The sequence below is a fragment of the Vipera ursinii genome (assembly GCF_947247035.1).
Source record: "Vipera ursinii genome assembly, chromosome: 7".
Classification (NCBI taxonomy): Eukaryota; Metazoa; Chordata; class Lepidosauria; order Squamata; family Viperidae; genus Vipera; species Vipera ursinii.
The window spans coordinates 9,636,353-9,708,441 of record NC_139521.1 but is presented as its reverse complement, the minus strand read 5'-3'; the positions used below and the strand labels follow the sequence as shown (position 1 = coordinate 9,708,441).

General features: G+C 42.3%; 1 protein-coding gene across 1 annotated transcript; it reads left to right on the top strand.

Annotated features, from left to right (window-relative positions):
• The first annotated feature begins 24,600 nt into the window (after positions 1-24,600).
• On the top strand, positions 24,601-65,378 carry CHIC2 (cysteine rich hydrophobic domain 2). The gene is made up of 6 exons (XM_083367947.1): positions 24,601-26,719; positions 49,488-49,542; positions 49,688-49,843; positions 56,522-56,578; positions 56,750-56,809; positions 63,391-65,378. The coding sequence occupies exons 1-6, from the start codon at positions 26,601-26,603 to the stop codon at positions 63,439-63,441; spliced, it is 498 nt and encodes a 165-aa protein (XP_083224073.1). The 5' UTR covers positions 24,601-26,600; the 3' UTR covers positions 63,442-65,378.
• The last annotated feature ends 6,711 nt before the right edge of the window (positions 65,379-72,089 follow it).

Sequence of the window (72,089 nt, the reverse complement as noted above, 5' to 3'; positions counted from 1 at the left end):
CCCAAGGATGCCTTGCAAGGCAGAAGCTGGCCTGCGCGGATCCTGGAGCCTCCCGGCCAAGGGCGATCCGGGCGAAGGAAAGGACCCAAGGGCGAGAAGGTGCCAAGATCTCCCCTGACCTCGTGTTGTGGGTATTGCAACAGGTGCTTCTGGCCAACGCACATCCGAGCTGCCAGCCCCGCTTTCCCTCGCCTTGAGCTCGATCTTGACCACTTGGAATAGAATAGAATAGAATAGAAAGGAGTGGAGTGGAGTGGAGTGGAGTGGAGTGGAGTGGAGTGGAGTGGAGTAGAGTAGAGTAGAGTAGAGTAGAGTAGAGTAGAGTAGAGTAGAGTAGAGTAGAGTAGAGTAGAGTAGAGTAGAGTAGAGTATAGAGTGGAAGTAGAAGTAGAAGTAGAAGTAGAAGTAGAAGTAGAAGTAGAATAGAATTATAGCAGAGTAGAATAGAATAGTAGAGTAAAGTAGAGTAGAATAGAATAGAATAGAATAGAATAGAATAGAATAGAATAGAATAGAATAGAATAGAATAGAATAGAATAGAATAGAATAGAATAGAATAGAATAGAATAGAATAGAATAGACTTTATGGGCCAAGTGTGGTTGGACACACACAAATAATTTATCTCCAGTGCATGGGCTCTCAGTGTACATAAAAGTAACAAGTGATAATCATAATCATAAAATACAACCATCATAAATCATAGACACAACACTCAGTGATAGCCATTGGAAATGAAAGCAGTCAACATCAATCACAATACGATACTAAATAAAAGCAAATCAATGTGAATCATGAGATGCAACAAGAAGTGAGAAGAATCTAAGGACATAGCTAAGAGGAGAAGGACCATAAGTGTTAATACAGCCCTACTAGGTGTATTTGACATCCCAGGGCACAGACAACGTTGTGGGAATTAGTTGGGGTTGGGGTCTTGGTGCTTGTGCTGGATAGGAAGCCCTTTGCATGGAATGGGGTGACGTGTAAGAAGATTGGGGTGAAGAGAAGAGTTTTGCAGGGTGGAGTTGGGCTGAGGAGAAGGAAGACACAGGGGCCTCTGGCCCTTCTGGGGCAACCAACGATTTTTCCAAAAAAACCCACCCCACTTGGACCTCTGAGCTTAAGTCAAGGACCCCACTGGCCTCTGCAATTTAGTGAAGGGCAAATGACTTCAGGATAAGAGTTACTGGGGCTACATCAAACATTCCGGCATCACACCTGTCTGATCAGCCAAATGTAAAAGTTTCATTATCTTATTCTTTGTTCCGACAAAACCTCCTACAGGCAGTCCTTGACTTTCCACCCCAAACTGAGCTCAAATTTTACCATTGCTAAGTGAGAAATTCCTTGTGAGTTTTGCCCCAGTTTGGGACTTTTCTCGCCACGTTTGTTAAGTGAATCACGACAGTGTTTAAGTTAGCCATACGGTTAAGGGAATCTGGCATTCCCCCCACCCTTGGACTTTGCTTGTCAGCAGGTGGCAAAAGGGGATCAGATGACCCCGGGACACTGCAACCGTCATAAATATGAACCAGTTGCCAAGCATTCAAATGTAAATCACATGACCATGTGCAGCGGTCACAAGTGTGAAAAATGGTCCTAAGTCACTTTTTTCCAGCATCACTGTAGCTTTGTACAGTCGCTAAATGAACTGTTGTTTTTTGAGGACTCACTGTATACTCTGGCTGTTGAAAGGTTACTTATAAAAGGCTGTCTAAAGGTTGGGTCCCCTTTAAATCCATGGTCTAAACCAGGGGTAGGCAACCTCGGCTCTTTTATGACTCATGGATTTCAACTGAAGTCCATGAGTCATAAAAGAGCCAAGGTTGCCTACCACTAAACTTACTTACTTACATCCTTAGTTTACTTAGAAGTACATTGCACAGATTGTGACTACCCAACACAGGGGCCTGGTGGTGGGTAGTGTGACCAGCAACACGTGTGCCCTGACATTCTGATGCAACTAACATGCATTATTGTGTCAGGTGGTGTGTTGCAAGTAGAAAGTTGCATCCTTTCCTCATTATGTCATATTCACATGCCATCCCTTTGATTTCATCACCATTTGTTACCCATGCTAACTAAACTGTGATTTACTGAATTCACCTAGTTGCAGGAGGCACTACTAAGTCATCAATGAATATCATTGGGTGGACAAAATACGGTTTGAATTTATACCGTACTGTAAATCCTAAACTAGTGTTAACCTATTCGCTGTATTCATATAACATGCACCAACCAACCAAATGCATTACATCTATTTTTGTTTACCTAAAAAAATGAAGAAGGAAAAGAAACACTTAGATCTGCAAATCCACCCAGAAGAGCAGGCTACTAGATCTCACCTTGATGTAATTATACAATTAAAAGAAGAGAAACATCCTAACTAAGAACTGAACTGCAGTTCTAAGTTTGATAACCCAACCTTGCCTCCATTAAAATACCCATTCACCCATTGTCATTCTATGTGCATTTACCTGGGAAAAGGCTAGGAGTCTCTGGCTAGGTTCACACACCATGAAATTCACTTAGGCTTCTATAGCAGTTGTGCCTCTAGAGGTAGCCCCAAGCTATATATCTGTTCTTCGTGAGGAAGTACAACTTAATTTGGATCAAGTAAGCTCTCCAATTCCTGAATCTGAGGATGACCCATTACAACATATCCACCTTGTTGGAATTCTCAGTTAGTACACTTATTGCAGTCCCCTAACTTCACTCAAGTCAGTCCTAGAGGACTGCTCTTTAGAAGGCCAGATCCTGAAGGTGAAACTCAAATACTTTGGCCACCTAATGAGAAGGAAGGACTCATTGGAGAAGAGCCTAATGCTGGGAAAGATTGAGGGCAAGAGAAGAAGGGGACGGCAGAGAAGGAGGTGGCTGGATGGAGTCACTGAAGCAGTAGGCGTGAGCCTAAATGGACTCCAGAAGATGGTAGAGGACAGGAAGGCCTGGAGGAACGTTGTCCATGGGGTCGCGATGGGTCGGACATGACTTTGCAACTAACAACAACAACTTCACTTAAGTGGCAAAGCCTAATGGATATAGTCACCTTGAGGGTATCCTTGGACTGTTTAAGAGAAAGGGGGAGATCTACTACAATGCCAGTAGGATACTTAAGACTGTCTCACTTCTGGCTCAGAGAAGAAGATCAATGCAACCTTCTAAAGCACATCAGAAGGAAGAGTTTCCAGGATATAGTAGTGCCATAGTTAGATACAGATGGGACATGGCCTGACGCTAAAAACATAGGGACAGAATAAGATCCCAACTGCTGATGTCTTATGTCTATGAGAATTCTGAGAGCAAGTGCTCTTTAAGTCACTGGGTCATACTGTTAATATCTAAGTAGGAAAATAGTGGCTGGATCCAGAGAAGAAGCTAAATACATTTCAGCTTACTGTATGGTACATGCCAAGCTAATGAAATTACAATAGTTTATTCTGCAAACTCAGAAAGTTAGGCTAAGGGAGCAAAAGGTCCTTCAGGTGATACATGGGTAAGAAGGTAATAGGAACAGAACTAATTGTGTGTGTGTGTGTGTGTGTGTGTGTGTGTGTGTGTGGTCAATTTGTCATTCATATTTGAAGAAGAAGCCCGCGTGTGAATGAAATGAAAAAGAGCCAAAGCCAAATGACATTTATAGAAGGAAGGAAGTAAATGTTGTTGTATTACTTTTTCCTCCACGCCTTACCAGGAGTTCACCTCAATGGGGAAGTATGAAAAGGGCTGGGAAGGGCAGAAAAAGGTTTTCTGGGGGAGGCCGGTAGACTGAGCACCCCATCTTAAAAGTTCGGGAGCTCCAGCCAACGCCAGCTTCTAAACTTTAGAATCTAAAAGGAAAGAGAAAAGATAAATGCCATCCTTATCCTTATCCTTGGAATGAGCTGTCTGTAGTGGGGCCAAATGAAAAAGCAATCCATTGCTGGCTGCCTTCTCCAAACGTTATCAGAGAGTTGTCCAGCATCACGGAAATAAGTCATCACAGCTCCTGGGCTACTAGGATCTTACTCCAATCCTCTAGGCCTAGACCAGGGGTAGGCAACCTTGGCTCTTTTATGACTGGTGGACTTCAACTCCCAGAATTCCTGAGCCAGCATGGCTCAGCTTGGAAACCTCTCCCTTTTTCCCTCAGTGTGGCTGGCTCAGGAATTCTGGGAGTTGAAGTCCACCAGTCATAAAAGAGCCAAGGTTGCTTACCCAGAATTCCTGAATTCCTGAGCCAGCCACGCTGAGGGAGAAGGGAGAGGTTTCCAAGCTGAGCCATGCTGGCTCAGGAATTCTGGGAGTTGAAGTCCACGAGTCATAAAAGAGCCAAGGTTGCCTCCCCTGGCCTAGGCCTAGGCCGCTTTATGACTGGTGGACTTCAACTCCCAGAATTCCTGAGCCAGCATGCCTCAGCTTGGAAACCTCTCCTTTTTCCCTCAGCGTGGCTGGCTCAGGAATTCTGGGAGTTGATGTCCACGAGTCAAAAAAGAGCCAAGGTTGCTTACCCCTGGCCTAGACCCTGTTACAACACACAACCCTGTTCGGAAACTGCTCTGGAAACACTCAGCCAGCCCGCGCCCGGGTGATCGCTTCGCTTGCTCGCACCCAAGAGAAGGGAGAGCTGGGTCACTGAACGATTTCTGGGTGGCAATCAAAGCTGGATGCCAGACCGCTATTTGAAGGCGATTAGGATTCAATTAGAAAAAGTTTCCTGGATGGAGGGGTCCCGGGAGGGTAAACAGGCAGCTATTTCAGAAATGTGCTAATCCCAGGTCTTGTGACAACCATCAGGCCAGGCCTGCAGCACGGATCAGCACTGGGCCAGCCCAGTTATGGCTGGCAAAGTCCACGTGAGACAAGGCCGTGGAGGGAGGTTTTCTGTCTCTATTTAGGCTCCTTCCTTCCACATGTTGCGGTCAGGTTTCTAAGAGTGGGGTCAGCCTGATTGATATTCCTTTAAGAAATTCAGAAATACGGATACAATGTTTCCATCTTGGAAAACTCATTTGATCCTTGCAGGTGCAGCCAATTTGACAGCCTCTGGATCAGGGGAAGGCAACCTTGGCTCTTTTATGACTCGTGGACTTCAACTCCCAGAATTCCTGAGCCAGCTTGGCTCACCTTGGAAACCTCTCCCTTTCCCCTCAGCATGGCTGGCTCAGGAATTCTGGGAGTTGAAGTCCACGAGTCATAAAAGAGCCAAGGTTGCCTACCCCTGCTCTGGATGAAATCCCAGGCCCCAACTGGATAGGGTTCCTTCTGAATCCTGACTCTTTTGAATGCATATCCAGACATTCAGTTGCTGCAGTCCCACTTCCTTTGGATCTTCCCAAACTAAATACCTCGAAAAACCTTTTCCTCAGATCCATTGGGTCAAGTAAATGGCTCAGGGTGGTTTGTAAACCAGGCCCCAACAGCTGCTGCCTTCCACTTTCTGTTCCCTACACTGGACTCACCTATTGAATTCTTTATACAATAATAATAATAAATAAATAAATCATCATCATCATCATCATCATCATCATCATCATCATCATCATCATCATCTTCCAAAATTACCAAATTCCACAAGAATACTTTCAGACCTTCTAAGTTTAAATAGCATCTTCCGTTTTTTTTGTAATGTGGTTTTGCACTTTATTTATTACCCCAGAAAACATATTCTGCTTGGCGTAACACTTGGGCAGAGAGGAAATATGGGCATTTAACTCACAGGAAATGTATCTGTGTAAACTGAATTCAAGGGACGCGGTGGCTCAGTGGGTTAGGACGCTGAGCTTGTCGATCAGAAGGTCAACAGTTTGGTGGGTCGAATCCCGAGTGCCGCGTAGCAGAGTTGAGCGTCTGTTACGTGTCCCAGCTTCTGCCAACCTAGCAGTTCGAAAGCATGTAAAAATGCAAGTAGAAAAATAGGGACCACTACGGTGGGAAGGTAACAGCGTTCCGTGCGCCTTTGGCGTCTAGTCATGCCGGCCACATGACCACGGAGACGTCCTCGGACAAGCGCTGGCTCTTCGGCTTTGAAACGGAGATGAGCACCGGTCCCTAGAGTCGGAAACGACTAGCATGCGTGTGCGGGGGAACCTTTACCTTTACCTTAAACTGAATTCAGGCAGATCCTTTTCCTTAGAGACTTTTCAAAAGGCAGTAAGAAATTTGGATCATCAGCATTTGATTTGTTTCGACAAGTCAGGTGCGGTGAGCAAAAGAGGAAAGAGCAACCAGCCGAAGGTATTTCCAACCGAGGCGGAATGATGCAAAGCGTGCGCCCACATCACGCTGGCCTTCCTGCTATTTTTATTTTTCAAGAATTCTGTCCAGTAAAATTTCATTGCCCATTAAGCAATCCCTGAAATGAGCCTATAATGAGCTCTAATTGCTAGGACTAGTTGAGCCACGTGGAAGGATTTAGAAAGTATTAAGGCAGTCGGGTACAGAGCTCCGGTTGTTACCTCGCCATTACTTTCATAATTCAAGGAGAAAATTAGTCCTTGTAAGGGAAAAAATCCTTTGATTCCCCTTCATCCTGCTCGGGGTGACAGACTATAGCTTTGTCTGCTTTTAAGGCGGTGTAACAAATGAGAATGTAATAAAACCTCTCCCCTTTTTTAATCACTAAAAGAAGAGAGATGACTTTGAAAAGGAACATCAGCAATTCCTCCGTTGCCTCATTCACACAAATCAATTTTTTTCCCCCTTGAAAAGAAGGCAAGCACAATCCAACAAGCATGTACGGAGGTGAACCATTCTGTTGAACTCACTAGGATTGTCTTTTGAGGTCCGTTCCTATCTCGGTGTAACCCAGCCTTTCTCAACCTCGGCCACCTTAAGATGAATGGACTTTTACTCACTCCCAGAATTCCCCAGGAAGCATGCTGCCTGGGGAATTTTGGGAGATGAGGTCCACATGTCTTAACGCTGTCAAGATTGAGAAACCAAGGTCTAACCTAACCTTGGTGCAAACATGCACAGGTGACCACCTGGTTCTGCCATTTCCCCATTGCTTTCACGGCATCAACTTCCCTCCGCCCTGTGCGCTCCCATAGAGAGGGCCTCCTCAGGGTGCCACCAATCAGAGAATGTCGATTGGTGGCCCCTAGGGGGAGGTCCTTCTCTGTGGGCGCCCCGGAGCTATGGAATCGGTTGCCGGTTGAGCTCCGGATGGCGCCTGACCTTCGCTCCTTCCGTCGCGATCTGAAGACATTTTTATTTGAACAAGCCGGCCTGGCCTGAAGGGGGATGGTTTGGGTTTTTATCTCATTTTTAATATTTGTATTTATTGTTTTTAGCTGGGTATATGTTTAATTTTCTTTTAACTTTTGTATTTTTGTATTTTTTATATATCTGCCCTGCTCACCGCCCTGAGTCCTTCGGGAGAAGGGCGGTATATAAATAAAATTATTATTATTATTATTATTATTATTATTATTATTATTATTATTATTATTATTATTATTATTATTATTATTATTTGCCTCTCATGACTACGTCATCCTTAACTGTACATTTGTGGAAGGAACCTTTTGCTCTCATCGCGATACCCCATCCAGAGATAATCCCTAGATCAGTGATGGCGAACCTTTTAGAGACCGAGTGCCCAAACTGCAACTCCAAACCCACTTATGTATCATTGGGTGCCGGGTGGGCGTAGCCCATTGGGTGGATGTGGTCCACTGAGTGGGCGTGGCTGTGGTGGTAACGGTAGACTGGGTGGGACTAAAAAGTTCAAACAATCAATTCCAACTTTGCGAGATCGTTTTTCCCCCGCGAGGTTGAAATTGATGGATTAATCGATTGAACTTTTTTTTTTTTTTGCATACGGCGGCGGAGGCCTAAAGCGAAAAGGTTTTATAAAACCCAGCTGAAGGCCTAGGACTGTGGTTCGTGCCCACAGAGAGGGCTCTGCATGCCACCTGTGCCACACATGCCATAGGTTCGCCACCACGGCCCTAGATGGATAAAGGCTGTTAGGCTTTGCTCCCTTTATCTTAGAGGGAAGTCAGAGGGCACCAGGGTCAGGGAAAGAGAGTGACAAGGAATCCTGGTATTTTTATTTTTCAGGAATTCTGCCTGATAAAGTTTCATTGTCCGTTAAGTATAAGTCCATAAGTATTGTTTTTTGGCCAACTCCGGGACAGCTGGACGCTCTTCCAAGTCTTGATTGGTGGGCTTAAATTTCATCATGATGCTATAAAGTCTGTCCTCATTTATCTAAACATCTCCCTCAAGTCAAGCCTGATTCCTGGTGATGTGCAGGGATACGTACCTCTGCACGATATAGAAGTGGTTTGATGCTGTCTTTTAGGATGCCGCGCTGTATAAGATGCTACCCATTTCTAGTGAGGAAATGATCTTTGAAGGCAGTCCCCTCATCTTTGTGGCTTGGGAGAAATGCTGCCATTCTTTCTTCCATGGGTGCTGTTATTGGAGAGGGGCACCACGGTTTTGGAAAATACTGCACAGGTATAGAAGATCAAGTGGGAACCCCACTCCTCAATTGCGCAACTTATTGTAATGTATTTGCCTAGCCCAACTGCTAACGTCAATTTACTGTATAAAGGACAACTGATTCAAACATTTAATATGTATTATGTTATAATTAGGACAGGAAGGCCTGGAGGAACATTGTCCATAGGGTCGCGATGGGTCGGACACGACTTCGCAACTAACAACAACAACAATGTTATAATTAATGAGTTATGATTGTCTATAAGGCCTGACATTTGGCATACTCTGTTTAAAAGGGGTTCTCTGTAGCAAGGAAAACTCACTGTACCCACCCACCCACCCCGTCAGCCCAACCTACCTGCTAGGATTATTGAGGAGCATAAATTTCTGTACAGAAGACAGATATAAATCAGAGAGAGAGAGAGAGAGAGAGAGAGAGAGAGAGAGAGAGAGAGAGAGAGAGAGAGAGAGATGATAGATAGATAGATAGATAGATAGATAGATAGATAGATAGATAGATAGGTAGGTAGATAGATAGATAGATAGATAGATAAATGATAGATAGATAGATATAGATAGAGATGATGAGAGATAAAGAGATAGATAGATAGATAGATAGATGATAGATAGAGATGAGAGAGAGAGAGAGATGATAGATAGAGATGAGAGAGAGAGAGAGAGATTTTATTTTAATTTATTTTAATCCTATTTATATCCCGCCCTTCTCCGAAGACTCAGGGTGGCTTACAATTTAAGCACAAACCAATGTGCTTAGCAATAGCCTTCATTCTATGTATATGCCTGCTTTATTAGGGCTTTCGCCCCCCCCCAAGCGGCATTATTACAAAGTCAGCTAATTGCCCCCAACAATCTGGGTCCTCATGATAGATAGAGAGAGAGAGAGAGAGAGAGAGAGAGAGAGAGAGAGAGAGAGAGAGAGAGAGAGAGAGAGAGAGAGAGGTGATATAGATAGATAGATAGATAGATGATAGATAGATAGATAGATAGATAGATAGATAGATAGATAGATAGATAGAGATAGAGATAGAGATGAGAGAGAGATGATAGATAGATAGATAGATAGATAGATAGATAGATAGATAGATAGATAGATAGATAGATAGATAGATAGATAGATAGATAGATATGAGCTCTAATCTTCATCTTTTTTAAAGAAGTCTCTGGAAGAAGAAACTATTAATATGATCTCCAGGGTTTTCTGACACATTGTAAGAAACTAATCTCGGGTGGTTAGAGGGATCTAAGATCTTCAAAGGCCATGGTTTCAGGAACATGTAACTCTGCTTAGAAGAAACAAACCTGGTTTCCCAGTATGTGCTCGGCAATCGCATTTTCGAGCAAGTAGCTGCCAGATATGCTGGAAGTACAACTCTTATATTTCCCCAAGAGCTGGCAATGTTCGCTAGGTTATAGCTGTATATTTGTTTGTTTCACTGGTTTGTTTTTTTAAAGAACTATCAAAATGACTAGCCTTGCTATCAGCCAGAGTACTTGGGTTGCACTGGCAGTTTCCAGGTTAGTCCTCACGAACTGCTGCATTTGGGAACAGTGGTGCAGGTTACTTCGCCCTGGTGGTGTATCCTGGATAATGCTCAATGGATTCCTTCCTCCCACTTTCTTTATTGGATGACTGGTAGAAAGAAGACAATTTACATATTGCACCGCTGTAATATTGACATATAGTCTACATCTCAAACCGAGAGTGGCACTTTGGTTTTGGGGACACCAGGTGCATGATGATGATGATGATCGTGGTTATATTACAGACGGGACAATCCTTAATTGTATGTTCTCCATGGCCATCTCTAGGTTGGGCCCGTGTTCTGCCAACCGTGAGGTCTCCTTGGTCACTTGATAACAGTAGTGAGTGACTTTTTGCTTTTACCCCTAATTTAAAATGGAGCTGACTCGTGGTGGATCGCTTTCTCCTGCTTTGCTCTGCAGCATCAGCTGGACTACTTTTGAACACCACTTTAGCATCCATAGGCATTAAGGCAGGGGTCTTCAAACTTGCCCCTTTTATGACTTGTGGACTTCGACTCCCAGAATTCCTCAGCCAGCGTGCCTGGCTGAGGAATTCTGGGAGTCGAAGTCCACAAATCATAAGATTCCTGATAGACTTTAAGAGGAGTGGACTTCAACTCCCAGAATTCCTCAGCCAGCGTGCCTGGCTGAGTAATTCTGGGAGTTGAAGTCCACAAATCATAAGATTCCTGATAGACTTTAAGAGGAGTGGACTTCAACTCCCAGAATTCCTCAGCCTGCATGCCTGGCTGAGGAATTCTGGGAGTTGAAGTCCACAAGTCATAAAAGGGCCAAGTTTGAAGACCCCTGCATTAAAGAGTTGTGCAAGAACATTAAGAAGACTCCCTCTAAATTTTATTCCACAGAATTTCTCCATATCTATGGGTTATCAAGTGGGCTATTTTTGTAACAGGGCTTCAATGCTTTTTCAGACAAGCATTAGCAACCTCTGAACATGGAGGAAACAAGCTCTCGCCCACTTCCCCATGTGCCCCCCCTCTTTTGAACCGGCCATCTAATATTCGAACAATGAGATAAGTGACCAAATCTATGATTTCAATCATTTGTCTGTGGTTGTTCAATCCTTCCCCACCACACGTATAACTAAAACATATAAGGAACGGTTGCTGGAATTTGGTATGTTTAGTGACTAATGAAAAGTAGGACGAGGGGGGACATGATAGCAGTGTTCCAATCTCTCAGGGGCTGCCACAATCAACTGTATTATTATTATTATTATTATTATTATTATTATTATTATTATTATTATTATTATTATTATTTCTGGGAAAGCAATGAGTGGTTGTTTTTCCCAAAGGAAGCTGATGTTTGGTGAGAGGAGAGAAATAGTAGGGGAACTAACTAATCACATTTCTTAACTTGGCCTGCATTAAAATCAGAAAGAACCATTCCCGTTTGCTGGCATTGTAATTGTGATAAGAGTAGAGATGGGCTGTGGAATCAGTACAGTTTACACAGATTGTTGTTAGCACAAGGAATGCTGGGTAGCATTTAAATGTGGCCCTAATCACCAACAGTCCTAAATACAGGGCTAATGCATATCCTGTTCTCTCTCAAATTGGACTGTCTTCCCTAGCAAAGAAAGCTTTCTCTCACTGAAATCATTTGTCCATAAGGGAAAATTTGGCTTGATAAAACACAAATGAACATTTCAAACGAGAAACTGGACTTTACCAGTCAGCAACTCTAATTGGGAACTTTCCTGCATGTAAGGAGTCGAGAACTGGTTAAGTGTTGGCATTGTCTCTCTGGAACCTGCCAGGATAGTTTCCTATTGGAAGTGCTGCAGTAAGAGACAATTGCCCATCTGCAAGCTAGGACTGTAGAACAGAGGTCCCCAACCTTTTGGGCACCAGGGACTAGTTCCTTGGAGATAGGTTTTTCTGCAGACCGGAGGGGGCGTGGTTTCATGTGCTGCCTGCATCCCGCAGACGGGGCTTTGCTTGTTTGTGAGGCCCGGTTATTGGCATGCTGCGGCCCGGTACTGGTCCAAGGACCAGGGGTTGGGGACCTCTGCTGTAGAAGATCCCCTAGATCCCATCCAAGATTCTTCCAACCCTGTGACTGATCCCTCATTGGCTGAGGGGCCAAAGATTTTGGGGTGAACTGGTCAGGCTTCCCTGTGGTCTGCAACCTATCCAGGTTAAATGATTCCAAGATCCAAGGGGCATCTTAGCTGATACACCCTAGTTGCTACTGCTAGACCTCACATTACAACAGTTCATTGAGTGAGCGTTTCAAGATACAATGGCACTGAAAAAAGTGACCTATGACCATTTTTCACACTTAAAAAACTGTTGGTCATGTGATCAAACCTCAAGTGCTTGGCAACCGACTCCTGTTTGTGATGGCCGCTGTGTCCCGGGGTCATGGGATCATCTTCTGAGACCCTCTCACAAGCAAAGGTCAATGGGGAAGACAGATTCACTTCACAACCAGGTTGCTAATTTAAGAGCTGCTGTGATTCACTTCACCGAGGCAGGGAAAGTCGTAAAACGGGGCAAAGCTCACTTCACAAATGTCTCATTTAACGACAGAAATTTTGGGCTCAACTGTGGCCGTAAGTTGAGGACTACCTGTATTCTTGGGGCTGGTGGGGGAGGGGGAGGGCGTAAGTGGTGGTACCAGTGGTTTTATTTTTCTGGTTCAGAAAGTTTACAAACTAATGGTCGTCTCTTCTTCACTGCACTCCCCCTGATGTGTTGTGTTGTGTGTGTGTGTGTGTGCACGCGCGCATGCCTGTGCACCCGCTTGCTCCACCTCCCTTTCATGAGGCCATTGTCAAAGCGTGAACAAGCCCCGGAATGTTTTATTGAAAGCTCCCGGTTGACTTGTAACCATCCTTTTTCTCCTAAGCGTGGCATTGTGAGATGGCGGCTGTGGCACCTCTTCCAAATCTAGCCCCCTGATTTCCCCATTCTCGGTAACCAGGCAACACTTACTGAATACCCCAAATTGAAAAGAACCGCTTAAGTCTCCAAGAAAGTCCTCAATAATAGTGGGGAAAAGAACAAAGATCCAGGAGACAACAAAATGCCACAGGGGTGACTTTTCAAGAGCAATTATCTCTCATTAATCAGAAGAACAGCTGCAATATTAATTTTCTCGCTTTCTTCCTGGCTTTTCAAAGTGTTGTCTCCCCTCTCCCCCCCCACCCGCAGCACTCCCAACATTTGAATAATCATAGTTTTTTTTTTGACTTTGCATAGAGAAGCCACAGTTTCCGAGGCTGAAAACTGCACGGCCAACGCTCAAGAAATAGTTGGAGGGTTTTTTTTAGGCTTCCAGGAGGGAATCAGTGTGAAAATGATAATCTCAGCTCTTTTTTTTTCCCTCTCTCTCTAAAAAAAAAAAAGATTTACTTTGGATCAAACTGATCCATTCTTTTTCCTCTTCCCCTGATTCATTTTTGCACTTCTCAAAATGAAGACATTGAACAAAAAGTGGCACTAGAGGTTCTCCATGGGTTCAAACCAGCAGGGAAATGGAAGCAGTTGCGCTGTCCATTTCACTTGCAGCTGTTGAGGAAGACGTTGCATACCATCAATCCTTCCCAAAGGACCATTTTTGAAGCAGGATGCACTGAGGACACATCAAAAGGTCCACGGTGTCCTTGGAAGTAAGAAGTCAAGTAGAAAATCAAATGAGACGTTTCTTCTTCTCTCTCCTTTCTTCCTCTCCCCCTTCTTGATTTATTTTTCAAAGTTTGTAAAATATCTGATTTTATGTTCCTGGAGATGAGTAAAAAAAACAAAAAAAAAAAACCCACACATGACATCTTCCTAAAGGGAAGGACACATGCAACATGGCATGAGCAAATGTGCTTATGATTTATGGATTGACACGTGCTACGCCATGCCACGCCGTGCCAATGATTTTTTTTTTCAGATTAAGGGCTGATTCCACATCCATTTACATCTAATAGGTGCCAAAAGACTTAAGAGCTCACCGTGAACATAAAAATGAAAAATGAGAAACTATGCTCTATGTGAAGTATTAGAAAACGGTTGCAGCATTGAGCCTATTTAGTAATCTTATAGATAACAGGGATGGCAGTGAAGAAAATGGAAAACAGGTTATTTGTGAAGGTTGCTTCGGGATGAACACTGGAAAAGTGAGAAGGATGGACCAGGTTTTGGAAAAATAACATGGCATTTAATCAAAGGAGGAAGTCAAAACCCAATTTAGAAAATATTATGAAGCACTAACGAAAATTATCTCTTAAGCAGGGCCTTTTAAAGACTGAAAAGACTGGGAACAGGATGCTCATGTCAGCGTCCCCTCATACAGACATTTTTCTTGTTTCATCCAATATAAAGATGTCATTTTTCTCCATTATTTTCTCCCCACTGAAATTAATATCTCAATAAATGGGAATGTGTGCAAAGAATAAAATAATGTTGGGGGTCATATTTTAGCTGAATATGTTTATTGCCTTGAATGAGTATTGATCTACCTGATCAGAATTTTATAGTAAGTAGATAGGGGGATTTTATTTAAAGCCTTGATGCTAAGCCTGAAGAGCGGTGAAGAAGGGATCTCCTAAAGAAATTGGTCCACCACCTTTGGGCCATTTTCCCTCTGAAGAATTTCTTTAAAAACAGCTATATTGGTGTTATGTATGCAGGCACCTGCATAGCAACAGCCACCAGGGGGCGTTGGCCTGAACGGTTTTTGGCGGGAAACCCAGTTTCGGCGGGAAACCTAGGGCCAACCCCATTGGCTGTCCGCTTACCTGGCTAGGTATTTAAGGAAGGCCAGGTAACCCTCATTCCCCAGTTCGCCATCCCCGCCAATAAAAAGCTGAACTCACACTCCGGCTGGCATCTCTTCCTTGCGTCGGACCCACTACACTATAATTGGAGTTACAGAAGGGCTGACTTTAACATCACTTGTATTCTCTCTTGATTATTCAATTGTCAGAGGGAGTAAGCATCACCTCTCTAATTTCTGAAGAAATTAGAAAGAAGCAATCTGCCAGATCAGGGGGTCTTCAAACTTGGCCCTTTTATGACTTGTGGACTTCAACTCCCAGAATTCCTCAGCCAGGAGGAATTCTGGGAGTTGAAGTCCACAAGTCATAAAAGGGCCAAGTTTGAAGACCCCTGTTCCAGATGCATTAGGATTGGTATAGTGCCTGGTGACAATGAGAATAGTAGTTCAACTACTTCTTCATGTCGCAGGTTTAGGCAAAATTGAGCTTTTTTTTAGAATTTTTAAAAATTCCACCTTCATTATTTTTATAAACAAGTCAATGCGATGAACATATCTAATGCTCTTTCTTCCTCAGAGTGAAAGCATAAACAAAAAGGCTTCAGGAGGCACCCAAAAGATAAAAATAATAAATGATTGACAGTTATTGGGGAAAAAGTGTTTCTGAGAACATGAACTATCATGGAGATGATTCACCTGCAAATAATCACAAGACCGGGTTCTGCCAATCTTTGAGCACTAATCGGACCTCCTCCAGCAACATAATAAATATACTGTAATGGCGAAGGTGGTGTTAAGTAACCTGACCTCAAATGGTTTGTTTATAAGCCATCAGCAAAACCATCAGCAAAACCATTTAAAAGGCACAACAAAGAATGCACTTCCTGCGTCAACTCGTAAAACTCAAGACTGCCCCAGGAGCTGCTGATAGAGTTCTACAGAGCTGTTCTGTACCAGCCTGCTACCGGCCCTGCAGAAAAGGCAGGGACAACCCCTTTTTCAAGAAGGCAAGAGGCTGGAATTACGCCTGCCAAATTTATTACTACAAAAACAAACGGAACAAGACAAACCAAGAAACCGGAGCTTTAAGAAACATGAACTATCCGAGCGGTTGCCTTCAGCAAACCAGCCCTCCCAGACATTCCCCTTATATAGAGTTCAGGGCGTGGCTTCTCTCTGCCTCCTTCCGAGAAGCCCCATTGCCTTCCTCTGTTTACTCCTAATTGACTGCCTCCTGCGTCGGGCGTCCTTGAACAGGGCCAGCTGTGGGTCATCTTCATCCACACTGTCAGGCTCACACAGCTGGGTCTCCGTGGTGACCAAGTGGGAGGGGCCTGGCTGAGGGCTCTCATCAGCAAGATCTTCAACCCCCTCAGCAAGGTCTTCAACACCCCCCTCCTCCTCCTCTGAGTCGTCCGACCCAACTGCCGAACCCACAGGCTGACCCTGAATCACAACAAGAGCAATGACTGAATCTGTCATTTGTACTTCAAGAACTGTCTGATTTGGTACAGCAGTCAAACAGGAGAGGTACTGGTGCCATCACTCTGCTAAACACCTAATTCCCACAGCACTGTCTAAGGATGTTTATCCATGTATTGCTATTATCCCTCTCCTCTTTCCTATTGTCTTCTCCTATTGGTATCTTATGGTGATATTGCTTGTTGTTTGTATGTACACGGAGAGCTTATGCACCAGAAACAAATTCCTTGGCCCATAAAGAATATTGTACATTGTATATTGTGAAAAAAGGGACGTGGTGGCTCGGTGGGTTAGGACGCTAAACTTGTCGATCAGAAGGTCGGCAGTTTGGCGGGTCGAATCCCGAGGGCCACGTAACAGAGTGAGTGCCTGTTACTCATCCCAGCTTCTGCCAACCTAGCAGTTCGAAAGCACGTAAAAATGCAAGTAGAAAAATAGGGACCACTACGGTGGGAAGGTAACAGCGTTCCGTGCACCTTTGGCATCCAGTCATGCCGGCCACATGACCACAGAGACGTCCTCGGATAAGCGCTGGCTCTTCGGCTTTGAAACGGAGACCGGCCTGTAGAGTTGGAAACGACTAGCACACATGTGCGGGGGAACCTTTACCTTTACCTTTTATTGGTATCTTATGGTGATATTGCTTGTTGTTTGTATGTACACAGAGAGCTTATGCACCAGAAACAAATTCCTTGGCCAATAAAGAATATTGTACATTGTATATTGTGAATATGGCTGAACCATGCAGTTGCTTCTGCAGAAGTGAAATAGGTACACATAATAATAATAATAATAATAATAATAATAATAATAATAATAATAATAATAATAATAATAATAAAGGCACCCTTACAAGGAACTGCTTCCATCCTGCGACAATATCTGTAATAAAATCAAACATCCACATCTGCCTATCCCAGGTCCTTCTGAACATCTGGCTGACTGTGCGATGATCAATAATAATAACAATCATAATGTTGGAAGGGACCTTGGAGGTCATCTAGTACAACCCCCTGCTCAGGCAGGAAACCCTATACCGTTTCAGACAAATGGCTGTCTAGTCTCTTCTTAAAAACTTTCAGTGTTGGAGCATTCACCACTTCTGGGGGCAGGTTGTTCCACTGGTTAATTGTTCTGTCAGGAAGTTTCTCCTTAGTTCTAGGTTGCTTCTCTCCTTGATTAGTTTCCATCCGTTGCTTCTTGTCCTGCCTTCAGGTGCTTTGGAGAATAGCTTGACTTCCCCTTCTTTGGGGCAGCCCCTGAGATATTGGAAGGCTGCTATCATGTCCCCCCTCATCCTTCTCTTCATTAAACTAGACATACCCAATTCCAGCAACCGTTCCTTATATGTTTTAGCCTCCAGTCCCCCAATCATCTTTGTTGCTCTTCTCTGTACTCTTTCTAGAGTCTCAACATCTTTTTTACATCGTGGTGACCAAAACTGGATGCAGTACTCCAAGTGTGGCCTTACCAAGGCATTGTAAAGTGGTATTAACACTTCATGTGGTCTTGATTCCATCCCTCTGTTAATCCAGCCTAGGACTGCGTTGCAGACTGCACAGATACCTATGCCCCAGTGTTGTATTTTTGACTTAAGTGCTTGAATTAAGGACAGGCTGCCTAAACTTAGCACTCTGTGCTGAGGCAAGATTTCTTAGTTTTAAGATTTCTTTGTTAAATTTGACTCTGACCAGGTTAGAGCGTTAGGACAAAATTCAGCCCTCTTCATTCTTCTTGTTTTCTTTGTAACCTTTGATATCACCAAGAGGAGTATCAAGAGAAACTGTGAGTTTGCGTGATTATAGAATGGTGAGTCTGTATTTGAAAATGAGTCTTTTTGTTACTTTAAGGAGGCCTGGAGAACACACAGTTACAGGGCTTCAGGTAACCGAAACATGCTACATTTAATTACGGTAATTATAAAAGTCCAATATATTCAGAAACAATTCTGACTGAAATAGGTATGTGGTTTTTTGTTTTGTTTTTTTAGATAAAACAAGAAAATGCAGATTTGCTTGTTTGGGAGAATTTTGTCAACTGTTTCAGAAAACACAATTTAACTGGAAGTTAAAAACGGCGTAGATTTAAAGGGTACAGATATGGTTGCTTTTTTTGCCATTACCATTACTGGCAAAATGAAGCTGATGACAAAGAACAAATGGGATTGTTGTGACACTTTTGAACTCGGTGATCTTTTGTGATTTTTCTCAAGATCAAAATTTGTCACTGAGGAAGGGATAAGTGATACACAGTGTAATCGTGCTTTGTTGTAACAAACGCGCAGGGGAAATTAATAGTTCAGAGTGTTTAGCGGAAAAGACCCCATAAAATGCAAATATTTACTTTAAGAAGCGAAGATTGTAGGCAAATCTATGATGCGTTAGGCACCACCCCTGATCTGTAAGTCTAGGGCAGGGGTAGGCAATCTTGGCTCTTTTATGACTGGTGGACTTCAACTCCCAGAATTCCTGAGCCAGCCATGCTGAGGGGAAAGGGAGGGGTTTCCAAACTGAGCCACGCTGGCTCAGGAATTCTGGGAGTTGAAGTCCACGAGACATAAAAGAGCCAAGGGTTGCCTACCCCTGGTCTAGGCCTAGGCCACTTTATGACTTGTGGACTTCAACTCCCAGAATTCCTGAGCCAGCCATGCTGAGGAGAAAGGGAGAGGTTTCCAAGCTGAGCCACGCTGGCTCAGGAATTCTGGGAGTTGAAGTCCACCAGTCATAAAAGAGCCAAGGTTGCCTACCCCTGGTCTAGGCCTAGGCCGCTTTATGACTCGTGGACTTCAACTCCCAGAATTCCTGAGCCAGCCATGCTGAGGGGAAAGGGAGAGGTTTCCAAGCTGAGCCACGCTGGCTCAGGAATTCTGGGAGTTGAAGTCCACCAGTCATAAAAGAGCCAAGGTGGCCTACCCCTGGTCTAGGGGCATAGGTATCTGTGCATGGAACAATGATATCACATAAATTATTGCACAAATGATTTAGTCTGATGTCAGTGGGTGTTTACTGGACCTATACAGGATGACTCAGGTGAGTTGCAGCCTGAAGCACTGCCTTCAGCCCAGGGATACAGTCCTAAAACTCAAGGCCCATAGCTAGAAAATTCTGGAAGAAAATCTTAAAACCACAACTTAATGGGATTATAAAAGCAAAACTTTTTTTTTCATTTTGAAAAATGCCCTCTGGGCAGCGCAATTCTCTTTGAAAACATTTTTAATAAAGAAACACATTAACTACATGTAATGGAATGTAAGGGGTAGAGACGTTGTCCAAAACATCACAGTACAAATAGAAACAAGATTTAACTATACATGAAACCACTAAATCCTGTTCCAAGTTATTAACAAGTGCTTGTGGAACTTACTGCAGATCGGCAACCATATAAGTAACATTCAGACGATAGTTTTAGGATAAATAACCCAATGCTGCTTTAAAATAAAGAGACCAAAATCTCTCCCTTTCAGAATAGCCTGCAGCAGGACTCTCTTGATTCCTACAATGGATTGACGGTTGCAAAAGTTGATGGGAGGTAGCAGAGAGGGCCAAATTGACTGCTTTGATCGAAGGGGAAAAAAAAATACAATTACTTTTGTTTCTACTTGGAAACCACTTCTGGACTTTATGCTTGAAGTGGAAAAAAATGAAACTTTGATTTGGGGGTTTACTGATTAATACAGGGGTCCCCAACCCCCAGTCCGTGGACCAGTACCGGGCTGTGGCATGCCAGCAACCGGTCCGCACAAACAAGCAAAGCCCCATCCGTGGGATGCAGGCAGCACACAAAACCACACCCCCTCTGGTCCATGGAAAAGCCTTTCTCCAAGGAACCGGTCCCTGGTGTTCAAAAGGTTGGGGACCTCTGGATTAATAGGTTTGTTATTATAGAAACGGCTAGTTTATATATTATGTAAAAGTAAAAAGTTGAGGTTTGATGTTATTATCTTATTCTACAGTACCAAAGGGAATTGGAAGCCAACACCTTTCCTTATTTTCCCCGCTTTGCCCCACACTTTTCCCTTCCTTTTTCCTCCCCTATTTTCCTACTTTTTCCCCCCCGTACTTTTGTATTATATATGATAAACGAATAAATTAAAATGAAAATCAAGAAAGAGCTGCATAGCAAATAATTAAGAATACCTTCTGCAGAATTGCAGTCTGGTGGTTACAAGAATATTGCTTAACATCTGATTTGGAACAATCAGTGCAAGATTTTTGTAAAGTCACTCCACCATGATTTGTCTTTATGGAAAAATATGTCAAGAATAAGAACCAGAACTGGGGTTCCCATCGAGAGGGAAATGAGAAAGGAAGTTCCTTGTTGTTGTTGTTAGCTGCGAAGTCGTGTCCGACCCATCGCAACCCCATGGACAACGTTCCTCCAGGCCTTCCTGTCTTCTACCATCTTCTGGAGTCCCTTTAGGCTCACACCTACTGCTTCAGTGACTCCATCCAGCCACCTCATTCTCTGTCGTCCCATTCTTCTCTTGCCCTCCATCTTTCCCAGCATTAGGCTCTTCTCCAGTGAGTCCTTCCTTCTCATTAGGTGGCCAAAGTATTTGAGTTTCAACTTCAGGATCTGGCCTTCTAAACAGCAGTCAGGGTTGATCTCCTCTAGGACTGACCAGTTTGATTGCCTTGCAGTCCTTTGTTGTTGTTGTTAGTTGCGAAGTTGTGTCCGACCCATCGCGACCCTATGGACAATGTTCCTCCAGGCCTTCCTGTCCTTTACCATCTTCTGGAGTCCATTTAAGCTCACGCCTACTGCTTCAGTGCCTCCATCCAGCCACCTCATTCTCTGTCGTCCCCTTCTTCTATTGCCCTCCGTCTTTCCCAGCATTAGGCTCTTCTCCAGTGAGTCCTTCCTTCTCATGAGGTGGCCAAAGTATTGCAGTCCTTAGTTGCCTCTTAATTTCCATTGATTGTTATAGCATTAGAAACAAATTGGGATTTGTTTTAGTTTTCTTTCTTCTGTTGCATGCCGACGAGTTGCAATTTTGGAGTTGGGCGGAAATATCACAGCCCTTCATGAACTTTGTTAATGAATCCAGTATCTCAGGCCAGGGTGAGAATTTTATGCCAAAAGTGGTTTCCATGTCCACATTCCACGTCCACAATTACAGCTTGCTCTCTTAGTCACTGGGCATCTGGCTATATTTATGACATGGTCAAAGTCAGGATAATACTAGAATTCTAACATTTAATATTAATAGATCTTAATTCAATATGTAGTACAGGTAGTCCTCGACTTACAACAGTTCACTTAGCGACAATTCGAAGTTACAACAGCATTGAAAAAAGTGACTTGTGTTTTTCACACTTACCACTATTACTGCATCCCCCCGATCACATGAATAAAATTCAGATGCTTGGCCAGTGACTCATATTTACGACCGTCGCAGTGTCCTGGGGTCACGTGATCCCCTTTTGTGACCTTCTGACAAGCAAAGTCAACGAGGAAGCCAGATCGGCAACTGTGATACTAACGTAACAGCTTCACTTAACTTGTGGTAAGAAAAGTTGTAAAATGGGGCAAATCTCACTTAATAAATGTCTTACTTCACAAGAGCAATTTTGGGCTCAGTAGTAGTGGTAAGTCGAGGACTATCTCTATTTCATTCCTATGCTGTAGTTGTAATGTACTTGCATATTAAGAAGGTTCTGATAAGCTTCTAAAATAGGTATTCACTAAATGATTCTGGAAACTAACCAAAGAGAGAAGCAACCTAGAACCAAGGAGGAATTTCCTCACAGCGAGAACAATTAACCACTGGAACAACCTGCCTCCAGATGTTGTGGATGCTCCAACACTGGAAATTTTTAAGAAGAGACTGGACAGCCGTTTGTCTGAAATGGTATAGGGTTTCCAGCCTGAGCAGGGGGTTGGACTAGATGACCTCCAAGGTCCCTTCCAACTCTATTAATGTTGTTGTTGTTGTAGTTACTGTATGCATGCCAGAGGTCCCCAACCTCTGTTCCATGGACAGAGGGGGCGTGGTTTTGTGTGCTGCCTGCATCCTGTGGATGGGGCTTTGCTTGTTTGTGCGGACCGGTTGCTGGCATGCCGTGGCGCAGTACCGGTCCGCGGACCAAGGTTTGGGGACCCCTGCATTATGCAAATAAATAAAAGGGTAGGGTATTTATATCACAAATTTCTTTCTCAACCCTTAATTCTTTAATATAAAAAATTGGGATCTTGTCCGCTTACTCCATAAATTAGGATAAATCAATCTTGAAGCCACTGGGTATTAATAATTCTAACAAGTTAAAGAGTACGTCCTGAAGTTTGCTTGCTACAAGGGTTATTTTTTGCATATCAAAGGAAATGATTTTGGCCCCAAGGGAAAAAAAAAATGCTTTCCTAAATTTCAAAAGGAGGCATGGATGCCATGCTAAAATGCTAATATCACCTTTATGAAAATTAATATTTAATCAATGTATTGTTGTTGTTAGCTGCGAAGTCGTGTCCGACCCATCATGACCCTATGGACAACATTCCTCCAGGCCTTCCTGTCCTTTACCATCTTCTGGAGTCCATTTAAGCTCACGCCTACTGCTTCAGTGACTCCATCCAGCCACCTCATTCTCTGTTGTCCATTTCTTCTCTTGCCCTCAACCTTTCCCAGCATTAGGCTCTTCTCCAGTGAGTCCTTCCTTCTCATTAGGTGGCCAAAGTATTTGAGTTTCGACTTCAGGATCTGGCCTTCGAAAGAGCAGTCAGGGTTGATCTCCTCTAGGACCGAGCGGTTTGATCGCCTTGCAGTCCAAGGGACTCTCAGGAGTCTTCTCCAGCACCAGAGTTCAAAGGCCTCCATTCTTTGGCGCTCAGCCTTTCTTATGGTCCAACTTTCACTGCCATACATTGCAACTGGGAAGACCATAGCCTTGACTATACGCACTTTTGTTGACAGGGTGATGTCTCTGCTTATCAATGTATTAGCCACCTCTAAGAGAGCAGAAGGAAACCAGAGCTGTATTCTAGCTGGGGAAGTTGGAAATACCTCTCAAACAGTTTCTCAAATATGTTGGCTGGGGAACTCATCCATCTGAAAGTAGCCACGCTTGAAAATCACTGCTCCAGAAGATACCAAGAGGCAAATTGTAATTCTGTAATTCCACAAAGTCTCCTGGACTGAGCTCAGTGCTTAAGCATAGCTGGCTGGGCTTAGTTCCACTCGCCAGGTTTGTCTCCCAAAGGCCCCAGGGAAGCCAATAATAAACCTTTATTGTCAAAAGTACAACATGTGTACATTGAGATTAGCTGAGCCTACCCCGTGCTCTCTCCTCCCAACAAACAGTGACAACAAACCCTCCATCCTACCACACCATGTGAAACAACTACACCACACACCGGCCTCCCAAGTCGATTCTGCATAAGTTTACAGAGATTATGTCCCATTTAAAAGCCTAACAGCCCACAGATAAAAGCTATTTTTCAGCCTGTTGGTACGGCTGGCTATATCTGAAAGAGCATCCCGAAGGCTCACGCTCAGAGCCTTTTCCCTTTCCCAAGCCTTTTCCTTTCGCCACTGTCCTTCCTCCCCACTCATCACTGCCCCGCATCCTGAAGGCCAAGAGCAGCGCGCACACCAACCCAACGGACTCCCAAAGATGCTTTTTTTTTCTCTTTTTCTTTTTCAAAAAGGCAACTGGACTTTTTTGCTTTTTCCTTGAAAGACATTTCGCTTCTCATCCAAGAAGCTTCTTGGTTGGGAATGGAAGGGTTTATATTCCTTGCAGACAGCTGGTCATTTGCATTTTTTTAAGAGAGCCCTTGAGGCCACTTGAGGGCTTGTCTGTGTCCTCAGGGTCACCTGAGTGGTGCAAACGACAGACAGCCTGTGCCTGTCTTCAACAGTGAAGGAACCCAGGGCAGAAAACATCCTGCAGCCAAGAAGGCTCCACACCCATTTGCACCACCCTAGGTGACCCTGAGGACGCAAGTAAACCTCCAAGTGGCCTCAACCAGTTCCTTAAAACTGGGCTCTTCAAAACTTGGCCCTCCTTTTGTGACTTGTGGACTTCAACTCCCAGAATTCCTCAGCCAGTCCACAAGTCACCAAAGGGCCAAGTTTTGAAGACCCTTCCCCTGCTCTAAGGCAAACGACCAGCTGTCCATCTGGTGCGCCAGTTGCGACCCTATTTGGACCTGGATGCCTTGCGTACAGTCACCCATGCACTTGTGACCTCTCGTCTAGACTACTGCAATGCTCTTTACATGGGGCTGCCCTTGAGAACCACTCAGAAGCTTCAGCTGGTACAGAATGCAGCCGCGCGAGTTCTTTTGGGGGTCTCCCGATACTCCCATATTACACCTCTGCTCCGTGAGCTGCACTGGCTTCCAGTTGCCTTCCGGGTGAAATTCAGGGTGCTGGTGATGACATACAAAGCCCTACATGGCATGGGTCCGGATTACCTACGGGAGCACCTACTGCTGGCGTCAACACCCCTCCGTCCTGTACGTTCCCACAGAGAGGGCCTCCTCAGGGTACCACTGGTCAGAGAATGTCGGCTGGTGACCCCCAGGGGGAGAGCATTCTCGGTGGGTGCACCAATCCTTTGGAACCGCTTACCGGCTGAACTCCGGATGCCCCCCCCGACCTTCGCTCCTTCCGGCGTGATCTAAAAACTTATCTATTCGAACAAGCCGGCCTGGCCTGATGGATTTGGGGTTTTAACATTATTTTTAACTAACTTACTACATTGGGCAGAATCATTCAACTTTCAATCTTGTAACCTGTATTCTTATTTTTATTGCCCTGTACACCGCCCTGAGTCCTTCGGGAGAAGGGCGGTATATAAATCAATCAATCAATCAAATAAATAAATAAACAAACATAAATCCTTCCATTCCCCACCACCCCAGTCAGAACTGAAGAATCAATCAATCAAATAAATAAATAAATAAATAAACAAACATAAATCCTTCCATTCCCCACCACCCCAGTCAGAACTGAAGAATCAAATAAATAAATAAATAAATAAACAAACAAACAAACATAAATCCTTCCATTCCCCACCACCCCAGTCAGAACTGAAGAATCAATCAAATAAATAAATAAATAAATAAATATAAATCCTTCCATTCCCCACCACCCCAGTCAGAACTGAAGAATCAATCAAATAAATAAATAAATAAATAAACAAACAAACATAAATCCTTCCATTCCCCACCACCCCAGTCAGAACTGAAGAATCAATCAATCAAATAAATAAATAAATAAACAAACAAACATAAATCCTTCCATTCCCCACCACCCCAGCCAGAACTGAAGAATCAATCAATCAATCAAATAAATAAATAAATATAAATCCTTCCATTCCCCACCACCCCAGTCAGAACTGAAGAATCAATCAAATAAATAAATAAATAAATAAACAAACAAACATAAATCCTTCCATTCCCCACCACCCCAGTCAGAACTGAAGAATCAATCAAATAAATAAATAAATAAATAAATAAATAAATAAACAAACAAACATAAATCCTTCCATTCCCCACCACCCCAGTCAGAACTGAAGAATCAATCAAATAAATAAATAAATAAATATAAATCCTTCCATTCCCCACCACCCCAGTCAGAACTGAAGAATCAATCAAATAAATAAATAAATAAATAAATAAATATAAATCCTTCCATTCCCCACCACCCCAGTCAGAACTGAAGAATCAATCAATCAAATAAATAAATAAATAAACAAACAAACATAAATCCTTCCATTCCCCACCACCCCAGTCAGAACTGAAGAATCAATCAATCAATCAAATAAATAAATAAATAAACAAACAAACAAACAAACAAACATAAATCCTTCCATTCCCCACCACCCCAGTCAGAACTGAAGAAGCTTCTTGGAGGAGAAGCGAAACGTCTTCCAAGAAAAAAGCCAGAAAGTCCCGTTGCCTTTTGAAGGAGAGGAAGGAGGAAAAAAAAAAAAAAGCACCTTTGGGACAACCACGACCCGGAATGACCATAGAGACACTCAGCCCAACGGACCCCAACCGGAGGCCGGCGGGCGCATGCGTGCGAGGGCCTCTCCGTCGCAGGCGGGGTGGGGGGGGGAAAGAGAGGCGGGGCCTGGCGCAGGCGGCTCCTCAGCCAGAGGCGGCTGCTGCGGCGGCGCCGGGCGACCGGATGTTGTGATTGTGACTGCTTCCTGTCCGTCCCCTTCCGGGGGGGGAGGGGGAGGGAGCTCGACGGGCGCTTCCTGCCGGCGACTCTGAGGGGAAAAAAAACACAACACAAAAACGCTTCAACGACTTTTTTTTTTTTTGGCCCGGGCGGCGTCGGCGTCGGCGGCGGCTGTAGCCGCTTTGGGCGCCTGGGCTGGCCGTCTCCCCCGCTTGGCTTCGCCGCTCGGAGCCTCTCCTGCGGGGTCCTCGGGAGAGTCCCCGTGGCCCGGCCTCGGTCATGGCGGACTTCGACGAGATTTACGAGGAAGAGGAAGACGAGGAGCGCGCCTTGGAGGAGCAGCTGCTGAAGCACTCGCCGGACCCGGTGGTGGTGCGAGGCTCCGGCCACGTAACCGTGTAAGCAGGAGGGCCGAGGGGTTCGCGGGCGGAAGGCCGGGAGCCTTTCCGGGGCTCCCCAGCCGAACTTTCATCCGGTTTGGGGGGGGGGAAACCGGGGCCTCTCCTTTCCACCCCGGACGAGCCAGGAGCGAAGAAGCCCGCTACACGGGCTCGGAGGCGGCCTTTCGGGGTGGGAGGGTTTCCCCCAAGTTTGCTAAAAGCATTTTTTTCCCCCTTCTGCTTTCGATTCCTCCACCGAGCGAGCCTTTTTTTGTGTGTGTGTGCTGTGATTCCGGCTCCTTATACGTTAGAGAGGGGGTCCCCCCAACGTTAAAAGGGGTCCCCCCCTTTTAAAGACTTGTGGACTTGCGTAGAATGGCTCTTCACTTGTGAGTAGGTATTTCTTTGGGAATGTAAGCGGGTAAGAAAAATGCACAAGAGAGGTGATGGCAGGGGGTCTTCAAACTCGGCCCTTTTATGACTCATGGACTTCAACTCCCAGAATTCCTCAGCCAGCGTGCCTGGCTGAGAAATTCTGGGAGTTGAAGTCCATGAGTCATAAAAGGGCCGAGTTTGAAGACCTCTGGGTTATGGTTTCTATTTTAAGAAATTAAAAAGTGGCTGCTGCGGAATATTATTATTATTATTATTATTATTATTATTATTATTATTATTATTATTATTATTATTATTATATCCCATTTATATCCTGCCCTTCTCCAAAGACTCAGGGCGGCTTACAATTTAAAGCACAAATCAATGTGCTTAGCAAGAGCCTTCATTCTATGTATATGCCTGCTTATTAGGGCTTTCGGCCCTCCCCAAGCGGCATTATTACAAAGTCAGCTTATTTCCCCCAACAATCTGGGTCCTCATTTTACCTACCTTGGAAGGCTGAGTCAACCTTGAGCCTGGTGGGACTCGAACCTGCACTAATTGCAGGCAGCTGATGTTACTTAAGGAGGCATTAGCCCACTGCTCCACCAAGGCTCTATTATTATTATTATTATTATTATTATTATTATTATTATTATTATTATTATTATTATTATTATATCCCATTTATATCCTGCCCTTCTCCGAAGACTCAGGGCGGCTTACGATTTAAAGCACAAATCAATGTGCTTAGCAATAGCCTTCATTCTATGTATATGCCTGCTTATTAGGGCTTTTGCCGTCGCCCCCCCCAAGCGGCATTATTACAAAGTCAGCTTAATTGCCCCCAACAATCTGGGTCCTCATTTTACCTACCTCGGAAGGATGGAAGGCTGAGTCAACCTTGAGCCTGGTGGGATGGGAACCTGCACTAATTGCAGGCAGCTGGTGTTACTTAAGGAGGCATTAGCCCACTGCTCCACCAAGGCTCTATTATTATTATTATTATTTAATATTAAGGTGCCGATGCCCCACCTTCCATTTTTCTTCTTCTTTAGCAAGACATGGTACATATGGTGAATGAAATCTGTGCTTCGCCGACAGCCCGTAATGAATGGAACTAGCAAGAGATATAATTGATGCGTTGTAGAAAGGTATGAAGATGAAAAGCATTGATTAGGATGTATTATTATAATGAACGTTGGAAGGACAAATACAGCCATTTGTTAAATTAGGACTGAATTATCTCAGCAGTCCTAAGCTGCTGTTTCTCAACCTTGGTTACTTTAAGATGCCTGGACGTCCAACTGCCAGAATTTCCTAGCACTGCACGCTGGCTGGGGAATTCTGGGAGCTGAAGTCCACGCATCTTGAGGTTCTGAGTTGAGAACTATAGGTCTCTAAGGTATTTGATGCAAATACGATCTTAAAATGCAAAAAAAGAGGAATGGGGGGGGAGAGTAGATCACACTGAACGTAACCAGGATCGTCCAAAATCACTCTTTGAGAGCTTTGAGAGTGGACAACTAAATTTCATTTTTGATGTGTGCCCTTGTGCCCACTGTAAAAAAAATGACAATAAAGATTATCTTTTATTCCAGTCAATCCAGCCACTAGAAAATCCTAGTCATTTTTCTTCTGTAAAATAAAACACCAATCTCTTTCCCGTGTCGTAAAACTCACTTATTTGGGGGAATATCTGCTGGTCCCCTTTCCCCAAAAATATGGGTATAGGAATAAGGATTCTAATATAGACGCATTTCAAACCAGTGGGACCCCGTACAGGATGTTGCAGTCTGGGCTGCTCAAAATTTCAGCCATTAAAGTCCCCCTTTCCTCCAATTTACTCTTGTTCTGCTTTCCCCCCCTTTTAAAATGTGCATCAATGGCCAACCTATTGATGAATTTGCTGGCTGGGGAATTCTGGGAGATGAAGTCCACAGGTCTTAAAAGTTGCCAAGGTTGGGGACCCCTGCGTTAGTGAGAGAGAGGCTAAAATGGAGATTTGGACTCGTGTGGTTTTTGAACTTCAGGCTCGGAATATAAAACCCATCCGAAGCGACGGTGGAATGAGAGTCGCCTTTTCCTCTCCCTAGTTGTTTGACATGTCACTATCTGGGGTTTTTGCAGATCTGGTAAAACCAAGATGTCATAGTGGGTGTGTGGTGGAGTTGTTCCTGAAAAAGTGGTATCTCATGGGAGCAGGGAAAATACATAATAGTTTGCAGAGTCTTTTTTTTTTTGTATTGATAAACATAAATATAGTTCCCCCTCCATCATGCTGCTGAACAGTTAATTCCCACAGAACTCTCTCATTTTTCCCCTCACCTTTCCTACTGTCTTCTATTGGTTTCTTATGATTTTATCAATTTTGGTTTGTAACTTCTGATTAACGATTGTAATTGTGATTTATGACCTATGACCTATTGCTTGCTGTTTCTGTGTACATTGCGAGCTTATTCACCGGAGACAAATTCCTCGTGTGTCCAATCACACTTGGCCAGTAAAGAATTCTGTTCTATTCCGTTGATGGGAAGTGAGGTATTTGATTTTTTTTTTCACAGTACTGTAGAAGACAAGGAATCGAAGTGAAAAATTTGTGGTGCAAGCTTGCCTTGTACATCCAAGTTTGAAGGAAGGCAGGTCTTAAAAGTATAGTTTAAAAGTCTTGTCTTGCCCAAATTTGTAATAGGCATGTCAGAGGATAGCTCTGAAAGGTATTCTTGGGAATAAAAAAACCCCTTTAATGTCTGATATTAAGTTTCAGGTTTTTTTTCAAGCTTCACGTTTGCTCTTTGTTCTCCATCTCTTATTTTGAATAACTGAAATCAAACATAAAATACTGTCATTAGAATTTGCTGAATCTTTATCTGTTCTTCTCCTCCACTTTTAATCTCCTTTTGGTTTTAGAGCAGGTAAATAAGATTAGCTCAAAATAGTGAATAATGTATTTGCTCCATATTCAATTGGCAATTTGCAGTTTATTCAAGTGCATTATGATGCACAAGTACTAGAGAATTATTAGTTTGAATAGGACAGTGATGGTGAACCTTTTAGAGACCGAGCGCCCAAACTACAACCCAGAACCCACTTATTTATCGCAAAGTGCCAGGGCCGCATCAGCATTGTAGTGCCCTCCGGGGGGGGGCATGGGGGTGTGGCCCACTCGGTAGGCATGGCTGCGGTTGTCACGGCAGACTGGGTGGGCGTGGCTGGAGTGGGCCCGGCCACCTCGATGTTGCTCATGGGGGAGACGCCTGCGGGGGCCGGGCAGGGTTGGGAGAGATCCAGGGTGTCTCTGGCGGGTGGGGCGGTGGGCAGGAGGTCCAACATAGATGGGGAGGGAGGCACGCAATCCTAGCTGGGACTGGGGGGCCATGGCGCCGATGGGGATCCGGCTTTCCCTGCTCGGGGGTGGCCTTTGGCTTGCTGGGTGTGGGCCTGCTCTACCACCTCCACTTGAGCTTGCTAGCTGGCTGCTTCACCTCCTTTGTGCTGGGTGGGGCTGCCGCTCTGCGCAAGCTGTTGGCAGTGGCAGCACGCGTGCCCACAGAGGAGGCTCGTGAGTGTTGCCTCTGGCACGCGTGCCATAGGTTCGCCACCACTGGCATAGACTACCATTTTACCATTTCATATAGCTAGTGAAGACCGATGTGGTAGGATCTAACTTACCTGGGCTGCTGATATTGAAAAAGCTCAGTGGGGTCAGACCGGGCTAGTACCTGGGTGGAGAGCATTACGAATCTCAGGAGTGGTAGATTAATTTTTTTAAAAAAATATGAAAGGCAATACAGAAGTAAATGTCTTCTGTTATTTTTGAATTATTTCTATGTTGAATTTATCTTGAAGGAATACACGTACACACTTGCATTCAAATTGTACGCTCCGTGCAAAGCCTTAAGAGTGATTGTGTGATTTTGTCTGATCGTTTAGTTCAGGCCAAGGCAATATTAGATTCCCCTTTATTTCCTCAAATACGCTACTGCTATGTTTGTAAGTTGAATTCCTCTTTGGGATTTTTTTAATTTTTTGTTTGGTTATGTTGGATATATTCACCGCCTGGAGTTACTTGTAAAAAATAAGAAAAGCAGGATATAAGGAAAACAAGCAAGAAACCACAGTGTCTGGGTTAATAAGGAAATTCGGCTCATTATGACTAAGTCAGCATATGAAGTATTCAAACAACATAATGATGACTTGTCAGGAAGAAGAATGCTTGGAATATATAGCAACAGCAATACTATAGCTAAATGTAAAAAATTAATGCTTCTGTTAATCACAGCCTTGACCTACTCATGAAAAAACAAGTTTGACCTTTTCTGTAAGGCATGAAGAATTCCCTTTAATATATAGTTTGTAAATAGGACATGCTTGGTTAGGTCAACATGATTGCCCTTATTATATGGAATATAGCGTATAACTTGCTCTGTTGTTGTTTCTTTTAACTTCGGCTCATTTCTTGTAGCTTTATTAGTATTGTTTATCATGATCCTTAGCTGAAGCACTTCTAGGATACTAAACAGTATGAGAAATAGTGCAAAATTACAGATTTAGTGTGGATTGCTTGAAATTATTCTGGAAAATGACTAAATTGTTGGTTTAAATAATATTTCTGATACTTGACATCTATTACAAATCAAGTACATCTTGCAACTAAACATGCTCTTAATAATATCTAGAAGCATAGTAAAATATTGTAAGCAACCCATTTACCTGTTGTATTGCATAAAGTATTTGGGGAAGTGAGCTTGAGGGATTACCTTAAAATAATTTTTTGTTTTGCTGGGTATATATGCAGTGACTAGTAATGTATATCCTTATGTAGATCACTTATTTATTAAAAGCATAGAAAATACATTATTGGTATGCAATATGATCTTTTGTGTGAGAGTTCAGTTCTCACGGAATGGTAACACTGAAAACAACGATAATAAAAATGTGAGTAATATATTCCAAAATTAAGTTATCTGCTGCTAACTTCAAACTGGAAGTTATAGGGCTGACAAGGCAGTAGGGAAAAAGAATGCGAGCTATATAATTTCAGTTTTTCAAAAAGTACCAGGAGGCTAATAGTGAAAATGGGGAAATCATTTTTTTTAAATGAAGAAGCAAGAATACCCAGCAATAGTAAATAGTTTGGTTGGAATGCTTGCTGGAATTAAAAAAAGAATATCTTAATGGGGTCACAAAAATTATCTGAAGGAAGTTTAAGGTTAAAAGTATATTAAAGTAAAGGTAAAGGTTCCCCCGCACATGCGTGCTAGTCGTTTCCGACTCTAGGGGCCGGTGCTCATCTCCATTTCAAAGCCGAAGAGCCAGCGCTTGTCCGAGGACGTCTCCGTGGTCATTTGGCCGGCATGACTAGACGCCAAAGGCGCACGGAACGCTGTTACCTTCCCACCGTAGTGGTCCCTATTTTTCTACTTGCATTTTTACGTGCTTTCGAACTGCTAGGTTGGCAGAAGCTGGAACGAGTAACAGGCGCTCACTCTGCTATGCGGCACTCGGGATTCGACCCGCCAAACTGCCGACCTTCTGATCGACAAGCTCAGCGTCCTAACTCACTGAGCCACTGTGTCCCTTTTAAAAGTATATTACTTAGATGCAACTGGCCAGGAGGCCTCTCCTGCATCCCAGCAGCTTTGTTTCAATTGATTTCAAAGACAAGCAATGAAAGCAGACAGGAAGACAAGTCTTCCAAGTGAACAGAATAAATTTTTATTACAGCCACTGACCAGAATTACAAATAGAAACACATGTGAAGTAAGTCTTCCAGGTGTCATTTTGGGTTTCTAACATAAACCCCAAATGGGTTTACTTGTAGTTAGGAAAGAACTCACTTTGCCAGAGAGAGACCCAGTCAGAGGAATTTTTTGTTGCAGTGTTTTGCAAGCCAAAAAGTGTTCACGATAGTCGCCTGACCTTGAGATAACTGAGGTTCATGTCCCTTAACCGTGTCAGCTTTATGAAGAATAAATACATTTGGCGTACCTTCCTAAGGTTCATACCTGAAATTTAGTAACGAGAAATTAATCTGATTGCAAGTGTGTTTTCAAAGGGAATGCTGCCCCAATTTAAAAAGCCTGAAAAATTTGTTCTCTGATTCAGTTTCCACAAAAAAAATGGTTTATTAGCCACAGCATCTTTTCTTGATCTCAGAAATTATTCAGCTCCTGGATACTCTTGGTAGCTTGTGAAAAATGGGAAGAATAGACCACTAGTTCTTGACATTCTTTAGCAGTAATTTTCTGGTTCAGGCTGTTCAACCAGATATTTAGAAGTTAGAATTGGTTGGTTGGTTGGTTTGTTCATTCGTTCATTTGTTCGTTCATTCATTCATTCATCCAACTTATATGTCATCCATCTCACCAGGAGGCGACTAGGTGGCTTATAATGATTATGACAGGTTTGTGAAAGTCCTGCTCTTTCACATTTGAAGTGGACTGTTTTTTATCATTTTGGATGTACTATACTTTGAGCTGAATAAAATCCTTGATTATAGTAGCTGTCCAACTTTCTAGGGGTAGAAATGCTTAAATATCTATTAGAAAGGCCAGAATGCTTGTTCTTTTTACCTGCCTTGATAATTATTTACAAAGTCTATTGCAAACTTGGATTTTTTAAAAGTTGTATTTACTACATTTGAAATAATAAAAAAAACCCTTTCCTTTATTACTCTGTTGCTGCTTTATTGTCTTGAAGCACAACTTTGCTAAGCACATTGATTTGTGCTTAGATTGTAAGCCGCCCTGAGTCTTCGGAGAAGGGCGGGATATAAATGGGATTAAAATAAAAATAAAACTGTTTGTTTCTGTGACACTTGCTACCCTTAAGTCTCTAGGGGCGTGGTGGTGAACCTATGGCACGGGTGCCACAGGTGGCACACAGAGCCCTCTCTGTGGGCACATGCGCCATCGACCCAGTCCTAGGCCTTCAGCTGGGTTTTATAAAACCTTTTCGCTTTAGGCCTCCGCTGCCGTGTGCAAAAAACAAAAAAAAGGTTCAATCAATCAATCAGTTTCAACTTCTTTTAGGAAAAAAAAAGTTCTCGCAAAGTTGGAATTGATTGTTTGAACTTTTTAGTCCCACCCAGTCTGCCGTTACCACTTCAGCCACACCCACCCAAAAGGGCCACGCCCATCCGGCACCCAACGATACATAAGTGGGTTTTGGGTTGCAGTTTGGGCACTCAGTCTCTAAAAGGTTTGCCATCACTGCTCTAGGGAATGCCAATATATACCACAGAAATTCTCTTATAGTGTTCTAATATAGCATAGTTATCATTTAGATGTTTGCTCAAAAGGAATGATAAAGCTTGCCACAAATTCTACTGGCAAAAGGGAAAAATAAAGAGAAGTGAAGATAAAAAACGTAAAAACGTTTGTACCATATTCGTGTTACACATTTGTACAGTCCTGTCCAACGCTAATTGTGTATATATTTCATTTTTCTCTGACAGATATGTGTCTTGATTCTTTGAGGTTGACATGGGGAAAACATATTGGAAGACCTGAAAAAAAATTAAAGCCCTACTTCTGTTTTCTTAACAATAGATAACACATAACTGTTTTTCATATAAGATTTTCTATTACAAATGTTGTATAATGATGCTTGGTCTTAGTGGGCAAGGAAATTTTGAATTATAAGGTCATCAGAACCAGGGGATCCCTAGAGTAGAGTTTCAGCGTTGGCTGAGAATAGGGATAAACTGTAAGCAGTATACTTGTTGCGTACGTTGCTGTTGATATAAAATATATAACATTTGTCATCGGGGATTTCCCCTTAGAATATTTTAGAAGTGATTTATAATCTAAACTGCTCCTTATAAACTGTTGGAATATCTTTTGGGGCTTATTTCTTCAATAACTTTTGCTCTTCTTTCAGTTGAAAAAGTTTCTCCAGAGTGATCTATAACAGAGGTCCCCATTAATTATACCCTGCTTGGCACATTTCTCCTCCCTTGAATTTAATTTCTAAAATAGATTTTTTTCCCCTCATAGCCTACAACAGAGGTCCCCAACCTTTGGGGCACCAGGGACCGGTTCCGTGGAGAGAGGTTTTTCCGCTGACTGGAGGGTGCGTGGTTTTGCATGCTGCCTGCATCCCGCAGATGGGGCTTTCCTTGTTTTGTGCGGACCGGTTGCTGGCATGCCGTGGCCCGGTGCCGGTCCATGGACTGGGGGCTGGGGACCCCTGATCTATAACAATGAGATTTCCCCCTCCCCCCTCAGCCTTACAATCAAGGTGACTGGTGCAAACTTAAAAAAGGCACTGAGGAGGAGGAGGAGAAGGCAATGTTTTTAGTTACCAAGTCCTCGTAGCAATCAGCTTAAATTGCCTGGCTCTGGCCTCCCAGTGTAGTCATCCTGCTTTCCTCTCCTCCCTCTGGTAGAGCTTTATGACGTGGCGGCTGCCAGGAGACTGTTGCTGGAGAGAAGCTGGCTGCACCATCAGACTAGTCCTGTGCCACAGGTCCCTTTGCAGCTGCAAGGTTTTTAATCACTGAGTCTGCTTGACCTCTTCGATAGCTTAGCGTTCTGTGTGCCACAGTGTTGCTTGTAAGGGCAAGGACCTACTCCCAATTCCCAGCGTCTCCTGTTGTGGCTTAGTGAGTCCTTGTGTCCTCTACTTGGATTATACGTTGTACCATCTTAGCAGATTCTAGAAGGGTAATTGTAAAGCTGTAAAGGCTTATTAGAAGTGAAGTACTGCATACCTATATGCAGGGCTTTTTTCTCTCATAGAACGCTCAGAACGGAGTTCCGGCACCTTTTTTGGATGGAGCCTTGTAGGGTAGGCAAGGCAGGTTGTATGACATGTGTGAGTTCCGGCACCTTTTTCTTTTACAAAAAAAGCACTGCCTATATGTACCTTGCAACATAGAGAAGATTGCAGATGGCTGTAACTTTTGGAGACTAGCAGTCCTCCTCATGGAAATAGAGGTTTTGTTTTTCATCTGGCAAAAGTTTGCACTCGCACAACACGCGTGCGCGTGTGCACACACACACACACACACACACACACACACACACGAAGCTATGGAATGTTTCATATTTCATGCTTTTGAGCCATGCTGTTCAGTCTGCCAGACAGTTTTGCAAACCTCAAATGTGTGTGAAATAAGTGCAGCAAGCACACACACAATAGTAGAACTTGGCAGTGTTACATTTTTCTGGCTGTCTGATGCTACATTTAACATCCGTGGCAAAAGCAATGCTTTTTCCTCTAAGCTGAGATCCTTTTGCAGAATTATAGCTTGTCAACAACAGATCATGCTGAATAGTTCAAAGAAATGTAGAAGTGTAAGAAACATAACTACGTGTGTTAGTACTATATGCGGGCTAAAATTGTACTCAGTAATTATCAGAATTACTTTTGATAATTTACTTCAAAATAATATTTTGAAATTTTATGTTTATTGCTTTTTAATTAATAAAAGGAAGAGGAAAACACATGATGGAGGCACATAAATTGTCAAAGCAAAGGAAAAAATGCATAAAAAGTACTTTGACAAAAAAAGAAATAACAGCAAAGGAAAAAAACAGTATATGTCACAATAGGAAACAGTTACAGCTATATTTATCTAATGCAAATAATGTTCAAGTACATATATATTTCAAATACATTCATCCAACTATCATTTTTAACGTATTTGGCAGATTTGGTACAAATATTTCATTACACTTGTTTATACAAGTTACATAAGTGGCATACGCAGTTAGGTCTTCAATCCATTGAATGAATGATGCCATACATATATATTTCTAATGTTGCAGCATCAGATTTTTATCTACAGTAAGGACATGGAGAATCAATTTATATTGTCCATTAAGGTAAAGGTAAAGGTCCCCCCGCACATGCGTGCTAGTCGTTTCCAACTCTAGAGGCTCATCTCCGTTTCAAAGCCGAAGAGCCAGCGCTTGTCTGAGGACGTCTCCATGGTCATGTGGCCGACATGACTAGACGCCAAAGGCGCACGGAACGTTGTTACCTTCCCACCATAGTGGTCCCTATTTTTCTACTTGCATTTTTACGTGCTTTCGAACTGCTAGGTTGGCAGAAGCTGGGACGAGTAACAGGCGCTCACTCTGTTACGCGGCACTCGGGATTTGACCCGCCAAACTGCCAACCTTCTGATTGATAAGCTCAGCGTCCTAACCCACTGAGCCACCATGTCCCTATATTGTCTATTAAATACTGTCAAATTCCCTGTATTAGTTATATAGTTCAAACAAATACTGTATTACCTTCTATAAATTTTAACTTTTATCACATAATCATATTTGTATCGTCTACTACATTCTCCCAAAACTTGGTAACTATAAAACATTGTAGAAGCATGTGATTAAAAAAAAGCATTATCCTTATTACATCTCCAACAAAGTGTTGTTTTTGACAGTCCTTTTATATATAAATGTAATGGAGTATTGAATATTATTTTTATTGTCATAATTTGATATCGATGCCCCTTGCTGTAGATGTTAAGACACTGCCATTGTCTAGACAATATCTAATACTTTATTTCACTCATTGTTTAACTTTTACATATCAAATTATTTATTAATAACAAATATCCATAAGAACTAATGGCAAGTTGTCTAGGTTTAAAGGATTTAATAAATTGTTCTAATATCTCAGGTGTCTCAGAATCTGACAGTGCTGCTAACCCAAACAATGTTGTTAACAAGTGTAATTTAAAATTTATTTCATTTCATTCCATTTCATTTCTACAGCCACTCAATTCAACCAAGTGACTTTGGGCGGCTTTTAATTCTAAAATTGCAAAACAATGAAAACAATTTTAAAAAACATGAAAAGAATAAAAAAACATCCACAAAATAAATATTGCCGTTAGGTTACATCTGATCGATATCTATCTCCTAATACAGAGTATGTTAAAAATTCTTCAGTCAATATCCCTGCTTCCATCTATTTTTTTCATATCATTCCCCCCCACTCCAATTTCTAAATTTGGCACAGGGAAAAAGGATCTAATCTACCACATCAAATGGAAAGAGGTATCGAGTAGGGTTTCTTAGTGACCAGTCCTCAATAAGTTAATGACATAAGTATTAGAAGTACTTATTAGAAGTACAGTAAACATACAGGTGAGTGTAATGCTTATCACATTTGCAGATAGTAAAAAAAGAGTGGGGAAAAATCGAGTAGGACAGCTAATATGCAAGAACAGAGAAATGACATTCAGTAATACCTCGCTAGATTTATGAAGTGAGATCTGTGTAGCAGAATGAAAGATAATTGGTAATAATGGGGGGGGGAGAGAGACTTGAAATAGCAGCTGAATGAAAACTGATGAGCCAACTGTGTGATAGGTCTACAAAAAAAAACCACCCAAAAACCTTTCGCCATTCCATTTATTCTGCTTTGGCCCGATCTATCAAATATCTGTCCAGTTTGGGTTATCACAACCTCATTTGTCTTCCCCCCCCCCTTTGGAGATTTCCTCCATAGCAGGCTGAAAGCCTTATTAAAAAGGACCTTCAAATTTCAGATATTTGGTTGGAGATTTAAGAAATTAGGTTACTGTTTAGGAACAGTAAATCTAGGTGGGGTGTATATTTTGCTTTATTTTGTGGACAGTGATCTAGGCTCGTATGACATGTGGGTGTGGGTGTGCTTGTATGTGTGTAGGTAGGATGGAATCCTGGATAGCTGTCTGAAATTTTCTTCCTCCTAGGAGTCATTCTTGTTTCTTAAGGGAAAAAAAAGTGGGGGGAGGGGTCCCTTTATAGATTACCGTAGATTCTATAAAGTTGTTCCATTGTTGATATGTTAGGCCAAGTTGCAGTTGAATAAATTATGAAAATAGGAATGGGGTAAACAGGATTAAGAAGCTGTACAATCTTACACAGATTTGCTGAGAAGTAAGTCATAAGGAGTCCATTATAGCTTTGGCAGCCTTCCTTTAGATGCAGTTGATCATTAGATTATTTTTTTTTACCATAAGTAAGGCATGAAACCTAGCCAGGACACTAACATTAAGGACTTGTAACATGGACTTAATAGTCCTTGTGGTCTAGGACAGGGGTGTCAAACTCAATTTCATTGAGGGCCGCATCAGCACTGCAGTTGCCCTTAGGGGGCCGGGTGGGTATGGCCAGGGTGGGCGTGGCCTACTGGGTGGGCGTGGCTAGAGTGCGTATGGCCTACTGGGTGGGCGTGGCCAGCTCTACATCGTTGGCATCAAAGGTGCCTACGGGGGCCTGGGCAGGAGTGGGACAGATCTGAGGGTCTCTGGCAGAAGGAGGGTCTCTGGGCCAGGGCCAAGGCAGTGGGGGCCGTTCCCTCACTGTTTCCAGGATAGCTTCACGGGCCACATGAAACCACTTCGCGGGCCGGATCCGGGCCCCGGGCCTTGTGTTTGACATGTCTGGTCTAGGAAGTAAGGCTGTACCGTTATTCAGCACAAACCGAAAACAAAAATGGCACAATTTGGAGTGACCGTTAACTCAGTGGATGGCAATAGAGTCGTCAACCTTACCCTCTGATAATAGGTTCCTTGAAAGCTTAGTGTACTATATACAAATACAGCATGATGTGCCCCTGAAAAGTGAGAAAAAAGAAATGTTAAGCATGATCATTTAGTTGTTGTTAGCTTGGTCTATAGCAGGGGTAGGCAACCTTGGCTCTTGTATGACTCGTGGACTTCAACTCCCAGAATTCCTGAGCCAGCATGGTTGGCTCAGGAATTCTGGGAGTTGAAGTCCACGAGTCATAAAAGAGCCAAGGTTGCCTACCCCTGCCCTATACCATTTCAGAGAAATGATTGTCCAATCTCTTCTTAAAAACTTTCAGTGTTGGAGCACCCACAACGTTATGAGGCAAGTCGTTCCACTGGTTGATTTTTCTGACTGTCAGGAAGTTTCTCCTTAGTTTTAGGTTGCTTCTCTCCTTGACTAGTTTCCATCCACTGCTTCTTGTCCTACTTTCATGTGCTTTGGAGAATAGCTTGACTCCCTCTTCTTTGGGGCAGCCCCTGAGATATTGGAACGCTGCTGTCATGTCATCCCTAGTCTACTTTTCACTAGACTAGACATACCCTATTCCTGCAACCGTTGTTCATATGTTTTAGCCTCCAGCCCCCTAATCATCTTTGTCATTTTTCTTTGCACTCTTTCCAGAGTCTCAACATCTTTTTTATGTTGTGGCGACCAAAACTGGATGCAATATTCCAAGTGTGGTCTTACCAAAGCATTATAAAGTGGTAGTGATAAGATCCTGAGAACTTCATTTGTCTCATTCATATGCCTCATTCATTCTTCTCTCTCTCTCTCTCTCTCTCTCTCTCTCTCTCTCTCTCTCTCTCTCTCTCTCTCTCTGTCAAGCACAAATTATTTCTGAAGTAGATCTTGGTCAAATGTCTCAAAGAATGCAGTTTATTTGACTTTTCTCCTTTTTTTCCCCTCATCCCCCCTCCCTCTGTTTTCTTGAATGCTTTCGGACCGAATTAATCTAAAAAAAAAAGCAAGAGAAATGGGAGGTAGGCAGGTGTTTGCAAGAGTCTGGAAAACGAACAGCAAAGCATAATTATAATACCTTTCTGAAGGATGCTACTACACAGCTCTGCCGTTCAGCTGGGCGGTCTGAACTCATGCGCTCGTTCGTGGCTGCTCTTCTTCTGCGCTCCGTATGACAGCGAAAGCAAGCGATCTACGGATGCTTTTATGAAAGAGTGACCGCCGTAGCCAGAGAGCATCTTTCTGAAGGCTCCTGGTTGTGCATGCAAAATTGTGTGTGCATCTGTGTACTTCTTCTGAGGCCGGACCGGACCGTTCATGTCTTTGTCCATGTTCAGTTCTATTCTTTGTAAGGTCTCCAACAAGAGAGGATTAAGTGCAGTCCTTTAGTAATCTGCATATCGTATCGCATCTCTCTCTCTCTTCACTTTCCGATTTACCCCAGTCTTTTCCTGTCTCATGCTGATAACTGGAGTTACAAGCCTGTTAACTGCTGCTTCTCCTAAAGCTTAAAAACTTCAGTAGATGTTTCTCAGAAGCTTTTCCTCTTTGATAGGTCGTTTCATTTATTTTCTAGAGAGGTTGATTACTAAATTACAGATGTATCCCATAAATGATTGTATCATTCTGTAATTCTATTTATAAACTGGTACAGTACAATCTTTCCTTTTCCTTTAGCCTCGTTTGTTTCTATCCTATCCAATTCGTTATTGCCTTTGATTATGACTAGCTTACTTGGAAGTTCTCATTTCGGATTAAAAATAGATCTTTTTTTTTCTTTTTTTTATTGAAAAGTTTTACGGTACATTTTTAAATACAAAACCCCTCCCCTTCCCCTCTCCCCAAACCTCCCCAACTCTCCCTTCCCCTCTCTCCCCCTCCCCGACTTCCCAGAGCTAAATACAGGGTATAAAAATACAAACAAACATAATCTAAAATGTGCAAACAACAATAAAATATTAAATTCTATCGCACTTTAACTCTTAATAAAATAACTACAAGCTAGTTATACATCATATAAATCCACTACTTATTCAAATGCTAAGTGAAACTTTTTAGTCCCATATTTATTCTGGATGTAATCAATCCATCTTCTCCACTCCACAGTATATCTCTGTTGCGATTGGTCTTTCAAATACGCTGAAATCTTTGCCATTTCCGCCAAATTGGAAACTTTTAAAGTCCATTCTTCTATAGTCGGCAGTTCTTCCTTCTTCCAATATTGCGCTGCTAAAAGTCTCGCTGCCGTAATTAATAGATCTTTTTTTGTTCTTGTTTCTGGACTGAAATATTTTTTTTACGGTCTTTTCCTATTCGATTATGGAAGTCGGGGGTTGAGTCATCATACATGCTTCTTCGTGCCCGAGGCTATTGTCCTCTGTCTTTCTCTGGGTAGCATGACCGCTTGCTTTGAAAGCATTTGAACCTTTTCTCCTTTGCAATGCTAGCAATGAGTTTTTCGACACAGAACTTTATCTATTCCGTATTCCCTCAGGTTCTCTTTCATATAAGTTTAATAATGCAGGAAATAGGACACTAAGATCTTTTTGCCAGGGCTGCAAACAACGTACACGCAGGTCTTACACACATCACTGGAGGGACAACACCAGAATCAAACAAACCCAATCACAGGAAGTAGAAAATTATAAAGTTCAGTCTAATCAGCCAGAATACAACCGTGTGGAGATTATGGAATATATACCCATAAATCACTAGTGTCAAAAGATGTAGATTGAATTTAAAAAAAAAAGACAGAATGTTCAACAGATGTTGAATAAATAGATCTGTGAGGGAGATGGGCAGTTGAGAAATAGAATGAATGAATGAATGAATGAATGAATGAATGAATGAATGAATGAATGAATGAAAGCATTGCATTTAAAGTTTATTTTAAGACCAGCTAGCTTTTTAAACGCGCACACATTGTTCAAATGAAAAATAGGAGTTTTAATTATTTTTTTTAAATAGGATCGATACATATTGGATAGATACTGCAGAAGCTTTTCACACTTCATTAGTGACCCATGAGTCTCAAAACTTGGAAGGCTCTTAGCCTCAGTTCTTAACTGCACAAAACTGCTTCTACTTCTTAAAAGCAATAGTTTATTCACCGAGTCGTGAGGAAGAAAACAAAAATCATAATAATAATGATAGGGTAAACGCAGCCCCATCTCCTGAGGGTCTTGTTCATATTTTTGCAAGTTTTTGTAAAGTACTTATCATAGTTCCTGCCTCCTTATTCTCAGCAAGGGACTTATTAGTGGCTAATTATCAGGCCATCATGCTTCATTATGAATCTTTTATTATGGTACAATCTCTTCTCCGCAGTTAATTGTGTTCCTGGGAGCAAAAGGTCAGCCCTTCTTTTTTTCTTTTCTTTTTTTGCCTGCTAGAAAAAGGGAGGTCAAGATGAGAGAAGTAACACATGCCCTAAAAAAAAAGCCTAAGATACTTGGAATGAAGTCCCTTAGCCTTGCTGAGTCACTTCTGGTTAAGGGTGACATGATTTACTTTCAGAACCTCTCCTGAAGTTCCCGGGGGTTCCCCCCCTTTTTTTTTAAGGCACTTTCTTCATAAGACTGGCTGGCAGCCTCGAGTGGCTATTATTTAAAATTGTGCTTACTTGATGGAGCTTTGAAAGGAGCGTAAACTGTACAGTTCCAGTTATAATAAGACTGTTCATCTTAACGTTTTAAAAAAAGACACTTTCTGGTCTCTGTGTGTGGGGGGGCACTGTTTTCAGAGTTTATTGCCCCCCCCCAGCCCCAATGCTGTCCTTCGTCTTGGTCATTTTCATGGGGCAAGCGTAACGGAAGAATTTGCAAAGGCTTTGCTGAGCTATTTCCTAGCTGTAGGTTTTCTGCCTTCTAAGGGGCATCAGGCAGTTAAAAGTATGCCGTTCTCCAGGGTAGGGCGATTACCACAGTTTATGTAGTGACCGTTCAAAGTTACAACGGCACGGGGGGGGGGAGATGCGACTTGTGGCCATTTCCCACCGTTTCGACCTTTGCGGCATCCCCACGATCATGGGATCAGAATTCAGTTAGGCTTGGGCGACTGGTTCGCCCTTAACGGCCGTCGCCGTGTCCCAAGGTCACGCCATCCCCTTTTGGCAACCTTTTGGCAAGCGAAGAAGCCAAGGGGGGGAGCCAGGTTCGCTTAGCAACCAGGTTAGTTGCTGGTTGCGAACTAAGTTAACTGAGTTAAGAAGTGCAGCGGTTCACTTGAACGGTGGCGGGAAAGGTTGTGAAATGGGGCAAAACTCACTTAACAAATGTCTCACTTAGCAGCAGAAGTTTAGGACTCAGTTGTGGTCCTGAGTCAAGGACTACCTGGATCGAAAGGCTCAAAAAAGCCAATTTATTTCCCCCTTCCATTTCTCTCCCTCTCCTTCTCTCTCTCTCTCTCTCTCTCTTTCTCTTTCTCTCTCTTTTTGGGGGGTTTGTGGATTATGAGACTTCTTTGTTTAACTATGTGGGCCTAATCTTTGTTACATTACGCTTTGATTTCTTTCCCATTTTTTAAAAAAATGTAGTAGATCTAGGCTGGCTGTTGGGCTAGCCCAGGGGTCTGCATCCTTGACAACTTTAAGATTTGTGGACTTCAGCTCCCAGAATTCCTCAGCCAACATAGCTGGGACCTGAAGTCCACAAGTCTTAAAGTTGTCAAGGATGCAGACCCCTGGGCTAGGCTACTTCTATTGTTTTCCTGTTTTGTAGTGATCCTGTTTTTCTCCAGATACAGACCGTGCTCGACTTTTGACTACAGTTGAGCCCACAATTTCTCTCTTTAAGCAGGACAGTGGTTAAATGAGTCTTGTCTAGTTTTATGGCCTTTCTTGCCACAGCGGAGCGAATCCCTGCCATTGTTCCGTTAGCAACTCAATCGTTCAGGAGTCTGTCAAGACCATGGCAAAAGTGATCGCGCGATCTAGGACACCAGAACCATTATAAGTTCATGCCAGTTGCCAAGCATTTGAATTTTGACCGTGTGACCATGGGAGTCCTGCAGCGGTCAGAAGTGTGAAAAGCGGTCAGAAGTGTGAAAAACAATGTCACTTTTTTTTCAGTGCCATTGTAACTTTGAACGATCACTAAATGAGCGATGGTATACAGGTCTCCCTGTATATTAGGACTCAACCATCTATCTGAGTGTACTACTATTCGGGAATAAAACACCCAGGAGAACGAGTACGTATGAAAAACATATGAAAATATTTTTGGGCGAGCTAATCTTATAAATAAATAAGGGACGCGGTGGCTCAGTGGGTTAGGACGCTGAGCTTGTCGATCAGATGGCAGTTTGGCGGGTCGAATCCTGAGTGCCGCGTAACAGAGTGAGCACGTGTTACTCGTCCCAGCTTCTGCCAACCTAGCAGTTTGAAAGCACGTAAAAATGCAAGTAGAAAAATAGGGATCACTACGGTGGGAAGGTAACAGCGTTCCGTGCGCCTTTGGCATCTAGTTATGCCGGCCACATGACCACGGAGACGTCCTTGGACAAGCGCTGGCTCTTCGGCTTTGAAATGGAGAGTTGGAAACGACTAGCACGCATGTGCGGGGGAACCTTTACCTTTTTAATCTTATAAATACAATAATGCCAGACTTCTGAAAGCTGTAAAGGAGACAGAGCTTATTCTGAGAGGGACTTCTAGCTAATCCAAATTGGATTGGAAATTAAGTACTCCTGGTTTCCTTCTCAAAGAGAGAAGCCTGTCTCGTCAAAACAAAGATGCTAGGCACATGTGGGGAAATTGTACTTGGTTAGCAGGTTGTCATGGTTCCAACAGGTGAAACTCTTCAAAAGAACTTCAAGGCATTGTTTACCTTAAAGGATCTTTTATTCCAGTAGCAGAATATCGAAGCCAAAAACTGAAATCCCCTCCCCTGGGCACATAGTATCAAAGCACAATTCCCTCCTCCGATTTACAGTCATAAATCACATTCCCCAATTAGCTTGAAGCACAGGCTTCCTCTCCAGCCCGCCAATTTTTTATCAGCTTTGGGCTCAGTAAACTTGATTCTGAAGCTAAGTGTAGTGTTGATATGTCTAGCTGGATTCTCATTCACATTCTCCCCCTCCCAGCATCATCTTAACTCTTTTAAGAGCGAAAGGAAAAAGCTGGCTGCATTTTCCATCGATTGTCAATGCAAAAACATCTGACGTTAGCAGCGTTGACACAGGGGGTCGATCACACGTTTAGTGAAGCAAGACTCCTCATCCAGTGTTCCTTTTGTAAAAAGGTAAAGGTTCCCTCGCACATGCGTGCTAGTCGTTTCCAACTCTAGGGGCCGGTGCTCATCTCCATTTCAAAGCCGAAGAGCCAGCGCTTGTCCAAGGACATCTCCGTGGTCATGTGGCTAGCATGACTAAACGCCAAAGGCGCACGGAGCGCTGTTACCTTCCCACCGTAGTGGTCCCTATTTTTCTACTTGCATTTTTACGTGCTTTCGAACTGCTAGGTTGGCAGAAGCTGGGACGAGTAACAGGCGCTCACTCTGTTACGCGGCACTCGGGATTCGACCCGCCAAACTGCCGACCTTCTGATCGACAAGCTCAGCGTCCTAACCCACTGAGCCACCGCGTCCCTGTTTCCTTTTGTAGAATGGCTTAAATGGTTTGTTTCTGCTTTCTTCTTTGCGGTGCGGTATTGTAGAATGCAGCAGTATAAAAGTAAATCAATCAAAGACACTATATTGGTAGAAGTGCTTGTGAAGTGTAGCAGTGTACATTGGTCAACGTATACATTTTAGCATAGCAATAGAACACCCGAATATCATCTAACAAACAAAACTATATTAAAGCCGGTAAAGCCATTAATTTATACCATTGTTGATTTCCCAGCTGTTAGGCATCTTTAGTGGGCAGACCTTAACAAAAAGAACCTGCTTGAATGACTGTTTTTATTGCTTTCCTAGAGGTGAGCAATGATGGTACCATCCAGAGTTTTGGTAGAAGGCGGTTCCATAGAATAGACGCTACCAGGAAAAACACAATTATCATATAGCTCGCCTCCTCCATCCTGTTGGTTCCTGCTTTACTTGAGGTTATTGCTCAAGGCTGAGCTCTTTCAATAAATAAAGACTATATATACTGCTCAAAAAAATAAAGGGAACACTTAAAACAACACAATGTACTGTATTTAATAGCAGGATGTCTTATCTTGTGTTCCCTTTATTTTTTTGAGCAGTATATATCTGTGGAGGTGGTGAGGTAAAGTATTTTCAATTTGAGTTTCACTCTGGATGACTCCGTGCTCACCCCTGCTGTTTTAATTAGCAGTGATGCAGTGCAGGGTGTGTGTGTGTGTGTTTGTTTTGCTTCCCTGGACAGTCTATAGCCAGGGGCTCCTGCAGTGCATTAGAATGACATCGTCACACAAATAGCGTTGCCTATGTGTGCCCTGAAGTTACAAAATTTATCTGACGCTGTTGTCCCATGTTGTTGCCCTTCCCCAAATCTTGGCGTGGCCAACTGGGCGTGGCCTACTCGCCGTGACCGAATCGCCGTGGCCAACTTACCACAGCCAACTCGCTGTGGGACAACTCGCCATGGCCAACCAACCGCGGGACAACTCGCCACGGGACAAGAGTTACACTAACGTCAAAGAAATGGGGGAATAGAACCACTAAAGGAGAGATAAAATGAAATGTGAATGATAAACATTAAAATAATTTTACAGACTTGAATTGTCCCGCAGCACGTTCTCCCATGGCAAGTTGGCTGTGATGAGTTGGCCATGCCGAGTTGGCTACGGCGAGTTGGCTGCACCCAGTTGTCCCATTCGTCTCCTTCCAACAGGCCTGTTATCTACAGGCTAACCCAGGGGTAGGCAACCTTGGCTCTTTTATGACTCGTGGACTTCAACTCCCAGAATTCCTGAGCCAGCACTGCTGGCTCAGGAATTCTGGGAGTTGAAGTCCACGAGTCATAAAAGAGCCAAGGTTGCCTACCCCTGGGCTAACCAGACCCAAAGCAGCTTAGTTGCCAAGCGAGCTGCATCCACCTGTTAAGACAAGGTGCAGCAAACACAAGTAAAACTTAGTAATTAGAAATGTAGCTGGGTGGATGAGATTTGAAACGGCCACATTATTTAGTGAAATATGGAAAGTCATGTATCAAGGGACATATAGCAACATCCCTCCCAACGAGGAGGGTTAAATGAAAAGTAATGCCTCCAATGTCATAAGTCCTCAACAGATGGGAAGTCCTGGAGCTCTAGAGAGCTGAATTAGAATTCACTGCCAAATACAGATTGTTTGTGGTAGTGACTGTCTTTGACGTCAGTAAACCTGTGATCTGGGAAGAGCTGATTGATGTGATCAACAAGAACAAAGTGGATTGTCTGTGACAGCAACCCAACGAGTTGCACGTAAGAAAGGTTGATGCCCAGGCTAAGGGCAATTCAGCAAAGGGTCGTCGTTGTCAAGTTTGGCCTTTCAGAAGGAAGTATGTGTAACCTGAGTGATCTTCAGCAAGACCGGCCCCTCCTCACAGGCTGACGGCAGAAATGAAACCCTCAAGAGCTGGAATTGGCCAACAGTTGTGACGTTTATGAGAACGAAGATGGCAAATCATTATGATCCAGAAGCAAAAGTGCTAACCCATGGAATATCATCACAAAGCTTCCCTTGTAGAAAAAGATTCAAAACTTGGATGTTCTTAAACCTTGGCACCGTTGTCAGCTCAGAGCACTATCCTGCGACACTCAACATTTTGAAACCATGACTAAGGATAATTTAGTGGCACAAGAAGGAAACTTTGCTGCAGTGCGTAATGCTAGGCCTCACACCTCGCGAATCAAGTTGGATCAAACCTTCTTACCGCACGGTCTATCCTTAGCAGCATGTATCTTCTACCTTTTCCCAGAATTGAAAGAATGTCTCTTCAAGGGCATCTGTTTGACTGAAATGAAAGGGTGAAAAGGAAGATTTGTCCGGACCTGGTTGAAAAGACAAAAGTATGAAATTCTTTCATGATGCCTGTAAGAAACCTGCCCATCTTTGGCAAAACTGTGTGGCGAATGGTGACGATGATGGGTAGAAATAAATACAGGTGACATAGGTTTGCATTTCAGTTTATGGAAATACCTTTATTTACACTATGGCAACGGAAGCATTACGTTTCATTCAGCCTCTCTCTCTTGCTCTCTGCGGGTGCGCACATGGCATATATTGATATATGTGATGCGGCCTATTTTGCTATATAAACGAGGAAAACTAATGGTACATAATGATCTGTAAATAAAAATAAACTGGTTGCTGAAGGAGAATTCTTCAGCAACTGATGGGAGCCAGCATAAAATGAAGCACTAATCTAATCCACTGGAATAACTCAGATACTGCCATCATTTCTGCAAGGGCAACATTACATACCAGAGGAACCCAAGCTCTGATCTTAAAAAAAAAACAGAACAATCCACGTGGGAATAAGTGGTCCTTTAATAACCAAATTATTCAATTAAATAACCAAACTGTTCAGTATTTTAAGAGGGGGGAAAAAATACCAATCCTGTTAAAAAAACCAAAAGCCAAATTGCACTCTGAAACAAATTGAGAGTGCCTGCATTTGATACGGGTATATAATATGTTTCTGTTTAAAGGTTTTCATAAGATACTAAAATCTTTAAAAACAGCTGGAAGGGTGCTTTTCAAATGGCTTCTTGAGAAGACGTTCCATTTAGAATTGTTTCGCAATTTTATGCATGAGTTGTGTTTCATAATTGTACTTGCTGCGTGCGCTAAGATATGTCAAATGTGAGAGAAGGCAAATAAATGCCTCCTGTTTGGGCAACAACGTATAGTATGTAGTTCTTTAGCAAGTGTTTTCTGAGCATGTCTTGGGTATTGCCATAAATGCCTTTACGCTAACAAAACGTTAGGAACCTCTTCGTCCTAATATGTGGAGTGAAAATGTCTTTCATTGGTTTGTAGGTTTGGGCTGAGCAACAAATTTGAAGCAGAGTTCCCTTCATCCCTGACAGGAAAAGTAAGTATCTTGGAAGAACATTAAAAAGTTAATCAAACTCCCGACATATTACTCTTACTTTTCATTTGATGCTGCTTCTAAAGAGCAGGAAAATGCATATCACGCATATATTTACCCTCCCGCTTTCTGGGTTATATTCTTGAAGGTTGCACCCGAAGAGTTTAAAGCCAGCATCAGCCGAGTGAACAGCTGTCTTAAGAAGAATCTTCCAGTTAATGTCCGGTGGTTACTCTGCGGCTGCCTTTGCTGCTGTTGTACCTTGGGATGTAGTATGTGGCCTGTCATTTGCCTCGGTAAAAGAGTAAGTTAGACCACACTTATTATCATAAATGCCCTAAACCAGGGGTCTTCAATCCTGGCCCTTTGATGACTTGTGGACTTCAACTCCCAGAATTCCTCAGCCAGCGTGACTGGCTGAGGAATTCTGGGAGTTGAAGTCCAACAAGCCATGAAAGGGCCCGTTTTGAAGACCCCTGCCCTAAACCATGTGATTGTCTTAATGCCTGGGAGGTCATCAGCATCTCTCTCTGTCTCTCTGTCTCTGTCTGTCTGTCTGTCTGTCTGTCTGTCTGTCTGTCTCTCTCTCTCTCTCTCTCTCTCTCTCTCTCTCTCTCTCTGGGGGGGGGGAGGTGTATTTAAATCCCAATCAACCTTGCATAGGCAGAATGTGAGCATTGCAAAAATGTGTATCTGGCCTTGCTCCAGCCTCTGCCTGCCTGCAATCCAGCGAGCATTGAAGTACCATTACATTGGATAGAATTTAAAATCTAATCATTGAAAGTAAATATTTTATATTTACTTCTTGACTTAACGCTGCTGTGAAATGTTTAGTTTTAACTGGGGAAAGATCCACACGTTATCCTTTTAGGAGGGTGCACTTTGAGAACCCTTATCCTTATGAGTTGAAATTGAACCTCTTGCCTTTTATTACTAGTGTCTTCTGCATCCTTTCCCCCTCCCCCCCTGCCCGAAGGGAAAATTTCTAAATGAAAACAGAATAACTGTTACATACCTGTTATTTATTTAGTACTCTCTTTGGCTAATATTTCTGAATCTGGAATCTACAATACAGGTAGTCCTCAACTTATGACCGCAACTGAGCCCGCCATCATTTCTGTTGTTAAGTGAAATGTTTTTACGACTTTTCTTGCCACCGTTGTTAAGTGAATCACTGAAGTTGTTAAGTTAGTAAGACAGCTGTTAAGTGAATTTGGCTTCCCCATTGACTTGGCTTGTCAGAAGGCACTGCAACCGTTAGGTATGAGTCAGTTGCCAAGCATCCGAATTTTGATCACGGGGATGCAACAAAGGTCATAAATGTGAAAAAACATAAGTCACTTTTTTCAATCCCGCTCTAACTTTGAGCGGTCACTAAATGAAGTGTTGTAAGTCGAGGACTACCGGTTGTGATGACAAAAGAGGCTTATACTTTGAAAACCCCCTTCTAAAGAGTACTGTACTTCAGAGTTGCAGTATGTTTTTGTAACAGGCAATAATATCCAGTGTGGTCTGAACTTTGCCTTTTCTGGTGAACTCTTAAGAATATTGTGATGTACACCATGTATCCCTGGGTTGCAGCCTAATATTAAATTAATTCCTAGTAATTTTACTGAGGATCCGGTAAAGTTTTTATATTTACCAAATTTTTCTAGCCACATGGGAAGCACTGCTCTCAAGGTAAAGAGGAACAATAATCAGAATTAACAATGCAGCACCGTAGTTTCCAGGAACAGATTCTCTAAAACGGGCAAAAGCAAACTTTTTAATACCCAAGGTGTGTGATATATTAACTCAGACCTTCAGTGGTACATCTAAGAATAATTCATGTACGTACAGTCTGTCTTTTTTGTGCACATATAGATACACAAAGACTCATATGACATCTTCATCCGCACATCAAGATTACTTTATGAACAGTTGGAGACCCACATGTGTACTTCGGATTACATACAGCTAGACCAGGGGTGTCAAACTCAATTTCATTGAGGGCCGCATCAGCATTGTGATTGCCCTCAGGGGGCTGGGTGGGTGTGGCCAGGGTGGGTGTGGCCTACTGGGTGGGTGTGGCTAGAGTGCGTATGGCCTACTGGGTGGGCGTGACCAGCTCTACATCGTTCGCATCAAGGGTGCCTATGGGGGCCTGGGCAGGAGTGGGACAGATCTGGGGGTCTCTGGCAGAAGGAGGGTCTCTGGGCCAGGGCCAAGGCAGTGGGGGCCGTTCCCTCCCTGTTTCCAGGATAGCTTCGCGGGCCACATGAAACCACTTCGCGGGCCGGATCCGGCCCCCGGGCCTTGTGTTTGACATGTCTGAGCTAGACACACATACATTTTCTTTCTCAGGTAGCGCTAAGGTTGCCGTACTGTTGCAATTATTGGCACGGCAATTTGGAGCACTGTGCCCCAGAGTTTCTGCCCATTTTGATGACCCCCTTCCTTTGGCTGGTTTCTGCTCTCCATGCTTAGCAATGAGAGCGATTGTAACAGTTCCCATCCTGTTACGATGGCCCGAAGACCATCTTTTAAATGGTGTAAAATTTAGTTATCTTTATCACCTCTTATTGTGAAAGTAATTGACGTACAAAATGCATTGCCTAAAATTTTCAGCACAATGTCCTGAACTTGAACACTTTCTCAAATTATGCTTCCTCAGTGTTTCATGGTGCCTTGACTCGGTTTATCGTAATGTCAGGTTTTAGTGTTCAGAGTGTAGTTTGGGACTTTTTGTTTTACTGTTGATTAGAAATGTGTCAAATTGTGGGAGGCAGAGGAGAAGTTGAGAACATAATGTAGTCTAAATGCTTGAATGTAGCTCAGTGGATTAGTAGACATTCCTGATTCTTCCTCCTTGCACACCCATCACCTCTATTTTGGAGGCTCTCCTAATCCTTGGTTTACCCTAATAGTTCATATACTGAGGTTATATTAAGAAAACAGACTAAATTAATGGAGAACATTTAAGATAAGATAAGATGACCTTTATTGTGGTTTGTTTTTTTACTGTGGGCACAACGGCACACATCAGTTCATTGTTACATAGTGTAGTAAATAAGGTATTGTGCTTTTTTCTGTAATTCATAGCACTAGTGATGAGTAAGCTCATTTTGCCCTGTTCGTAACTTGTTCAACCAGTGAGCAAAACAACATTTCGAGACTAAGTTCTATTTTATAATTCATTTTAAAACAATATCTCATGGTTCATGGGCTTTTAAATATTTTTTAAAATTATTTTCTAAAATATTAGGAGATCATCTTGCTTCCTTCTTTTAGTAAAGCCCATGGAAGGAGTGACAAGATCTCCATTCTGAGGAATAATTTGACTCCAACTGAAAAGGAACTTGTTGCTTCAAACATTTCCAAAAGCAGGAGTTCTTGCTTCAAACATTTCCTTTAATTTAAACAATGAATAAAAAAATAGTCAAAAAACCTTCCCAGTACATGTTATTAGTTTTAAATTTACAAGAAAGTATTTCTCCCCAATTTAGTTAAAACTGCAAGTGTTTTCAGAATAGCAAAATGAGGGCTTTCTGTGCCCAGAAATTTTCTGATAGAGAAATAATTCATATGCTTAAAACAAAATTGTACATGTATAGTTACGGCCAGTAAAACTGTTGTGCACTTTTATAGATTATGTTTATCCTCATCTGGCCATACTTGCCTTTGGTCTTTCAAACTCGGATCTTTTTTTTTTTTTTGAATAATGTGTTTTACACCACCGTCAAAGACGTCCTAAATTGACAACTTAAAAATGATTATTTAGCGATCACCTTCACGATAAGATTACATTTAAACCAGTTCTTAAAATTTTTATTGTGTAATTTTAGAACTGTTTCATTAAGCTTCTCTAAGTAATAGAACTTTTTTTTAAAAAAAAGCGGTCCTTTGTATACAAAGGGGAGTCACTTCCATTGAACTCAATTTGCTCCTCAGTTAAACCCACATAGGAAAAAGTGTCTTCAGCACTGTGACCTACTGTGGCCCTTTTATTTATTTAAGAACTGTTTGGTTGAAGTGGTTTACATAAATAATCATACCTCGTTCTCAAATAAGAAGTACTAATCTGTTGTTTTTTATTTTATTTTATTTTTTTTGAAAGAAAACACGTGATGGTTAGTGTTCAAAAATCTTCCTATTGTCTTCCCCCTTTTCTTGTGTTTTTACATTGTCCATTTTTCTTAGAAAGTTTTCTACATGCCTGTGATTGAAAATCTACAGGGCGTTCCTCAAATCAAGAGCCCCTCCTTAGGCTGTCGATGTCCTCACCTGCTCCTCACCGTAAATCTCTGGGCTTGTCAAGTATCATGATTCATTAAGTTGCACATGCAAGTCTCTCTTCTTTTTTTTTCCCTTCACCTGGCGAATAGAGGAAAGGAATCGTGATCTATGAACTGAGAAATGCTCTTTAAGTCACTTTTTCTTCGTCAGCCTTCGGGGTATTTGCTGACGTGTTCATTTACAGTTTGTTTAGCGGCCGGGGGTGGGGTTGAGCAGATTTAAAATAACTCGCAGCCTTTATGTAACGATGAAAATGATTTGCAAAAAATGGAATATTTTTATGCAGGGGTATCTACATTAAACCTCAACACGGGGGGGGAGGGCGGGTAAATTGACTCAAAAGTATTAAAAACAAAAGTTCGCTTCCCACCTGCAGGTTGCTTGTTTCATAATTGTTTTTGTTTTTATTTTATTTTTTATTCTATTTGAGAAAAATGGGGTTTTTTATGCTTTCTGAAATTAGGACGCCGTTCAGTTTGCGCTGAAGACCTCCTCCAAATTAAGAGTTAACAGTAATTAAATGTTAAATTTGTGGGGGTTTTTTTAACGTACAGCAGGGCTGTATTGAATCTTCCGTATTCAGTTTCCTATTTATAATGTAAAGTGTTTAATTGTACTAGTATTTGGGACGCTGGTTTCTCTGCCACCCTTTCTCCTTTTCCCCCCTCCGTGCAAGCAATGAAATTTAAATTTTGTACAGCAGCCGCAAATCTATTATTTAAAAGGCTCCGGCGAGAAAGAGATTACAAGCTAGCTTCGCGTTTCCAAACCGGTTTTGCCATTGGTTTAAGCAGCGGGTGGGCAGGCAGATGCCTGCTCGGAGTAGACCCTCTTTTCACCATTTTTCACCATTGATAGAGTAGCTTTTCAGAGTCAATGAGCTCTGTCAATGTGAGCTTGTCAAGGCTACAACTTCATAGACAAGATCTGAGAGGCGGTTTGAGAGGTCAGCCCTTTTCAGGTTTGCTGTGATGCAAATGAGCTTTAATGCTTAAACAACTATTGGAATTTTTATGTCTGCTCCTTGTCCTTTTTTTTTCTTCACAAAGTCATTGACGAGACATTCAGTGCTTTTTAAATTGGAAAGTTGCATTGTGCTAAAGACCTAGTACAGATTTACTGAGGGCTGAAAGCAGTTAGATCATGTTCTTTTCATGGTGCGATTAGAATCAAATCGATTTCGCTACAGCCTTCAGCATTCAGATGGCAATTTGAACAAAGCTTCGGGGGGCTAGACAAGGGACAGAACGACTGAACTGAATGTTAATTACACTCTGCAGCCTTATTTTCTTTTGATTTGGGGCTGACTGGCAACTAAATTTAACAAAAGTGTGACCATAACTGCTGCCCTATTTTCATTTAAAAGGAGAGCAGACTCTAAAAGGCTATCTTTGCAAAGAAACAAGAGAGGTCTGCTGATCATTGTTAAAGGGCAGGCCCCGTCTTTCATAAAATAAAATAAAAAGTATTAGCCAAAAGTAACGGAACTTCAAAAAAAAACAACAAAAAAACACCCTACAATGCGGTAATTTAGTCGTCGCTGTTAAAAGGTGACTCAAGAGTTCTTGGAAATCCCTTCTTTTTTTTAGGAAAAAAGATGGTACAAAAACTTTCAGTTCATCCATAATAGTTGATTCTTTCATCTAGGCACAGCTGAGATTTTGTGCATTCGTGTTTGGTTGCAAATGCAAAGCATTTTTTCCCCCTCTCTCTTTATATTAGCACATACCTATCTCTGTGTACATACAGAACAATTCACATACTGGTTTTTTTGTGTTGTTTTTTTTTTACTACATTTAAATAATTTTGGGGAATAAGTTTAATTTTTTAAAAAAAAAAATCTCGCTGGACCTGGATGCAGTTTATAACACCTCTTGTTTAGCTTCAGTTGAAGTGCAAGATGCTTTTCCATCCCCTCCCTCCCTCCCTCCCTCCCTCAACCCCCCCCCCTTTGCCTTATAAGGAAACTGCAGCTGTACAAAATTGAATTTGCCATCAGGCTCAGTGATCCATGCCTTTGCACCTGCAGCATTGGTCTCTTCTCAACACCTGGTGTCATGATTTATCCTTCTGCATAAAGGCTGTAAACCCCATCTTGCCGCTGATGATGATACAGCCGTCAAGTTGACCATAAGCAGTAGGCTGCTATTTCCAATATAACTCAGATCAGAATGCTTACTGAATTGTTGAAAGCTGCAGGTTTGCAGGAAGATTTAAGTCCCTTGTTTAAAACTTGAGAACTTCGGTGCAAGAGATTGAAGGATCCATAAGTTTCAAATGCTTGTGCATAATTTTACACGCTGGGTTAAACGAGAGAGCATAGATTTACAACTCATATATCTTATTTTATGCGAAAATTCCTATTGTTCACGCGTAGCTTGCTTGAAAACGAATTCCATTAGATTAGACCCAGTGGACTGTGGATTAATGACTCTGTTCCTGAAAACCTTTGCTAACGAATAGCTTCATAAGTTTTCCAACTATTTGGGTATTTCCTAAAAGTTGATTTGCTTCCTTTTTACTGTCTACAGTCATGCGTAGCCTCTTATTATATGACTCCAACCACAAACCACCCTTTTCTAAGTCCCCCCCTCGTGGGTCTCTTTCTGCCAAAACATTTTCACGTAGAGGCGGTTTGCAAAACAAACTTTTTTTTTCTTTTTCTAAAGCAACTCAGGAGTAAAAATTCTCTTTATTTGCCTTCTAGACACGAAGATCGATTGAGAAGTTATTAGAATGGGAAAACAATAGATTATACCACAAGGTGAGTGCTGCGGGGAGCAGCTTCGTACCGCTGGGGCTGGAGTTGCGCAGTATGGAAACAGATGCTTTTGTTGAATGCAAAATATGAAAGCTGGACAAATGGGGGGTAGTCTCAGTGCCGGCCATAAAATATCGCTCATTTTTCTTCTTCCCCTTTCTCTCTGTTGTCTAGCTGTGCTTGCATTGGAGGCTAAGCAAAAGGAAATGTGAATCGAATAACATGATGGAATATGTAAGTTAAAGGGCTGTTTTGTGCGTTTCTCTATTAAATGATCATTTATTTTGCTTCTGATCTTATTCTTTCCACGATTATTAATCAGCAAAGGTGTCAGGAGGCTTAATCGCCTGAGTGGCAAGGATTTTCTACGGTTCACAGATGTATGGTTTCACGCACAGGGCTGATTTATAAAGTTATGAATGACTTGAAAACAAGGCTTCACTGTGTCCTTGGGAAAAAAAAATAATAAATTAATTGCCAAGATAAAATGGCTTGCACATGTGCTGATGGAGTGTGAAATTTTCAAATGCTGTGTAAAAAGAATAACTGCAACTTTGGTTACGCAGTGAATTAGACGTGGGCTGTTTTATATAATGCTAATCAAGTCTTGGCGTATGGAAAAAGACCTTTCAACTGAGCTGTTGGAGCTGAGGAACTCTTAAAGACTTTGTAGACTTTAACTGCTCTCATATCTCAGCAGCAGTCCTCAAACTGCTGCCTTCACTCTTAAATGTTTTAAAAGCCCTTGATTGTAAGAAAGGAAGTTTAAGGTCTTCTTCCAGCTTCTGAAGCAGAACTTTGCATATTTTTATGAAGACTTTTGGCGATGCAAAAGTTCTTCCTTTTGCAGTCTTTGCCATCTAAACCATTCTGCTTTGTTGTTCTCTGTATTTTTCCCGGGATGCCCAAGGGGAATTGACTGTCATAAAATCAGTCCTGTTTGCTCTGTAAGAAATAAGCTCTTTGCGAAATATACCAGCCTTACGAAAAATTAAGATATAAGCAGGGGTTAACAAATTAAGACTAACCTGCAAAAGTATCTTGCTTTAGCTATTTCTAACACATCCATGCCTTTTAATTATATATCTTGTCTATTATTTAGCACAATGCACGCATTATAGACAGTATGTGAGAAGATTGATTTAAAACAGTGCTTAAATAGTTACAAATTATCTTAAAATCATCTTTTCTGTTAGCACTGAAAAAAAGAGGAAATACTAAGGCCTATATCTAGCCTAAAACATAAAAGACTGCCTAAAATGCCCTTTTTACGGAGTAGCTCTATTCAACAAACTGTTTCTTTTTAACATCTATTATACTTAACATGTTAATTTATGATCATCTATTATAGCGAACATGTTAATTTATGATAGTAGACACATGATAACTTTGCAATAATTGAAGGCAAGAAAAGAATTTTTGGCACTGGTTTTTAAGATTGGCTATGTAAAGAATTCAGCACTTTATCTTAACAATTACTTCAAGCTTCTGGCCTTTATAAGACCATAATATAAAAAATAATAGACTTTTTTGCATGCTCGTATAGAAATACGGTGATTACAATTGCCATTTTCCAGTAAGGTGTTTAGAGGGTAATATCCTAGCATTTAAGCCTATTGTAATAGTATAATGTGTACAATGGATTCCAGGTCAGTTTAGAAAGCAGCTGTGCAGAATTTCAGATTTGGAGTGGGAAAAGGTGCTTTGGGACACACCAGTGTGCACGCAGCATCTGCTGGCAAGTCCCTTAAACCACACGAATATTTTCACAGGATCACGCTGCCATGGTGGAGGCAGCCACACGATTCTGGGAAAAGATACAGCTGCTTTAAGCAGTTGCTAGTAGGTATTATTGAGAATGCTACTATCTGCTCCAAAGTGCCAGTTTACCTTTGAGTATGAAATGCTTGGCTGTGAAAGTTGGACCATAAGAAAGGCTGAGTGCCAAAGAATTGAAGCCTTTAAAGTATGGTGCTGGAGAAGACTCCTGCGAGTCCCTTGGACTGAAAGGTGATCAAACCGGTCAGTCCTACAGGAGATCAACCCTTACTGCTCTTTAGAAGGTCAGATCCCGAAGTTGAAACTCAAATCCTTTGAGTGAGCTTAACTGGACTCCAGAAGATGGTAGAGGACAGGAAGGCCTGGAGGAACGTTGTCCATTGGTTCACGATGGGTGGGACACGACTTTGCAACTAACAACAACATGAAATGCTGCCCAGCTTTAGTATTTACTGTTAAAATACTTTAATATTTGGTATTAAAAATGAGAGCATGGAATGACACAACTCAGTTTTACATTTGCATAACTTAGACTGCCCTTTTACTACACATACCTATCTGGTTGTCACGTATATTTGTACGGCAAGATATGTTTGAATGGCCAAAGGAGTCCAAACTGCAGTGGGACCTGTTTCTAGGTAACCTCTAAATCCAGTAGATGACCGGAGGGGATCCACAAGTTTCCTGCCATTTCTCACATCACACAGTTGCTTTGTAATGCTTGCGCAGAGTAATCTCAGATATAAAAACGATATGCAGAAGTTGAAGATTTTTAACTTGGCATAATCTTTGACAATCTCTTGAGGTTTAGTAAACATTTCACTCGGGCAAGAGTCTTACAAGATCACCGTGGCATGTATTCCATCACATTTTCAGAATTTGTATTTTCTCGGGAGATAAAATACACTGAAGGAAGCAGCTCACTTGCCTGTTTTGGAAGATCAAATGGCCTAAGGCAGGGGTCAGCAACCTGAAACAGTGAAAGAGCCACTCGGAACTGGTTCCCTCACAAAAGGAAAAACTGGGAGCCGCAAAAATTGTGTGCGCATGCGTGTACATGCGCACATGTGAAGAACAGGGTTTGACTGAAGAGTGGAGCCAAGGCGAGATATGCACCTACCCTGCATATTTGAATTGATTGGTTGAACTTTTTAGTCACACTTTTTTCTTTTTTTGGACTGCACATGGCAGAGGACTGGGAGCCGCAGGAGACGGCTGAAAGAGCCGCATGCGGCTCCGGAGCCACAGGTTGCAGACCTGTGGCCTAAGGTAAAGGTTCCCCCGCACGTACGTGCTAGTCGTTTCTGACTCTAGGGGCCGGTGCTCATCTCCGTTTCAAAGCCGAAGAGCCAGCACTTGTCCGAGGACGTCTCTGTGGTCATGTGGCCGGCATGACGAGACGCCAAAGGCACATGGAACGCTGTTACCTTCCCTCCATAGTGGTCCCTATTTTTTACATGCTTTCAAACTGCTAGGTTGACAGAAGCTGGGACGCATAACAGGCACTCACTCTGTTACACGACACTCGGGATTCGACCCGCCAAACTGCCGACCTTCTGATCGACAAGCTCAGCGTCCTAGCCCACTGAGCCACCGCGTCCCTCCAAATGGCCTAGTTAGACATAAATATTGTTGTGTTAACAGTTAAAATTAATCTTGCAGTTTGCTTTAAAATGTTCTTTTATATTGCAGAAGACGGTCACCTGTATCTGATGACATACATTTTAATAAGGCAATACTTCCACTAGTCTTAAGTTGCAGATGCAATATTTGCTGCCCTCCCTTCAAGCTAATTCAAAAAAAAGAAAGAATTTATTTTAGATTAATTGCTCTGAATCATCTACTGTTGGAAACCTAGTAGACTTTAAAGACCAGTGGGAAGGAGAAGCCAGGAGGAATATGAAAATGTTGATGAAAGCTGTTGTAGTTGGGTTCGAATGGCAATAGATTCACATTGGAGCCATTTTTCTTCCTCATAGCTAACCTTCAGAATTGATTGCTCTGAAATTTTATTTATTTATTTATTTATTTGTTTATTTATTTATTTATTTATTTATTTATTTGGTTTGTATACCGCCCTATTCCCAAAGGACTCAGGGCAGTTTACAAGGCAAAATTTAAAAACAATCCAATATAAAATTAAAATAAAATAAAATTAAGTCTAGCCCCCAGAATTAAATCACAATTTAAAAACATTAAACCCCTCAGTCCAGACCAGATAGCTCAAAGAGCCAGGTTTTTAGGTCCCGGTGAAATGAACGAAGGTCAGGGGCAGTCCGGAGTTCCGTTGGCAGTTGATTCCATAGGGCAGGCACGCCCACAGAGAACGCCCTCCCCCTGGGGATCGCCCATCGGCAATCCTTGACCTGTGGTACCCTGAGCAGGCCCTCCCTGTGGGAGCGCACAGGACGATGGGAAATTGATGCTGGCAGCAGGTGCTCCCTTAGATAATCCGGGCCCATGCCATTTAGGGCTTTATAGGTCATCACCAGCACCTTGAATCTCACCCGGAGGGCAACTGGAAGCCAATGCAGCTCGCGGAGAAGAGGTGTTACATGGGAGTATTGGGAGACTCCCATCACAACTCGCGCGGCTGCATTCTGCACCAGCTGAAGCCTCCGAGTGGTCCTCAGGGGCAGCCCCATGTAGAGAGCATTGCAGTAGTCTAGCCGGGAGGTCACGAGCACATGGGTGACTGTGCGTAGGGCATCTCGGTCCAGATAGGGCCGTAACTGGCGCACCAGGCGAACCTGGGCAAAAGCCCCCCTGGCCACAGCTCCTATATGATCTTCCAAACTGAGCCGTGAATCCAGGAGGACACCCAAGTTGCGGGCCCTATCAATGGGGGGCAACACCTCACCCCCCATAGTTAACGATGGAAAAGATTGGTTAGTCTGAGATGCCGGTATGCACAGCCACTCAGTCTTGGCAGGATTGAGACGAAGCCTGTTTCTCCCCATCCAAACCCGGACCGCTTCCAGGCAATGGGACATCACGTCAAGGGCATCACTGGGTTGGTTCGGGGTGGAAAGAAAAAGCTGGATATCATCAGCATACTGATGATACCCCAGCCCGAAACCACGAATGAGCTCACCCAGCGGCTTCATATAGATGTTGAACAAGAGGGGAGAGAGGTTAGTGGCTGTTTGACAAAGAGACTTCTGACAGGGTAAAATGTGCATGTACACACTGCTTGCGTTTTCCAAGCAGGCCCTCTCCCGTTGCAGCTTTTATACATGGAACAGCTGGGGAAAGCACTTTTGACACTCTATATGAGCATGCCGTGTTCAGGGATGACAAAGGCGCTCTGCGTTTTGTTCCCTGCCTTTGACACCCCTTCCAGGCAGAGAAATGGTCCCTCACATGGTATGGGGCATTCCAGTTGGAAAAAAAGGCAAAACCCACCCTCATTTTGGTCACATAAGATTAGCCGCAACTTTCTTTTGGATCAAGGCCGACCTTGATAGTTTGGATAACTACCCATGCGTATTTTCATCCGAGTAAAACCGATTAACCAAACTTTTTTTTTCCTGAGAAATGCATGTGCCTATAGGATGTGTCGTTCATTGGCAGGGTGGCAAGGAACAGGGCAGCTGTTCCTGAGTGCCCAAACAAAGCTTGGGTTTTGGAATGGGTTCCTCAGTCTTTAGCAGTATGTGTTCAGGGAGTTCTCAAATGTAGGATTACCATTATTTCAGCTTCCTATTGCCCCTTCCCCCCTCCACCGGACACTGAGAAAAGAGAAACTGTTCTGTTCCAGCCTACGGCCTGCCCTGTTTGTGTGTCAGGGACAACCCCTTTTTCCTTTTTACAGTCAATAGGTTGGAAAAACCCAACCCAAAATAATTTACAGTTCAAACAAAAAAGCAACAGAATATTTCCTTCAATAAATGAATCAAAATATCAAACAAGAGTCAACAGACAAGAGTTAAACAGAAGTAGCAAGAACAGACCAGGATTCTCTTAGAATGTCTCCAAACGGTTGCCTTCAGCAACCGGTCCTGCCCGCACCTTCCCCTTTTATTATCAGTCCCAAGGCCTAGCTTCTCACTGCCTTCTCCTCCTCTCACTGAGTTGCCTCATTGATTTGCTCTGCTCTGCTCTGCTCTGCTGGATTGCCTTCTGCTTCTAGCATCTCTGAACAGATTCAGCTGTGACTCCTCTGAGTCCTACACCTCATGTTCACACAGCTGAGCCTCATGAGGAACACGATGGGAGGGGCCAGGCTGAGAGTCCTGCAGTGCATCAGAGCCTCCCTCTGACACCAAAGGCTCTCCAAACCCCTCCTCCTCCTCCTCAGATTCATCGGACTCAGCTGCTGGGAGCACAGGCTGACACTGAATCACAACAGAAGCGTTTGACCCCCACAATAAGTAGCCGGGGGGTGATGGGGGTGGGCAGAAGAATCACAGTTTGCCACGTGGGCAGCTAGAACAAATAGCCGGGTAGCAGAAGTGATGTGTTACATTCTTGAGTCCCTGGTTCCTTCTTCCTGTTTCCAGTGAAAAAGGATCGCACTAGAATCAATGTGTAAGATACATCCCATAGGTCTTGGAGAGATGCTGCCGTCCAGCTGAAAACAGGCTGGGATTGTTAAAACAGATAAAGAGACCCAGTTGGGCTAGAAAGCAAGCTAGAAACCATAAGTTCACAGCTTGGCTGACTTCTCTCAGCCCTAGGAAGGCGACGGCAAGGGCAAACTGCTTAGTGAAATAAATAGATTAACTTTGGAAAAACTAACTTTGTTCCTGACCGCGTGTATGTCAGTTGCAAAAAATGTTTTTTAAACTGGGAGGAAATTAAAAAAACGATGGCCTACATCCCCTAAGGGAGCAACGTAAAAGCAAAATTAAAAGCTCTCGTGGCTTGGCCGAAAGTCATTTGGATTCTGGCCGTTGGGTTATTTCCTCGTCACGCGGAAAGCCTTTCCTAAGAAACTTTGAAAATAAAACAATGCTGTCTATTATTATTGTTGTTATTGTTATTGTTATTATTGTTATTATTATTTCTTTCTTTCTTTCTTTCTGTTTCAACAGGTCATTCTTATAGAATTTTTACCAAAGACGCCGATTTTTCAACCCGATTAGCATTTGCTTTACACAGAGACTTTCTCAGTACGTTTCATTTCCAATGGTGCCTTGCTTGGTGCTCTCCTCGTAATGATACAGAGATGGTTCTACAGGATCTTGTGGTGTTGTTCGTCCTTTTTTTTTTCCTCTTTCTTTCGGATATTTTTATTTTTATTTTATGGGGGGAACGACGTGTTCAAAAAGTTCCTTTCGTCAAATTGGACAAAATAGCGTTCTGTGTGATTTAAATTATTACCTTCCCTCCCCCCCCCCCGCTTTCTGTTAATGAACCCTGGTTTCCAGAGTCTTGAGGTATGGGTAATATGTGTGGGTCTGTGTTTGAATATGCACACGCATACATACATGTGTGTATTTCTGTATGTATATTATACATAGCTATTATGTATACAAGTGAAAATAGCTACAAGTATTCTAGCCCCAAGATAAGAGACGAAAATTGGCAATCATTTTAACCTATGCACTTGCATCTCTAAATCTAAATCTCCCCTTGTTTGGCTGATGACAATTATCTGTTTATGTCAGATGGTGTTTTGTTTTTTTTTTCGTCGTCCTCTCTGGGCCAACAAGCAGTATTCCTTCATAGCCCTAACATCCATTCCTTTTCTTGTACCTTGAAGAAATCCTGCCTGCTTGGAAGATGTCCCTCCTCAAGAAACTTGAACATGGATTGCTATTTCTCCACGAGAAGACTTTTTAAGTAGCAGATTTGCAGGTGCCTAATGGCTGAATCCTGCTCGGGACTGTAAAACTGACTAGTATTTCCTAAGAGGGCTGCTGCATGGACAACGGTAGATAAATCTTCCCGTGGCTAAGAGATTCGAAGTGACTGAATAGAGAACCCAGGGTTCTACTCCTAATCTCTTAATCATGGTGGGGGGGGGAAAATAAAGCGATATTTTGTTTTATACCAACCCCATATGTCTTTGCGTGGATGCTTTTTTTTTTTTTTTGAGAGAGAGAAGGGAGAGAGAGTGAATGAACATGTTGGCGTGCAAGCTAGCATGTATTGTGTGGTTCATGCCGTGTAACAGCTTTCTTATTGTTTACCCGATTGAATAGTACACAAGGATGCAAGATGGGCAGAATATATTTGTTAATATTAGTTTTTGAGTTATTTGAATGTTACAGTGTTTGGCTCCAACCCATGGAAAGCTGCATTTAAATCCCATTAAAATCATTGGGCCGGGTTAGTTCGTTCCACTGCTCTCGAGTTCTGTTTATTTCGTTAGGACTTAAGTGCAACAAATATATATATATAAATTCTCCTTCCTTTATTTTGAAGACTTCCCTTGGGTCGGGGCCGTTTTGTGTGTAAAACATTAACAGCATTGTACCAGATGCTAGCAATGTGTTGTTAATGTCTTTGATTTTACATCTGTATTTCAGGTGGATGAATTTTAAAAAAAATGGTTATTTGAATTTACATACAGTTTACTGAATGTCTGGAGTAAATACTGCATTCTAACTTTTAAATTTCATGTTTACATAGCTAGCTTTCTGTTTTATTGTTTGCACAAGGAAACATTTAAAAAATATGAGTATGTAATAATATGCTTTGGTCGGGCCAGTTTTTAATTTCTTGGCTGTGCATATCTTCATGTATTAAGTTTAATGCCTGTCGTATGCAGTTACTTCTGAAACATTTGTTTCTGGATTTTAATGTAGGTGAAATATAACATATTTTAAGGGCCTGTTCTTCATGTAGCAGAGCAATAATGTGAATAGCCAACAAATACAGTTTGCATAATATTTGTATTAATGAAATGTTTATCCCACTACCAGAGTACCAGTTCTTTTCATTTAAATATGTGTTTTGCTTTATTGTCATATACAGATACGTTTATTGTGTATTTGCCAATGTTTGCTACTCATAGCAGATTGCTAATATATTTTGAATATATTTTGTGACAATTTAAAGCTCTGCTTGCATATCACACCATATAGTGGCTTCAGTATACTTTTATTGGTTAATCTTGTGGTTCATCCAGAGCCTGCCATTTCTTAATCTCAGAATCCCAATGGGAGAAAAGCAGAGTAGATACGTAGGCCTCTCTGTGTTACCAATAACAATACGACTGACTAATTGGATGACACGCATTGAACTTTGCTCGAAATAAGTATCTGGACTCCTTTTTTAAAAAAATGGGTAGTTTCCTTATTATTTTAAGCCGTAATACAGTTTGCTTCTTTGGGGCTGAGCGTGTTGCGTGAATGAAACCATGGTTTACTTTAGGGCATTAAACTAGAGTTTGAAATCATAGTTTGTTGTTGGCTTGCTGACTGCAACCTTGGGTTAATGTGGAAGATGAACAGATATGTATGGTTGGATTGTTCCCCCCGATTCATTTTTTTTTTTTTTGCTTTGATTCTGTACCCCACCAAGAATCCACGAAGAACCGCTTTAACTGGGCCTGAGAAGCAAGAATAGAGAAGGAGCACAAATTAAAATGGCCCAAAGCTAAAATTACTTGGCCCATCTGCAAAACTGATTTCTAACTTGATTTTTTTTAAAAAAATTATAGTAAGATTATCCCATGGTGGATCACGATACGTGAATGCAGCCTATCAAAGACCTTTAAAATAGGCATGTAGTTTAAGTCAGGTATTCCAAAACTATTTCCGATCACTCATGCTCTGTTTTTTTCTTAAAACAAAAGAAAGCATTTTCTCCTCTTCTGTGAAATTTCCATAATATCTTAGCACATAAATATTAATAATGAAGGCTTGCGCTGTTTTCCAACACAGTGTGTTTATTGATTTGAATGGGCTTATTGTCCCTATATCTGCGTTGGCATGGAGTCTTAAGTACAACAAAATATAAACTTCGCCTCCGTCCCTAAAGTGGAGAGAAAATTGCTATTAACCCTTAGCTTCTTGGCTCTCTCTTTTTACTTCTCTGAAGTTGGGACCCCTTTCCAAGGATCCGTTTTGCATTATTTAGTTGTCATGGGGAAGGAAATCTGTAGTTTCTTGCATGTGCAGGAGCTTGGCCTGCATGCTAGAGCTCCTGTATGTGGATAGAGCTGCTGAGTAGACTGAATGTTTGATTTATTATATTAGAAAAACGTGGCTTAATATCTATTTCCTTCCTCAAAAGTTTTTGTCAGCTGGAACTTTGCATGGGTAATTATACAACTTACTTTCCATAGCGTGGAGGTTTTTGCAATCAAGTCTGCACCTAATGCTCATTTCGGGCTACAAAGACACCGACGAAATGAGGACTGCTTCAATATTATATTTCTCTCTTAGTTAAATATTACGTCTGAGCTAACTCAGTTAATCTGTTGGATAGTGGCGCAGCCCCATAACTGCTACTATGAGTGACCCCCTTATTGAACTACCTATGCTGAGAGAAAAAGAGTCGGTATGACATGGCGTATGTTGGGGGGGGATCACAAATGTCCAACTAACAAATTTTATTAAAACAGCACACGTTTTCCATGAGCAGAAGCTCGCTTTGCAGATGCTTACACTAGAACAATGTAGGATTTCAATTTAAATTGAAGGGTGACGGGATACTGTGGGGAAAAAAACACTTTGTGTTTTAAAACTGCTCTAATACAGAGTTCCTCAGCCTTTTGGTGTTGGCGGTCCAGAGCGGGGGAGAGAGGGAGGGGAAAGAAGGGGTGGTTTTGTGGCAGGGGAGTGAACACATGCACACGAGGAGGGGGGGCCATGAGTGCTTGCAACGCTTGTGTGAGTAGGGCCATGGAGGCCCTCGAGACGACAACGCTCATGCAAGGGGTTGCAAGGGCTTGTGACACACACGAGTGGGGCCGTGAATGCCCACAACGCTCACACACACACACACACACACACACCGGCCAGCCACTTAGGCGTCCCTGTGGCCAATAGGCCGCAGCCCAGTGTGGGGACCCCCTGCTCTAATAATTAGATGTTTTCCATAATAACGCTTTGCCTGAACTTAGAGACTGAGTTTGGCTGATCACCCTCTAAAACAGGGGTCTTCAAACTTGGCCCTTTTATGACTTGTGGACTTCAACTCCCAGAATTCCTCAGCCAGGCATGCCTGGCTGAGGAATCCTGGGAGTTGAAGTCCACAAGTCATAAAAGGGCCAGGTTTGAAGACCCCTGCTCTAAAACCATGGCTACACTTTTGCTAGACTCACAACTGTTTATATAACTCTGTTAATTTGGCAAATTTTAAAATAAGCATGTCCACTCACGCTGTGGGGTGCTTTACGTACATTTGCCACCCTATTTTTTCCCCTGCGTACTGGATTTTTAAGAAAATCTAGGGGCGGTGGGCTGGATTGGATTTACTTGAGTTGCAAGCCCCAAACCTAAGAAGTCGCTAATGTATTCATGCATGACTATGTCATAGGTAACCCATTTACGTCCCACATGGCAGTAGCAATATGCATATTAAAGCTGATAATAAAAATGTTGGCAGTATGAAGACTTAACGAGGCAAGAAAAAGTATGGCATTATTGTTTGAACTGCATCCACAGAGAGAATTTTCAGAGAGAGTTCCCATTTAGTCACTTATGAGTGTAGCAGAGTGTAACTTAAATTACTTGATGCTCTCCCTGCTTGTATGTCATTTTCCTCCGAACCACATGTACCTTAACGTACTATCAGTGCAGGAAACCCACTCTAAACACTAAGTACTTGTCAGTGCCGTCATTTTTGCAGTATAAGACAAGTAAGGAAAAAGTTTCACTGGATCCTTGATAGTCCAGTATAAGGAGCTGATACTTTAATCCTTAAAATGAAACTTTGTTTTTAATAATTGTGCAGGTCTACATTAGAAGTATATGTTCTTTATGAAATTATAAAAAAGAAAAAGTTTAAGGCTATTTTTCTAAGAGTATGTCCTGCTAAAAGAATGTTAAGTTTTGAATAAAGTTGCCTTGTCCACCAAGTCATAAAAGGGATATATATATATATATATATATATATATATATATATATATATATATATATATATATATATATATATATATATATATATATATATATATATATATATATATATATATATATATATATATATATATATTAGAAGCTGTTTCCCCTTACCTCTACCCCCAAAGAATCAAAAGGCCAAGACAGCCTTCCCAACAGCCCTGGGTATTGTAACCTCTCTGAAAGACATCAGGTTGGGAAATGCAGCTGTTACATGATTAAAGTTTCCACCCCACCATTGGACCCAGTTGTCCTTCCGCTCTTTTCCCCTCCATATTTCCCACATGAAAGCAGACCTTTAAATTCTCCATAAAGGTAAAGGTTCCCCCGCCCATGCGTGCTAGTCGTTTCCGACTCTAGGGGCTGGTGCTCATCTCCGTTTCAAAGCCGAAGAGCCAGCGCTTGTCCGAGGACGTCTCCGTGGTCATGTGGCCGGCATGACTAGACGCCAAAGCCGCACAGAGCGCTGTTACCTTCCCACCGTAGTGGTCCCTATTTTTCTACTTGCAGTTTTTACGTGCTTTCGAACTGCTAGGTTGGCAGAAGCTGGGACGAGTAACAGGCGCTCGCTCTGCTAGGCGGCACTCGGGATTCGACCCGCCAAACTGCCGACCTTCTGATCGACAAGCTCAGCGTCCTAACCCACTGAGCCCCCGCGTCCCTTAAATTCTCCATATCACTGCTAAACTGCCACTTAGCTTCCCTCTGACAAAAGATACCGGGTGAGTTGCCAGCTTAGATTGTAGGCAAAAAGTGGCGAGTAAGAAATTGGGCAGTTCACGGAATAGAAATACAGGAACAGAAGCAAGAAAAGCTTGATAACAAGGTTACGTTAGGGAAGGGCCTTCGATTTATTTTAAGACTTTCATTGCACTGGAATGTTGGTGCGTAATTGCTTAAGGAAGGAGTGTGAACGGTTAAATGTACTATGATAACGTACTCCTTTTTAAAGTACATTCAGCAGAAGAGCAATCCAGGGCAAGATGACGTATTTCTGAATAAACCAACACAGAATTGACTACGAAGCCTGTAGGCCGATTAAAGTTGGTTTTTAATGCAATTCAGAAAGCCCCCTTTCCCCCCCCCAGGTTTCTTCGCTTATGAAAGGTAGTCTCACTTCTTAATAAGTGCTCTCAAAGAATCCAGTTTGTCAGTTCAACAGTAGCCTCCCATCTCATGTAAAATTTTGAAATCGGGTTTCAGAAAACCATTTCTCATCTCGTACGGTGGTCTGCTATTCAAAGAGGGCTTTTTAAAAGAGAGCATGTGAATACCCTTGGGGATGCCTAAAAGTGTGCGTGTGTTTGTGCGTGGCGGTGTTGGTTTTCTTTCTGGATCTCAGCCATGCCGTTTAGCCTTTTCTTACCCAGCTAATGGGAGCTCTACACTTGTGGCCTTCTGGATTGTCATCATTGTGTGTCACTGTTGATTTTTCTAAAGGGGTGTTAAAACAGGGCACATTGGACTGTTTGTGGGAAATCATTTCAATCTGGAATTAATATTCCGATATATTTGGGGGAATTACTATGAAGTAATGACATCTCTCCCTTGCCAGTGAAAAGCGTAGCATAAAAGGTAAGGTGAATCAGTGTTGGCGAAATGCATTTTAGCTTGTTATATAGAGATTTGATATAAATTGGATGTCTTAATAAAATAAAGAGCATTGGTTAATCTCCTTTCTCCTGGAAAAATGCTTTTAAAGGACTTCAAAACATGTATCTGATAAAAGTGTGCATGGTATATTCAAAGAAATGGAAAGAAAGATTAATAGGGTGGGTTTTTAAAACACACAAGATACACACCTTTTAAAACAAGTGGGATACGGCTGTTTTTAAGTTTATCCACTCGCCAACTTTCATAACTTTTATCTAACTATCAAATATCTTTTCCTGACCTGGCCCAGCCTTAAAATGTATTCCGCTCCGAAATCTCTCTAGGAGAAAAACCTGTATGTGTTACAAAAGGAATAAAATTGTGAAGCTAACTTACAAAGACTTGTTTTCCTTTCCTAACTGAATGAACTTTGCATGATTTCACCAGAATGCTTTTAATCGACAGTTTTTATTCTTTAGCAACATAGGAAGTTTCCTTCTACTCAACTAAGCCTTTAGTCCAGATAATTCAGTAGACTCTGGCTACAGCTCTGCATGGCTTCCCAACCTTAATGAGATGCCAAAAATTAAATTAGAGGCTCTGCCACCGTGCTGCGGTCCTTTTCTGATAGAAAGACATCTCACCGGCTTGAATGGCAGGCTATGCTCAGGCTGTGCCTTGCTGCATTCAGTGCCGATTACTCTTGAGTAGATACACGTAGGATCCCATTGTCTCATAGTTAGCAGTACATAATGGTATGGGACTAAATTTAATGCACATTAATACCGCAGGGCTGTGAGTATATTTTAAATTTTTAGAAATACGTTGAAAAATGTGTTAGGGGCATATATTAAAAATTCAAAGGGATATTCTGATTGGGTAGCATTATTTAAGAGTAAAGCCTTTTTTTTTTAAAGAAAGCGCCTTCATTTTACTAAGTACCTTTTAGCTTCTTTTTAAGCATAGGCTCCGCCACATGCTTGCTGCCCCATCCTGTTTAGAAAAAAGAGAGGTTTGACAATCAAGGATCTCTTAATATGAACGGAATGCCACTACAGACTTTTGTAATGCAATCGATGGGAAGCAGAGAGACATTAACATTATTTTAAAAGTTTTACCTTTTTTAAAAGAATTAAAAACAATTCACTGAAAAGCCATGATCTAATGTTCAGGAAAATCGCGTTGGGGAAAATAATAAATTTTTTTTGGGGGGGGGGGGGAAGAAAGGCGAAATAAATTTATAGATGAGAGTCTGTCAGATGCTGATTTCCCGGCTAGAAAAGGTGAGAAAAACATGAATAAGCATGTAATCAGACATAAGCTTCAACAAAAAGCCTTTACCAGTTACCATCTAGAACTTTAGATCGTTGAATATTTTTAAACACGGGGAACGCCTCTTAGCGGAAATCCAAAGAGATATCTGCAGGATTTCCAAAGTCTAGCATGAAACTCTTTGTGTGCATCTTTCTATTTTTTTTTTTTTTGAGTGTCTTTAGATGTTGTCCTTAAAAAAAAAACAACCAGCAAGAAAACCCGGCTAACAGTCTCTTTATATGTGTAATTAAAACACACACACTCACACAGAAACACACACACACACACCCTGGAGCTACCCTGAACCAGTGTGTTGCAATTTCAGTTTGCAAAGCAGTATGATACAATGTTGCTGAGCAGAAAAGCCCATGATAGATTTAATGTAGCCAATTGTGCACTTTTTTTTTTTAAAGAGTAACTGTTCAGGGTGAGTTAATTTTGGATTATTTTTTTTTCCAGCCTCTCTCTCTTTCTCTCTCTCTCTCTCTCTTTCTCTCTCTCTCTCAGGCTTTGTGCCACATTCTTCCAGACAAATGTGTATTCCGTGCGGGCCACTGTTCTTGCTAAATGCTCTCAGTTCTCTCTTTGCAATCAAGATTATGTTGCTAAGGAGATCTTGCTTTTATTGGTACCATTGATTTGTGTTAATACGTTTTGAATACCTCTGGGTATTCTTCCTCAGACAAGGCCAAAAGAAAAACTTCCCTCCCGAGTTTCCCAATTTACATGACAAACGGAGCGGTGGTGTAATGAAGCCGATATAAAGTGGGCAGTTGAAAAGCAACCAAAGAAGGCCACTCAAGTGAGA

Excerpts from the sequence above, each read along its gene's own strand:
- CHIC2 (XM_083367947.1), top strand. The coding sequence starts at position 26,601 with ATGGCGGACTTCGACGAGATTTACGAGGAAGAGGAAGACGAGGAGCGC. Across the intron at positions 49,543-49,687 it reads CTTCATCCCTGACAGGAAAA|GTTGCACCCGAAGAGTTTAA; the intron begins GTAAGTATCTTG and ends ATATTCTTGAAG. Across the intron at positions 49,844-56,521 it reads TCATTTGCCTCGGTAAAAGA|ACACGAAGATCGATTGAGAA; the intron begins GTAAGTTAGACC and ends TTTGCCTTCTAG.